The sequence below is a fragment of the Podarcis pityusensis genome, assembly GCF_964106645.2.
Source record: "Podarcis pityusensis genome assembly, chromosome: 16".
NCBI classification, from domain to species: domain Eukaryota; kingdom Metazoa; phylum Chordata; class Lepidosauria; order Squamata; family Lacertidae; genus Podarcis; species Podarcis pityusensis.
Genome location: NC_138041.1, coordinates 20930711 through 21002600, shown reverse-complemented (window position 1 = coordinate 21002600; position 71890 = coordinate 20930711). Strand labels below are relative to the sequence as shown.

The window sequence follows — 71890 nt, the reverse complement described above, 5'->3', positions numbered from 1 at the left end:
TTGCTTTTTCCCTTCGCAGCTGCAACAAGCTGGGGCTTAGACTGCAGGAGGGAAAGAGGAAAGCTGGTGGGTGAGTCTGACCTGACCAGCAGATGAAGGTCCCTCTCAACATCAGCCAGACTGGAAGTTCAGGAGTAGTTTTTAAGTCAGGGGATCTAACTAAGGCTACTATATAGTATGGCCAATGCACCTTCTCAGGCCACATTTTTTGTTGTTGTTTAGTCGTTTAGTCGTGTCCGGCTCTTCGTGACCCCATGGACCAGAGCACGCCAGGCACTCCTGTCTTCCACTGCCTCCCGCAGTTTGGTCAAACTCATTCTGGTAGCTTCAAGAACACTGTCCAGCCATCTCGTCCTCTGTCGTCCCCTTCTCCTTGTGCCCTCCATCTTTCCCAACATCAGGGTCTATTCCAGGGAGTCTTCTCTTCTCATGAGGTGGCCAAAGTATTGGAGCCTCACCTTCAGGATCTGTCCTTCCAGTGAGCACTCAGGGCTGATTTTCTTCAGAATGGATAGGTTTGATCTTCTTGCAGTCCATGGGACTCTCAAGAGTCTCCTCCAGCACCATAATTCAAAAGCATCACTTCTTTGGCGATCAGCCTTCTTTATGGTCCAGCTCTCACTTCCATACATCACTACTGGGAAAACCATAGCTTTAACTATACGGACCTTTGCTGGCAATGTGATGTCTCTGCTTTTTAAGGTGCTGAGGCCACATTTACACCATGGATTTAAAGAGAGAGGAAGTGTGGTGTACTGGTTACACCTAACTCTTAAATTGTTTGTGATCAAGTTGAAAAGCACAGGAGAACTCCATTTATTCCTACTCTCGGCTTCCTGTTACCTAACCAAATTCCTGACTTCTCTTCTTATCCTATGACTGCTAAGCTTACTCAGGAATCCTTCCTGAGGTCTTTTGTCGAAAGTCCAGGCCCAGGAAGCCAACCAGATCATCTCTGTCTGTCTCAAACTTGTTTATCCTGCACCTTTTCCTACGGCCTCCATGCGGTTGATAGCAATGTCATCCCAAGGCCTTGGAAGTATGTGGTGGAGGAAATAATTCAGATCTGCAGCAGCCCCATCCTGTGCATGTTTACTCGGAAGGAAGCCCAGATGCGACCTAGAAAGAGAAGAGTTGAGCTTTCTCCTCCAAGTAAGACACATATAGGTTGGGTTGACAGGGACCCAGCTAGGCCTCTTAAGTGATTGTTGGAAACTTTTCAGAAACTGGTTTCAAAGTCTTTTTGGGAAAGGTAGATTCTCTCCAGATGAATGAATGAATGGCTATTTATGCATGGAGAATATCATTCCTATATGCCCATTATCCAGTTGTGAAGCTTTATCGACACATAAAGCTGCACCAACCACGCACAGGTACCCACAGGTTTAAATCAAATGGCTTGAAACAACAGAGCAGCATTAAAACCAGCAAAGCGGGGGGGGGGGGAATGGCCCGGTTTTCAGGGGGAGAAGGAGAGGGGAAACTGTGTGTCTATAAAATATTGTGTGTGAAAGCAGTGTGTGTATATAAATAAATCAGTATACAACGCCTGATTGGTCAGGCACTTCAGCTGGCCTGCTTGGCACTTAGAAATTGCTGTAATTTTAATCCCTGCAAAATCCAAGTTTAAACAAGTTGCCCTCGGACCCCCTTCGAATCCTCGACCAGTATGAATGCAGACCACTGGAGCACAACGGTTCACAGTCTTGTGTCTCCCTGTTTTCACACCCGCTGTGGCTCAGCAAAAGCGTTTTGGAGCTTGAAATGATTTTTTAAAAAGTTTATTGTCGTTGTATTAGTGATTCATTAGAATGCAAATCTTGGGCAAGCAGTTATTCTCATCTCCCTTTCATTTTCAGTAGATGCGCAACCCGTTTTTCACCCCTTCTAAATATTTATTCCAGTAAGTCTTGGAATGCCCTTTCCTTCCACTTCGACCGAGTACCACAACCAGAAACTAATTTAAAAAACCAAGCAAACTGCTAACACCCCGATCCTGTCTAGGACCTTCCTCTTAGTTGCTGGAAGCATGAGAGAATTAATCCCCGCGCCCGTTTCATTTCAAAGTGGTCTTGGATGGTTTTGAGGACATCCGTCGTGCAAACTACAGCACGTTGAGGACAGGAAAATAAAATCGAGCTACTCTTCTTGCGATCTCTGGCTCAGCTAACGTAGTCCCTTTCCCCTCAAGCACGGCCCATATCGATTTAAGAAAGAAGGAAAAAAATGTCGACAAGCTTCCTTAAACTTTGCTTTTGGACGACTCTCATGGCGAGAGAAACTCTTCCATCGGGGGCTACTGTTCAACCCTGGAGAGCTAGATATTTATTTTACCAGTCCTTCAATCGCCGCTGCCATTTTAGCCCTGTAGACCAGGCATAGGCAAACTCTGTCCTCCAGATGTTTTGGGACTACAACTCCCATCATCCCTGACCGCTGATCCTGTTAGCTAGGGATGATGGGAGTTGTAGTCCCAAAACATCTGGAAGGCCGAGTTTGCCTATGCCTGCTGTAATAATTTGGGTGATAGTGAAGATTTTTTTTGGGGGGGGGGACGGGGGCAGTTGACCGGATACCGTAGATTTCTGGGTATGTTATCTGACAGGGATCAAATCGGCTCCCTTCTCCCCTGCGCCAAATATGGGCAGCTTGTGACTTTGAACTGGGGGGTATTTTAAACAAAAAACCAAAAACTTGAGCACTTTCCATAGGTGACTGCTCTGATGTTGCATCCTGTTCAAAAAGGACAGATGGATGGATACCAGTATAGCGTATTTTGGAATATGCCAGTAGATCTCTGCGGGGGGGCGGGTTTCCCCTTCACCTTGTGGGTTTGGGGATCTTGTGGATTAGCCTCCATGCTGGTACGGTGGGAGCTGGATCTCTCCAGAGTTTAGCTCCAGAACCCGATGTCCCTGCCAGTTTCAGTTTGTAAACGCCTCCGGGCAAAGACCTGACTTCCCGAACGCTTGTCTTTCCTCCTCGTCGTCCTGTTTATCAAGCTCCAGGCGCAGCGAGGACGCTATATAAATAAGGACCCCTGGGCTGGGTTCAGGCGATGTGAATTGAGCCTTGGTCCTAATAAAAACCCATGATGAGGCGACGAGTTTCGCTGTGACTTCGTGTAATCCCCGGTTGCTTTTCAGTGGCAACTGCGCTCGGCCACTTTACTCCGGGTGGAAACGCGTTCAACCCATAAAATCTGCAAACAAGGAATGAAATAAAGCAACGCCTCGCCCAACCAGGGCTTCAGGACTTGGGGTGGAGAAAGAGAGAGACAGGCTAACTATGAGGGTCTGAAGTTTTTGACTTCCTCGGTGTCTTAGCAACTTTTATCCATTTGAGGAACTGCACTGCCTCTTTCTTGCTCTATGAGAAGGGAGACGCTTTAAAACGCCTCTGCGAGCTCGCCCGCTAGACTAGCCTGCTCTCTGGGTCCTCCCCACCCCCTTCCAGCTTTCCTGAGAGGCCTCAGAAAATTCTTTTCCAAAATTAGCAACCCCAGGCAGCGACCTGCCCCCCCCCCCTGCTTATTTCACATATAAATAAGCAACATTCGGCGATCAGCAATTATGAAACTAATAGGAACCCCGACTGTCGTCATTGGGATCAACGGGCCACATTAGGCTCGTTCAAATTAGGCCCTTAAATATTGCTACGTGTCAGTCAGGTTTATGACCTTTGCGAGATCTTTCCACCCTCCCAAGACACACACACACACACACGCCTTTATGCGGTGCTCGGGCAAAGCCAGCTGTTGATAGGTATGTAGAACTCATTTAGAACCAGACTCGCGTTTCCCTTCAGGAATATGATTGCAAACCGACCCGGAGAGGCCGCAGCATCCCCGTCGGGGCGGCCGGGAGCCGGTTTAACTGGAAGCAGGGAAATGGGGCAGGCGGCATGGGGCGATGTGAGGAGGGGACAAGGAAGAGAGACGTGGCTTGCTCTTGAATTTTGGGTTGTGATTTGAATTTTTGTCCCCTGGACGGAATGGAGAGGGGAAACTTTCCAGAAGGCTCCCGTCCCATCGATGAAACATTGTACGTGTGTGTGTAGCGGGCAGAATAAGAGAACATCAGCGTTTGAGATTTGCCAGAATTGCACTATATTTTGGGTGTGAGCGACGCCCTCGGGTTTGTTTTTTTAACAGAAGGTGTGTGTGTGTGAGAGAGAGAGATTTGTAGTAGCCAGAGTTCCCATTCTCCCGTTTGAGAGTCATCTACGCCACTTTTGCGCCCGATCCTAATGCTGTGATCAGCGAGGCAGATTACCCCCATAAGGCACAGGTTTGTGTAAAGCGCCGTAGGTTCTGTTCTTTTCTCCCATCTCCCCACTGCATCGAATTCTTGGGTCGCAGAAGACGCAAGTTGTGGGGAAGGGCTCGGAGGTTTTTCATGCAGGAGGTTCTGGGTTCAATCCTCGGTAGGCCCGGAAAAAGACACCTGCCTGAAACCCTGGGCAGGCGTTGGCAGTCAGTGTTGGAAACACTTAGAGCGGCAGAGCTTTGTGAACTGCAGAGCCCCTAGCCATGCTTACTGGGATACAAGTCCCACTAAGTTCTGCATTTATTTGCCTTGACTTCAGTTGCGCTTAAACTACAATACCTCTTGAACGCGGTTAGAGTCCCACTAAGAGGCAGTGGAAAAATGGAGAGAGGGGTTCGAGTCTTCCTCTGGGCTATGACTTAGCTCAGTGAGGGGATCTTGGACCGATCTCTTTCCCTCCTTCTCTCTCTCTTTCCTCTACCCCACCTCGCAGGAGTGTTATGAGGATAAAAAGAGAGAGCGACTCATGGACGCTGCCTTGAACTCCTCAGTATAACATTATATATTACACACATTGTTGCATATGTACTATTATTACATATGTAATATTGCATATTACACACACATATTGGCAGGTGTCCTTAGGCAGGTTCTGCTCGCTGTCTGCATTAGGGGGGTATATTTGTGTGTGTGCGGTGATAATATTGCCTGCCATACCGGGTTTTTTAAGGAGCGCTTTGGGGATATTCGCTGCACCAGTGCCAGGCGTTATTTATTGCATTGGGGGCAATATTATTTTATTCGTTGCTTAGAAACAATTTCCCTATTTAAATTAGTCCTGGGTCGGACTGGGGACTTGCAATATATAAAAGAAACACAAATTATACCAAAAAGAACAACAACAGCACCACGAGGGAAATGCGAATTAGCACGAAATGTCGGTGGGTTCAGGATTTCTGTTCAGGACAACGTGAGAGGCTGCTGATTCCCCTTTGCAAATGAAAGACATATAAAAAGCCCGTCCTAAATAAGTTGGGCCCAATCTGCGCGAGACGTTCTGCTGCGCAAGCCCTATTTGGAAAAGGGAGAGGAGCCGCCAGTTCACTTCAGTAAAGCTTGCGCAGGAGAACTCCCCGCTGGCTTGTTCGCCTTAGATCGCTCCCAAGGATTCTAGATCCAATTTTATTTCCAGCGATACATTCCAATTTACCACCCACGATTTGCCCCCAGCAGACAAAAATCCAATTTATTTTGTGTAACTAAGAGAGGAATTCCCGTCTCCCAATTCACAAATGCGGGGTGTGTGTGTGCGCGCACCCCAGTGATACCATTTTAAATCCATGGAAAACGCGGGGGGAGACCCTATACCCGAAAATGTTTTAACGGACTAAACCATAAATGCAATGTGATATATGTTTAAAAGTCTCTAATGCGCAGCTTACTGAGCAATAACGAAGAATACTGCCTGAAAACGCCAGCCCCCCCCCACGTGCCCAATAGCTTCATAAATAAAAGGATCATTTTATGCACAATGAAAATTTGCAAGATTTCTGCAGGCTGGCTATTCCCAATTTGTGTAGTTTTTAGGGAACGATCCAGAATTTTTTCACCACCCCGTCATCGTACCCTTGGGTCCTAGACGCTATATGAAAGCGCACCCCTTCGATTCAGTTAATTGACCTCTCGCCACTACAGCCCCCTGTCCCCGCCGCTCAGTCGAGTCCTTCTAATTTTCCGTAAATAAAAGCGCTCACTTTGGCCTGCTCGACCTTATGTTAAGAATCGGAAGGCAGAAACTCCAATTCAAGGGTTAGGGAGAGAGGGAGCCACGTGTTTCTCCCGCGAGCAAGTAAGTATGGGTGCCAAAAACTGTCAGCCTTGACCAGAGAGACGGTCCAGGAGCCTTTCCTCAGAAACGCGTCCTGAGGTCGCAGTACAAGGACTTGGGAGGTTTCTTCCAGGTGGATGGAAGAGCATCTCTTTTGCATGCAGAAGGTGCCAAGTTCAACCCCCTCCAGGTAGAGCTGGGAGAGGCCTCCTATCTGAAACCCTGGAGAGCTGCTGCCAGTCAGAATTAGATGCACCAAAGTTCTGACTCAGTATAAATTTGTTCCTCAACCAACAGAGTGAAATTTGCTTCTGTGGAAACGCGCGCAGGATTTCGCTTGCACCTTTTCCAAAAGGAAGACAGATTTGTGAGTCTAAGAAATCGCTCAAACTCCTCGAGATTAAGATAGGACAATGCCCCCCCCCCCATTATCATATTTCCAGGACAGGTGGAAGCATATTTATTTATCTGGGCTTCTGGATCCCGAAGATGCTGATGGTTGGAACTGCGGTTTAGGCTGCGATCTTCACCCCACTTTACGGGGGTGGGTGCCCCACTGAATTGAAGAGGACTTAACTTCCGACTAGACATGGTTAGAATCACACTGTTACTAACGGTTGCTGATTTGTATAATACGTGCACCATTTTTATTTGGTTTGATTGCTATGCTGCTCTTGCGCTGGGTCTGGAAAGCCGCCTCGTGCTCCAATCCGGAGGAAAGGCGTCCTATAAAAACTCTGAAACAAACAAACAAACAAACCAACAAAAACAAGGGGCTCAAACCGGCTTTAATCACATTGGGAAATATTTGGATGTTTAGTAACTGTGTGGTTTTGTGCGAGAGAGAGAGATATGCATTTTGTGTTCCTAAAGCCATAGTTTGGGATAGTGAAGACTCTGGACACCCTGAAAGCTTACTCAGTCATTTTGCTCGCGTGATAGCTCAACCGTCATATCAAAGCAGAACCGCTGAAACTGATTAATTCCAATGCATCAACTCTTGAGCAAGACCAAAATGAAAACTTACCCTTAGTCCTAATTTGGATTCCCGTCTACCAGGGCTACTACATTTGCTTTTTGACCATAAGGAAGAACATTTTTACGGATTTCCCACATTTACAGAGAAAGTTTGCTCCAGGCAGCAAATTTTCTCCGCGACTGACCGGGAGCGCGGGGGGCGCGTGTGTGTGTTTTGGTACACAAACAGGACCTCGGTTATATCTTTGATCCACGGCTTGGGGGAGCGCAAAGGCCCAGTCGCTGGAAGTGGGGAGGCAGTTCTCGAAGTTTGGACGAGATTTCTGGGAACTCTTTTTGTTTTCAATGTTCGTGGGGGAGCAGCTTTATGACGACGATTATCTGCAAATGCCGACGTTATTAGCTTCTTATTATATAGGCAGATCGAGGCCAGCGTTGTTCCAATATGCAGACTAAAGCTTTTTGCAATTTCTTGTGTATACTATTTGTAAAGTGCGCCGAGGCAGGGGGGCTCTCTTCCTCAGATTTCAGCCCACCAAAAATCTTGGCCTGTCTAGCAAAAGTGTTGGCCATTCCAGGACCGGAGGGGTGGGGTGGGGGAGGGGGGAGGGGAAGAGCAGAGGAGGGGGAGGGGGAAATGGCGATTTCCCTTTTAAGCTGCTGGGTCTGGCTTTCTAGTGATTAAATTTTTCCTGATGTGGACTGGACTTATGGACAAATGATTGAGAACACTCCTTCGGGCGCCAAGCGAGAGCCGCCAGTGAGGGTCCGGGGTCTTTTATCCTCTAGAATGCTCCAGGGAGGAGAAGAAGGGGGGGGGACACAGAGAACCCCTGGCACCCCCCCCTCAGCAGCCTCCCCTCCCCTCAGCTTGCTCTGACTTTGCGAGGGGGCGATTCTCCCCGCCCCCACGCTCTCTCCTCCCCCTCCTCATTTGCCCCGCATTTCCTGCTGAAGTCGTAAACTTTATTTGATTTACCGTGATTCAATGAACCTGCTTAAACTTAACATGTGTTCCGTCTTGTTCCCCCGGCCTATTAAAAACAAACCCTCCCCAAACCACCAGCGACTCGGGGGGGACCCCAAACAATCCCTTGTTGAGTGCGCTTTTAATAAGATGGAGAGAGGGAAGGAGAAGAAGAAAAAGCAAAAACAAAAAAACCAACAGCAACTCAAAATTGTCGAGAGGACTAGTAACCTGGCTGGCCTGCGGCAGAGATATTAAAAAATAAACAAGCAAGCACTGGAATCAAAGAGTGTTTTGGTGTTTGGCTTGTTAGCTTGTTTGGCTTTGGGTAGCAGCGATTACTCAGTGGGAAATGTTGACAAAACTCAGGCTGGTGGGGGAAAAGAGCCACGGTCGTGCTCCTGAAGTTTCCGCAACTCTCGCTCGCGGACACTAGGGGCGCCATTACAAGTTTCAGAAGAGAGGAATTGGGCGAGATTCATATCAAGGTTCGAAGGCCCGATCTTGAATATATTCAAAACCTAACTTTTGTATTCCAAGGAATACAGCTTAATATATTCTGTGGTGGTTCCTATGGGCACATGGACTCTTTTAAATTAGTCAGCTCCAGTTGGTAGAGCGTGAAAATCTTAATCTGTGGGTTGGAGAAGATTGCAAAGGGTTGGCGTTTGTGGTTCCATCCAACTCTACAATTCTATGAACGTACACCGAGTCAGCCCATTGGTCATTGCAGCCCAGTATGGTCTACAGTGGCTTTCCAGAGAGCTTCAGGCAGAGGGGCTGTTCCCAGCCCTACCATTGGGAACTGAATTTAGGACCTTCGGCATGCAAAGCAGATCCTCTACCGCAGAGCTACCGCCCTTCCCCCGTAGTAGGGAGATAGGTATAAGTAATAACATTATGGTTATTATTGTCGCTTTGTGTTGCCTTGGGCAAGATAAGGACTAACAAATTTAATGAATGAAATAATAAAAATATGAGGCGCCACGTGCACTCATGGTGCAGTAATAATAACTCATTGTAACCGGGTATATTCTCAGTCCGAAAATAAGAATAATTCCACATGTTGGTCGTGGTGGGGGGAGAGAATCTTACTCTCTTGCCCTCGCTTTCTATTTCACACATACAAATTTGTCCATTTCTTTTTACCCTTTTAGAAAAAGGGAAGTGTCTAGGACACCAATCCTATTCAATCCTCACTTGGGATTAAGTCCTATTACACCGAAAGGGACCTACTTTCGAATACGCAGACCTAAAATCAGGTCTCATCTCCGGAATCCCATGATGGGAACGTGCTATTGAAATCATTGGCAGCCGCCCCTTTTTTATTTTGTTTTGCTTGGTTTTTCTTTATTAATTCTTTTTTAATGAAAAATTCTGGTGATTGACTTCTCACAAATAAATAAATTATGAAATATCCGTAACGATAATAATGGAAATTCTGAGAAATGATGATTGACCTTAAGAGTGCTTTTATTGGAAATTCATATATGCGGCCTTGGCAGCAGAACGTGCCCTAGACGGTTTACAACAATCGAAACGAATAGGAAATAAACGTTCTTTCTCTTTCTTTCTTTCTTTCTTTCTTTCCTGGAACTTTCGAAGGAAATCTAGTAAAAGCGTCCACCTTGAACCCAGTTCTAAACTAGGGAGCGATACCTCTGTCCAGCGCAGGGAGATCAAGTATTCATGTGGGCAGTGTATCCGTTTGGGTAACTTTGATTCGGGGTTGGTAGAGAGCTGGCTAGCTAAATCCCTCCGTAGGTTTGAAACCAGCCTCCTGGGAAGAATAATCCTATTTTGGAAAACGCTCTCCTCGGATGGGGTGGCGTTTAAGCAGCGGTAGAGGGAGCGATTCGGCCGGATCCAGCAAAGTTCAACGCTTTTAAATCTCAACTGATGATTCAAGCGCCTGTTTAATTCAGTCATTTTAAATCTATGGGATTTTAAAATATGTAAATCTTGGCTAGATAGGGGAGTAAAGATTCCTGACTAGGTCAAATAAAAAGATCAACCTCGAGTCCTTATTTTAGGGCGACTTGACTCGGGGTGCCAGGGATCCCCAAAAACCACCGCGGCTTGAGTTCTGGAGTTTCATTTGAGGGAGCGGATAGGCTCTTGTACTTTTATGTCTTGAGGATTTAAGGGAAAGCGTGCAGGCCAGATTCTGCCCGGTGGATCTCCAAGCGCAGCCCGCGCCTGTTTACTTCCACGAAAATTTGCACAGAATTCCACCCTGTTCCTAATGGTGAGACTAGTTGTTCGTTTTGTTTTTCTGATTCTTTAATCTTCTGATCTGCGAAGATCCCGCCCCCGTCCTGTCCACATTTAAGGTTCCAGGGCCGCTCTCGTTTATTAAGACTTCGGGAGCAAAATTGCGGGCACACACATTTTTCTTTATCTTATCTCCAGGCCTCTGTTTACTCTCCTTGCTTTTAACTGCCCAGTGAAGATAAAATAGAAGAATCAATTTAACCGCCTACCCCACGAAGTAGATGGTATTTTGGAAATATCTAAGGGAGAGAAGCGATCGCCGTTGCCGCAACCTTCCCCCCCCCCGCCCCCGTTAATAAAGACATAATTTAAAGCTGGAAAAGTTCCTTTTCTACTTTTGAAAGCGATAACCCAGGCGAACTTCGCAAAGAAGGACATTAGCTATGGACTCACTTCTCACCCCAAAATAGCGACAGTCTGGGAGCGACCCCGAGGACCAGATCTTTGCAATCCACATGTTCGCAATTTTTCGCTCTCTTGTGGATTTGTTTGTTTGTTTGTTTGTTTCCAGGTATGCTTGAGATTTCAGCGCATATCTGGTATCCTAGCTATGCCTGTTCGGAAAGAACTCTTACTGAATTAAACGGGGCTTTCACCCAGATAATCTGAGTTAGGATCGCAGCCTAAATTCACTCAAGAGGGATCAAGCCCCATTAAACCCAGAGGACCCTATTTTGTTTAGGATCCGACTGGAAAGAAACTCGGGATGGTCTTAGCACGGTAACCTTAACAACCTTATACGCTTGTATATTTCACTGAAGATCGAGGCATTTGCTTCTGAATATCAGAGCCGCAAAGACTAGCCGATTAATCGGCTGGGTTAATTGGTTTTAAAGCGAACCGACTAATGGGGTGCTCCTAGAAATCGGACCAGAGACGCGGGGTGGAGTTGGGACAGCAGCAGCAGCAACAACAAAACCATAAGTACTTGCAAAACTTCAGGCAGTGATCACGATCTTTAAAGGAGACACCGGCCCTTTTTCCTACGTCGGAAAGAAAGCATCTTCCAAGACTGTTTTCCACGATGCGCGTGCACAATCGACAGATCAGTTGATGGAGCGACTAAAACCCACACATGATTGTATGAGGTTTATTTCACCAGGGGACACACCGCACTTCTAAATCTCTCTTTTGCGGACTGGAAAACTTTTTAGGATCGGGACGCCAGGGGGACAGAGTGGCGAGAGCTGTTTCCTACTACTCCATCCTTTGAAGGAGAGAACCTCATTGAATAAAGCGGGACTGACTTCCTAATAAACTTGCACAGGATTTCGCCGCGTAGCTAGCTATAAAAAGAACAAATAAGTTGTGCGCTTTTTTGTTTGTCCACCAGAACTCTTAAGAGAAATCCGTTATAATATTTATGAATTGTTTTCAGTCGCTGTTTACACACACACACACACACACACACACACACACACACACACACGGGTTTAGCCTATCAGTTCATAACGCCAGATCCCGCTCCACAGCGATGTTCAACACAGGACGCCTGAAGTCTGGGCAGTTTAACCGGTGTCCCAAACGCTCTTAGAAAGCGCGTGTGAGGTTGGGGAGGTCACGCATGTTCTCTGTGAAGTTAGATCCGTGGTGGCCCGTTCACACGTGGAAGCCATCACTCGATCTTGCGGTCGTGGCGGGGTGTGTGTGTGTGTGGACGTGCCCGTGGTTGAACTAAGCCCTGCATGGCTGAAAGACAGGCAAAGTTATTTCTGGTCTTTCCCTCCCCCCACTCCTCGAATCTATTTCCTCCTAAATATTATCAGTTTCGACGTATATTCCGCCATCCGTGTTGGGGATCTTGTGGCCCTCCAGATGTGGTTGGATTCTGACTCCCATTATCCCTGATCACTGACCTGGGGCTGATGGACAAGTCAGAGTCCAGCAAACATCTGGAGGGCCAGTTACGCCCATGCCGCTGCTTTAAATGAGAGAAGCATCTGTCCCCAGGAGGTTACAGTCTTAAACTCGCCCTAGGAGAAGGCCACAGAGGGGTGGGGAGAAAAAGCGAATCTCACAAGGGAGCAGTTCAGTGACATGTGCTTAGGACAGCCGTCTCCTTCCTTTGCCCCAGCAAGAGCCACCCCATCTATTGGTGAAGGGTAGTGGAATGGGCCTAACATCCCAGGGCTCGCTTTAGTTTGTTCACTATTATATTCCGCCTTTCTTCCAAGGAGCTGGAGGCGGTATACATACATTTCCTCCTCCCCATCTTATCCTCACAACAACCCTGTGAGGAAGGGTAGGCTGACAGAAAGGGACTGTGGGCCAAGGTCACCCAAGGAACTTCCTGGCTGTGTGAGGACTAGGACACCAGTATCTCAGGTCGTAGTCTAGCACTCTAACCACTACACTACACTGCCTTTCTCTCTCTCTCTCTCTCTCTCTCTCTCACGAAATAATTGCGACGGGGGAGCTTTTGCCTCACACCCAGGCCCCCTACCTACCCCTCCACCCAATGTCATTACAAGAGAACAGTTCAGTTGGTTAGAGCGTGGTGGTAATAAGGCCAAGGTTGCAGGTTCGATACCCGTATGGGACGGCTGTATATTCCTGGATTGCAGGGGGTTGGGCTAGTCTACGTGATCCTCAGGGTCCCTTCCAACTCTACAGTTCTGTGAATGAAACTCTATGAATGAAGAGCGATTGCTTGTTTGAAAGGGAAAGGGAAGGCAAGCCCCGGCCTGCACCCCTTTCTTCAGAGTCCGCAAAGAAGGGGCTTATCTCGGCTTCGGTGGGGGGTTCTACCCCACCACCCTCTCTAGGTGGCGATCGGGCGTTGATTGACGCGATGTTTGGCAATTGCAGATTAGCATGGCCCTTCTGGCGTCAATGAGAGCTCTCTCGCCCGTTAAGTAATTGATTAAGGAAGGTGCGCGAAGTGAGGGTGACGTTAGCGTGGGAAATTTGTTTGCTTATTTGTTCGCTCATTCATTTATGGTTTTGCCCCCTGAGCTCCATGAAAGACCTGTTGGCGTCCGGTTGAATCTGAAGAAAGGATGCCGATGTGGTGTACTGACCTAGGAGCCCGGAGAGCGGGGTTCGAATCCCCGCTCAGCCACGAAGCTCACCGGGTGACCTTGGGCCACGGACGCTGCCTCTTAGCCTTGCCTGCATCGCAGGGGTGTGGTGAAGATAAAATGTGGGGGGAGAAACTTTGTACGCCGCCTCGAGCCCCTTGGCTTGGAGGAAAGGTTGGGGTATCAATGCAAGCATAAATAATACAGTGGTACCTCGGGTTACATACGCTTCAGGTTACAGACTCCGCTAACCAAGAAATATTACCTTGGGTTAAGAACTTTGCTTCAGGATGAGAACAGAAATCACGCGGCTGCTTCAGGTTAAGAACAATTTCAGGTTAAGAACAGACCTCCAGAACGAATTATGTACTTAACCCGAAGTACCACTGTAACGATGCAGGTTTTCTCGCTGCGTGGGAAGAGAGCAGGCCAAGAAGGGGTAGCGAGGAAGAGCTCGGTGACACTCGAGAAAGTTCATCATCTGACACGGCCATTGGGACGTCCGCTTGCTTTGCTTCTTCCCTTGGAAAAGGGTAGAACTGACCAAAATCCCACATTTTGAGGACATAACTTTTCTCCGGATTGAGTCACTGGAGGTTGTGTGGTCGTGGTCAAAAACCAAACCAAAAACACTCCATGAAAATGGAAGCTTAGTATTCGGCTTAGGTTGAACCCTGAGATGCTAGCTGTCTACCTACAAGTAGAAGTTGCTTCTTCCCCCGCAAAAAAAAACCCCAAACCCCTCGCCCCTGCAGGGTGGGTTTTCGTTTTTTAAAAACCTCTTTGTTCTGTTTTCCTAGTGTGAAATTATTAGGGTTTGCTCTGTTCTTTAAACAGCAGAACATAGGAAACTGGCTTGGGCGGACTCAGACCCTTGCTCCATCTTCACGGACTGGCAGCGGTTCTTCAGAGGATTGAACCTTCAGCATGCCAAGCGGACGCCCTAGTTAACTAGCTACCTCTCTTCACCCTTGGCTCATCTCGTTCACTATCGTTGGCCCTGACCGGCAGCGGCTCTGCAGGGCTTTCAAGGGATATCCCCACCCCCGTCTAGACATGGCGGGGATCGAACCAACGACCTTCTAGATGGTCTGCCGCTACGGCCCATGGGGAACTTTGCAGGGGCTGTGCAACTCTGGAGACCTGCAGAGTGAGGAGGTTTCATTTCAGTTTGTCCTAGACGAGCGCCGCAGAGGAGCTGGGGAAGAGACAACAGAAAATAGCAATCGTCCTTTTGCCTTTATGCCTGGGGGAGAAGGCGCTCAGCAACTTCTTCAAGAGAAAGAGAACTAAGTTGTTTCTACTCCGCCTAAATACAATATGCTCTTTCTAAACGCAGGCGCTATTAAGGCCGCGCTGTTTGCCTTGCAATTTCGTGCAACCCTGAGGTGGAGGGGGAGATTAATGAACTGCAAGAGAAAGGGGGTGTGTGGATATTAAATGGGGTTTTCATCTAAGAAAAATAAAAAAAGCACCTGAACTAGCTGTTTAAAAATAAATAACTTAAAAAAAAATGTGTCCACCTGTTTGTGACTTTAGAAACTAGAGGCCGGGTAAACCTACCGCCCTGTTCTTGAGTCCCACAGCAATCCAGTTCAAAACCAGTGGGGTGGGGTATTTTTGGGGGGGGGGTTAGGGTTAGAGGTGAGGGAGGTGAGGAGAAGAAATTCTCATTTCCTTCAAAGCAGCGTCTGACGTCAGACAGTTTCTGTGTTTATTTATTTGTGTGGTGTGTTTGGCGGGTGGGGGGTGGGGAATAAAATAGCGACTGCAGTCAAACCCCACTTTTTAATGTGAACCCAGGGCCGACCTACTAACAGCACCGACTCCTAGTGAAAGCGATGGCCCCGATCCAGCTAAAAGCAGGCCTGTGCCTAAATAATTTCATTGGGAAGTAAAAGCCCCTTTAATAACGGGGCTTTCGACTCGAAGAGACACTGTAGGATCAGGCCGGACGTCCCATCGATATCAATGGAACAAGATGACTTAGTCCGGCCCCGTTGGCTTCACCAGAACGGCGGAGGGATACCCTGAAGCGTCTTATTCTGCGCGGATATCTCAGGGCAGTTGGGTGAGTTTTGCTCCACGTTGAGTGAGTGTTGGGTCTGGCTTCTAGGCGGGCCTGCTTTCAGCTGGATCGGGCCCACCAGTCGCCTGCTGAAACTCTTTCGGGTTCTCAGATGTCGCCTCTGGCTTGCATGGCATATAAAGAAAACTTCACGGCGATAAATATAAGTCGAAATGCAGAACGAAAGAGAAGGACTCCCCCCTTTGATTCCCTGACCAAGAAGTAAATCCCGCTGGTTTGAATGGAATTGATTTCCAACCAAGACGGCAACGCCCTTTTCATCTGAAAGCAAAGCCCCATTGAACTAACTGGGTACTACTTAACTCAGGCCGCAGGAACGCTTAAAGTTGCAGTCCGCAGTAGTTTCTGAGCAGTCTTAAAAGTCTCATTCAGCTCAGTAGCTCAGGGAATCCTAGAAGGGCAAATATTATTATTATATTCTTAATAATAAATATGGTTAGCCCATAATAATTAATTGATAATATTAATATTCTTTCTGAGCTTTGGGGGCATATTGCAATCCATGATAATTATTTCCCCTTAAATTTCGAGTACAATATTTCCCTGTGTGTGATGTGTGTCTGTATATATATATTAAGCGTTTTTGTAAATGTTGCCCATTGAGAAATAGCGCTGCTGCAGACTTTTTTTGTGGGTTCCAGGCATAGTAAGAGGAAGTGAACCGCTGAGAGGGAATTTCTCTCTCCCCGTCCCCATATATTCACTTTCCTTTTAACAGCTTTGTACTTTTAACAAATGCAGATTTATTCACCCCCCCCCCCAAAAAGAGAGAGAGATAAACCTGTGTTACGAACCGAGTTTTCTCTAGCTGTTCGGTAGATTTAATGAAGCCCTCTCCGCTTTGCTATTTACTATAGTACGATGTGATGAGGGTTTCTCAGTCTGGGCAGGTACCTGAATTTGCAAGAAGGCGTGGAGAACAATAAGGCCACATTTGTCAGCTGCAGTGAAAATTAATGGAACTGTTCGCAGCAATGAGGATCCTGGATCCAAGCCTCCTGTACAGTAAAAGAAGATTCATTGCCAAAACATAAGGTGTTTTCTCCACCCCCCCTTAAAAAAAATTATTTGGAAGATTCTGAATCTTTCAGGTTCAGCGACAAAGCTCTAGGATGCAAAGTGAAGGAAGAAAACCGGCGATATACTGAGGGCACACTGACTAGGGAACAATCCCCAGTGGGCCTGACTTTTGAGAAATAACTACTAGGGTTCTGCGGTTAAATGGCCCTATTTTAACAGATGTGGCTCTCTTCCTCTTGATGTCACTCCCCCCATTTTTATGTAGTCAAAACTGTATGGGTGGGATCCTCAACCCAGTTGCACAGATATGGTTCTCATGGCAATTTCTCAGATGTTCAGTTCCGCCGATTTCGTTCCCCAGCAATCAGGCCACTGGGCAGACGGAGAGAGGGGTCAGCAAGCCTGATGCTGGAGTCGTCATGCGGACTGCTCCGAAGAACTGAGGTCGGGCTGCGTTGCCCTTTTGCCCATTCATCCACCGAAATAGGAAGGAATCCATCCAAGTCGCCTGGTGTCAAGGATCGGGAGCAATCCTGCAACCCCTTAAGAGCCAGCTCGCCTGGCGAAGGACTCCCCCCTCCACGAGAGCAATTCCAGCTGTCGAATCTGTCGCCTTGTGCCCCCCCCCCCACACCTCGGAAGAAGTAAGCCCAACCGATTTCGAGGAGAGAGGATATGCTTCGGATTGCAACTTTGCAAGATCGTCAACTGCTGCAGCGGTGGAGAGCAGAGGAAAATTAGAGCGGGCGGGGGGCACCGAAAGAAACCAGAAAATTACTAGGAAGAGGAAACGAACCATCTGCTTGTTCCTCCTTCGGTGTTTCTTGGGACAGTCTCTTCTGCCCCAGAATTTGTCCTCTGGTTAGGCAAGGGGGAGAAATTCTGCATGCTTTCCTCGGATTTATGTTATTATCAATAGTTTCAGTTCTTTAGTTTTAAGTCTAACCTCTGCCCTGTGGGTAACTTCTTTTTTTAAAAGCAGTGTTTTGTTTTAACATTGCTGTAAACTGATTCGGGCTGTCTATTTTTGTCTCCCCCCAAAAAAAACCCCTCCACACACAACCCCAGTATATATTTATCTGAAATAATTAAATAACCTGCACTCCAAATGAAAACTCATTTATCAGGACAAAACTTCACCTTTTAAATACAGTTTTATTTCTCTTTCACACACACGCGCGCCACCGTAAAAGCATTTCTTAAATGTAATTCCCCGCTCCCTTCGCCCCAAATAGATATCGATTGGGGGGGGGCGGGACAATACAGACGTACAATTACTGCAGGAAGCTATGTTGGTCCATTGTGTAGGAGAGAAGCCCGAACTTACAGCGCAATAAGTTACACACATTTTCGCAGAAGTTAAGTCTGTTGTGTCCTATAGGGCTTTATTCCAGATGTGTGCTTAGGTTTAAATTTTTTTAAAAGATAATTATTGCCTTGATTAGGAACAACCAGTCGCAAGGTAATGAGAAGTCCAAGGTGATTTTTTGTTTGCTTTTTTACTAAATCCCTTCGGGCTGTGCGCATCCTATAGTTTATGTCCCGCTGAACTCAAAGGGACTTCTAAGCCAGTATGTTTAGGATCGAGCTGAGTGCTTATTGAGCTGTTTAGCTAGGAGACCAGTCATCCACATATATTATCTAGTGTAGGTTTGCTTTAAATGCTTTCGAGGGTTGCAATAAGAAATTCCCTTCTTTCGGGAGAATTCCTCAGAAGCAAGCCCCACAGAACTCATCGAGGCTTAGTTCTGTTTGTGTCCCGGCCACAGTTCTACGGATATTTGCCTGGGCAAATATGGCAATTTAATCAAAACTCACTTATATTAGATTTCTATTAAAGCACCCCTCGGGTGATGTTCTGCCTACTTTACCAAATGGACGCAGAGGACCCTCTCGGTTCAATGCTTTGCAACATGGAAGGCAGTAAAACATTTTCTTTATTTTCAGCCATAAGAAACTGGGGGGTTCTCTTTGGAATCAGGTGGGGTAAACGTTGGACATGATCTAGGTCCATTAAAAGGAGCAAAGAAACACACAAACACGCACAAATCGTCAGCCTAGAATATAAAGGTTGGCCTATCACATATGCAAGAGGAGGGGACCGGTCCCTAATTACTGGGATGACTTTGTTCTGAGAATTACCCAGGCCTTCAGTTTTTAAAGGGCCCGCAGGAATATTTCTTTTTTAAAACACCCACCCACCCCACATCCTTATGAGTCAATTATCAACGGGATGGAATAGGAAGACAAGCATCCTTTGAAGCGAGGACACGCAGAGAGGAGACGGATTGCTCTCAGTCGCTCCTTGCGGCCGTTTTGTTTCGGGGTGGGGGGTTGGTCTTCACCTGATGCCCATCTGCAACTCTGAGGTGCTTCACTCCCTCCTCCTGCCGCTTCCCCCCAACTCCCCACTCCTAGCAGACTGGTACTCAGGCCCCTCTGATGGGCCTTGTCTCAAATCCTCAGCCGGAAGCCTCTGACTGAATCCAGCCGGCCAACAGAGGACATCAGCACCTCAAAGCCGGTCTGGAAATGGGGATCCCTCAAGGGTCCGACCTGGGGTCCGGGACTAAGGGAGAGACTTCTTCCCACCCTACCCCGCTCTTACCTCCTAGCTAGATCCTGAAGCGGAATCTTCCAGTCTTCCCGGTGGACCTGGGTTCATCTCGTATTTTATTTTAGTCCCCAGCAACCATTTCTTGCCTCTCCCCAGCGCCCCCGCCCCCAGTCTCAATTCCTGCTGGGGAAGGCATCGCATTTCTAGCAAGCTGTGCTCGCAAAGGGCGAACGATTGCCAAGGCCAGCTTGCGAAATACCTGGAAGAGAGGGGTTACAAAAATGTAGATGATTAAAAAAAGCAAAACGAAACAAAAATATTCCCCGATCTCCATTGACAGTAAATTTGGGGACTGGGGACCAGGAAAGAAAGGAGGCTATAAGGTCAGTATTCTTGCTCCCCACCCCCGGAGAGATCAGAGTGCCTGCGATGTCAGATCTATCCAAATATCGCTCTCTCTCTCTCTCTGTGTGTGTGTGTGTGTGAGAGAGAGAGAGAGAGAGAGGGAGAGATGGGCTCCTGAGATAGAATCTGCCAGGATCGCCTTTGCAAGATGCAGCTCTTTACGCTCCCTGTAATATATAGAAACAGGACAAGCCATGCAGACACACATGCGGTTTAATTCCACCACAAGTGCGGTCTAGCGATACGGCCAGTTGGCCCTCCATCTAGTCCACGAGAATCTGGGTTTTCAGACCTCCATATCTCCCCCCACCTTTTCTGCCCGCTTAGCACGCCCCCTCCTCCTTCGAAAAGGGCTACATTCCTCCCAATTGCAACTAGCACCCCCCCCCCAGGAAAAAAAATTCCAGAAGACGAAGAAGAAGAAGAGGGGGAAACTGACTGATGGGGATTTAAAGCAGAAGAACACAAATTAACCTTCCATTACTGCTGCGCTCAAGCATGACAAAGGGGCCGGTTGCGTGCGCGGTGACGTCTCCGAGTCCTATAGGTGCAGGCGCTGGTGAGATAGGAGCGATCGCCTCGAACCCGCTTTATTTTATTGGAGTATGGCTGGTAATAAACAGTAATATTTAATTTGTCAGAGGCCACAAATCGCTCGCGAGGCTGGGCAAGCCTGTCTCTCGCCTTGACAAGATCCTGGAAGGGCGCTACCTCCGCAGGAGATTCCCCACGAATCTTTTTGGTCTTGTTTGAACCTGGAGCAGCAGGGACAGAAATCGTCGTGGTCGTCGTCGGCGTCTTCAGTGCTGCTTCGGAGCCCTTGCATAGCTGGTTTGGGTTTCATAAGGTGAGAGTTGGTCCTTTTAGCAGAGTTTGGGGGATCGGTCTCTTCTATGCAGCAATGGTGAATTTTGGTGTGTGTGTGTGTGTGTGTGTGTGAGAGAGAGAGAGAGAGAGAGAGACAGAGAGAGAATGTCGGATTGTTACTATTTTCAGAATGTCCCGTGGTTGATGATGGGACTGACCCGTGCCAAATGAACGGTTCGAATCCGGTCCGAATTGTGACGCCCTGGATTCCCATGGATTGCAGTGGGGGCGACATTTAAGCACGTGGTTTTTCCTCCCTGTCGGTATAGAAGCCCAGAAACATCCTTCTCAGCGCCTCGATCGTGCCTATCGATTTTAAATATATACATATATAGATATTGTTTATTGATTTTAAAGATGGTCGTGCTTATAGATGTGTTGCATAGAGTCTAGTTTTGAGAAAGGAGCTCATAGCTGGAGTCTCTGGAAGCAGCCTTTGGACTTGAATTAGGTTTCAGCCGGGCCGAACAGAGCTCAGGAAGGCAGGCCGTGTGCCTACGCGTTTCAACTCGTGGTATTTTACTCAGTGTGCGTGCGTGTGCACCTCTATACCCATAATACACGTTCTCTGTTTGGGCTGTGATTTGGGTTGTCCTTGTTGAACGACAGCTGCTGGCCTCTGTTCTTTGTGGAACTTCGTGCACACAATCGCCCGTGGTTTAAGTTATTTTTCCAGCTGCGGGGCTATCTGCAAGATTTGTAGGGTTTGGTGAAAGTTTGGAAGATATAAGCAAATCTCAGAAAGAGCCTCCTCTTTCAAAACTGAAGGAGGTTTGAAGCACAGGCGCGCATACAAACGCACAGCCGCACACCGACATAATAAAAATCCAAGGCATTTTGTATATTGAAAATGTGCTGTGGAAACAATACAGTAATCGGTAATATCTATATCTATCTATCTATCTATCTATCTATCTATCTATCCATCTATCTATCATCTATCTATCATCTATTCATATATCTCTCCGGATATTTTTCGTGAACAGAGAGGAAAGAAAGTTGGAGGCTGATTTAGTTTCTGCATCAAGCTCTAACTCGATAGGCGAAAATGCATTCCTCCAGAGTAATTCTGCAGCGAGCGGAGAAATAAAATCCCACTGATTTTCACCCGGATGTAATTAAAATATAGTCTACATAGAATCCATGGAATTTATCCCGGACGAAACGTTGCCCGGGGTTGGGCCAAATGTTCGGGCGGTTTTTAAAATGTGCAATACATATACCAGTTTAGGATTCTCTTTCTAAGTTGTTGTTGCTGTTCTTGTGTGTTATACAAACCAACACAATATTAAGGTGGAGTTGTGGATTGTATACACACACATACAATCAATATACAATCATTTTTGTATACATATATACGCAAAACGTGAGTATTAAAAGCACAAACTCTATTATCAAGGGTACTAGTCTATAACGATACCAATCTATAATGCATGATACACGAACGTATACGCACACTTTGCAACATAATGAATGTTAATCCATGTGGTTCACGTATAACATATTAGAAGGTGAGCTGAGAAACGCATGGCAAAGTCTCTGTTTATGTGCCCGCAGAATAAAAACAAGAAGTGTGTATATTACATGCCTTACTCTCATGCTCAGGGTTTTTATTTTGCAAGGCATTATGTGGGTGCCGTATCCTGCAGCCCACGTTGCTTTTCCAAGGGATTACGAATGGGAAAGATTTGCAATCGGGTGCTAGCAAACTCCACAGAATTCCTCGCCCCTCGAGGCTTGACTGATCTCCACTTTCAGCCCCCCCAGCCCCCGCTTTTACCTCCAGCTCGAAAAGCGATCCAAGCAGATCGCGCCTTATTGGACGAGATGAACTTTCCAGCGCGAATGTTGGGGGATCAGTGTTTGAATTGCAACGAGGCTTACCGCGCAATCCTATGTCTGCCTCCTCAGAAGTAAGCCCCACTGACTCCAACGGGCCTTTCGCTCGCCTTGCCTAATCGTGCAACCCTGTAATGTTTACTCGGCTGGAAGCTCCACTTTGTTCCATGAAGTTGACTTCTTCCTAGGTGCGTGGCAACCTAATCCCCAATTTATCGGGGGAGAGAAAGTCCAACGGTCTGCAAATGGGGCACTCTTTGAGTTGGAGAGGCGCTGAAGCTCTCGGTATCCTCCAAATTCCATTTTAGAGAACGACATGGAATCATGCAAGAAAGCGGAGGCAGAGCTCAAAGAGTGCTAAATAATGATCCTTTATATCAAACTCTTTTTTAAAAAAATAGTAATAAAAAATGACCACACGTGGCTATTATCAACCTGGTACTCTTCAGATTCCAGAAAGAGTCAGGGAGGCTGTTTATCCTCGCTTTGACCTGTTCAACTTTACCCTCAAAAATAATACATTTGAAAGAAAAAGAAAAGAAAGTTAAGATACAGAGAAGAGAAAGACAGATTACAAAAAACCGCATCCTCAGCTCTCTTGACGTGTTGATTATTTTTACTAAAGCCGGTTCTTGGAGCTTGTATATGTATATAGTCTCTCTCTCTGTGTGTCGTGTGTGTGTGTGTGTGTGTGTGTGTGTGTCCTATACATTCTTTATTTCTTTAGAAAAAGAGGGTGAGATTATTCGTAGGGAGGTGGAGGTCCTTAAAAAAAATAAACCTATGCAGTAAAAATAATCATTGTTAGTAACAAGGAGGTGACAATCAGATCAGATGTATTTATTTACACGGTGGTAGGACCCATCGCAAAATACATATGGAGGAGCAGATCCTCAAATAACCTGGGAGATCTCTCATACAGTACAACATGACAGTGGTCTTATTTCTCTCCCCATAAGAACAACCCGAAAACTACCGCCGTGCGATTTGGTTTACAAAGACAGCACCGCTTCCCTTTGAACAGATGCGTTTTTGTTTTTATTTTAAGAAATGATCTCCTTAGATATAATGCACGAGAAAAGTCAGGCTGGTTTGGAGACTGGAAGCCGAAGGGGAATGGTTTGTATTAGGTGTGGGTTTTTGTTTCTTTTTTTAAAAAAGCCAACGGCTTTTCTTTTCTTTTCGAGGAAAAAAAAGGGGGAGGAAAGAGAGAAAGGGGATTTCTGAAGCTTTGAATTTTTCTTTCCGCTTAAGAAAGATGGATAGAAAGGCGGGAGGGGAGAGGAAGGAGGGAGGAGGAGGCAAAGTGGGGAGGGAATCCAGAGAGATCCCTCCGACTGTCTTTGTGAGATTTTTTTTTTTCCTGTGGCCTGGGAGGGAAAATCAGGCTGGGAAAAAAGGAGAGGAAGAAGGGAGAGGGTAGGATAGGATAGGAGAAGGGGGGGGGAGAGCGAGAGAGCGCCAGCCTCCCGTTGCACCAGCGCAGCTGGTTGGCCAGAGCGAGCTGGGCGCTCGCTCGAGACGCTGCGCTCCCTTCGCCTCAACGCACTTGGTTGGAGACGCGCAGGGCTCCGTCTTCCTCAGCCGAGCTCGCTCGTTCGCGGCCTTAAAGAAGCGAACCTGCTCTTTAGGGGCTTCCTCCGCCATCGCTCCTACCCCGAACTTTTCCCTCCCAGCTCTCTTTCCGGGAATCTGTAAGCGTCCAGGGAGAGGACGCGGTTCTCGGCTGCGTGGAGGAGGCGAGGACCCTTCTCATTCCTGAAGGCATCGCCTGGAGGGACTCGCTCCTCTGCGCGCTACCAGGAGTTGTGTCCGGGAGGCAGAGAAGGGACTGGACGGGTTTTCTTTCTTTGAGGGGAGGGGGAGAAGTAGGGGAAGGGGCCTTTCCTCCCCCCCCCTTCGTCCTCTCTCGCCCTTCACATCATTTCATTGATGCTGTCTTGAGGAAAGGCTCGGTTTTTATTGCATTTGGAGCGGCGAGAATACAGCAAGGAGATGGCAATGGTGGCGGCGGCGGCGGCGGCGGCAATGCTGCGTCCAGGCTGAGGGCTTTGTGAGATGCGGTGACTGCCCGGATCCGGGCAAAGCTAGAAGGTAACGAGGGCTGTTCTCGCGCTCCGGATGCGCGATCGTGGGGGGTGGGGGCGCCCGAGGCTCATAGGGGAGATTCGGACCTCTCGGTGTGTGGGTGACATATACACACGCACACACTGAGAGAGAGGGAGGGAGGGAGGGAGGGAGGGAAGCAAGGAGGGAGAGAGAGAGAAGCGAGCCAGAAAACAAGGCCCCAGCAAGACAGCTGGGAGATGGTGTTTTGCTTTGAGGGGGAGAGATCTTCCAGTTAGTCCCTCGATCTTGCAGAGGGGATGGCGATCCAGTTTATAGGCACCTTGGTGTGTGTGTGTGTGGCGGTGCACCCCCACTCCTTTACATTTCATTCCTTCCCCGAAGCGCCTGGCCGAGCAGTTGAGGTTCCCTGCTCGGCTCGAGCTGGCTGGCTGCATTTTTCATCCAGCCGCGGCCTGGTTCTGTCAAGGCGGATTGCCTCTCTGCAACTCTCGGAGGGAGAAGCAAGAGGGTCTCATTCATATTTCTCTCCCCCCCACAGTCTCTCTCTACCCGCCCGCCCCCCCCCCCCGCACCGCCAGCCTTCTTGGCCCAATTCTTCCACGAGAAAACCTTCTGTGCCGATTCCGAGAGCGATTTAAGGTTAGGAGAGGCGTTCCTCTGGCGCTTGTTTTGTTCACACACGCCTGATACATTGCCACGTTCGTCTCTCCCAATGCCCGGAGCTGGAGGGGGGGATTTTAGGGGAAATTACAGAAAATGAACAGGCAGTGATCTTGAGTCATTTGGCACCCTCCTCTCTGAGTCTAGAAATCTCTGAGGACCCTTCCTCTAATCTAGCCTCAGGCCAGCAGTTCAGTGAATTCAGCCCGATCACCACCTTGCTTTCTACCTCTGAATCACTTGCCTCCCGCTAACCACACTTGGAACTCTAGCGTTTCCGAGGTAAGGTAGAGCAGCGCCTCTGTATGTCTATAGCTGGGGCGCGAGCACATCCCTTGTAATGATTTCTACAGTCCCATTTTACCGTTGTTTATTCGGAAATAAACCCCATAGACTTCCATGACTTTAACTCCCTTCCTAGGTTCAGCGGTTTGAAACTGGATGGTGGTATTGTTTTTCCTATAAATCCCCCGCTAATTTAAAGCTATTTTCACACTGAGAGTAAATTCTCCTTTAAAGAAATTTTCTTAAATGCTGATGAAAGGAGCTGATATATTAATTTTTTTATTAATTAAAAACAAACACAAAACGCTCGGTCTGGTTTCTTTACAATTCGCGGGCTTTGTTTTGTTAAAGATGTAGGCGCGGGGAAACAGGGCAGTTGGATTATTTTAAATATCCAGTATATGCTGTAGTAATCTGGAAACTAGATTCAACATATGATATTTTTTCCTTTATTTCTTTAAAACTAGAATGCTCTGTTCCCTTGAGTTGTACTAGCATCCCAACTTGAACTAACAGGAAATATTTCCCGTACATTTCAATTATTTTTCTTCTTCAAGCGGCTGTATTTTTAAAAGGCAGCTGCAAACCCTTTTGATTTCGGTGGACATTTCTTAGAAAATGTACTAAAGATTTAACTGAGGAGGGAAAAGCAGCAATGAAAAGTGAGGGGCCTTTAGGTTCTAATCACTGATTCATTAGAAGACAAGTCTAATGTTTCAGTTAGGTTTACTTCTAAGTAAGTAAGTGGGATCCGGACTGCAATTCTAGATACATGCTTAGCTGGGAGTAAGTTCTATTGAATTTAGTGGGGCTTGCTTTGGAGTAGAGATTTTTGTAGAGGCTAGCTTGCACCGAGAGTCTTCCATTTCATTCCCGGTTACCTGGAAGGAAGCGCCAAGGAAATATCTTCCAAGTAAAATACATATATTAGGGTATTGGTATGAGAAACTGATTTTTGATTTGCTGGAATTTCCTTCCTCCGTTATTTCATACTGATCTTTAGGAGATGGCCTTTTTAAAAACAAAACAAAACACGAACATTCCTCAAGACCAAAGCCGGAGGTGCATTTAATAAACGAGAACATATATGAAAATTATATAATTTCTCCTAAAAGTAAAGACAAGGCCTTGTCGTCGTCATCATCATCATCATCATGTAATGGCCATTTTCTACGTAGCTTGCTATAGAGCAAATTGTACAGCATCAAATTTTCTCATTTTACCAGAGGAAATCTCTCTTCCCCACCCCCTTTTCTTTGGGGGCAAAAAAGAAAGTCCACATTATTCAGTTCACATGGGTCTAGTCGTTGGCTCTTTTAAACCTGCGAAGTATGTCGGGTTTTCATGAGGGATCTCTCCCCCTCCCCCAATATACCAGCATATTCAGTTGTAGATACGTACTGTTTTGTTTGGACGCAGAAATGAAAAACCACGGGGCGGGGGCATGGATCGGTAATTGGCCTTTGCTGGAAAAGTGCTTCCCACTTTGGCGGTGCTGGTGGTGGTGGGGGCTATTTTACCAAGGAAATCTTGCCTGGGCCTTTTCGACATGAAATATTTCTGGGCCTTTTCTATATGAAATTGACAAACGCCTTCCAACGGAAGTCCATTGCTACGCTTCCTCCGCGACTGGACGTCTAAGGTCAATACCACTTTCTCTGTTGACCTCGCTGTCTCTGTGTGTACATAGATGTGTGCGCACGAATCTTTCTCTTTGTTTTACGCACGGGTATATATACATATGCTTGCTTTATGAGAACATACAGAATATACATCTGTACACACGGAATATGCATATGCGTGCATACCCATGCTTGTACGTGTACATGTGTAATATTTTGGTTACTATAGAATCTGTGTGCGTACCCAGATGTATGTATGTATATGTATGTCTCTGTGTGCATATATTTGTGTACATATAGAATATGTGTACGTGTCAGTACACTCATGCTTGCGTGTGTGCATGTATATTTTGTGTACGTAAAGAATATGTATTTGTGTGCTAATCAACACACGTGCACACATTGTGCTTCTGCACATATGACACATGTGTGAAAAGGAGGTTAGCAGACGCACTGACCAAACAAAACAAGTGGCTCAAGAATGTGTTGCAGTCTTGGACATCCTTACAAGCCTTAAGCCCCACAGACTTCTCGGGTCTAGCAGCCCAGCAGCCTGAACCTGTGCAAATTTATTCAGAAATAAATCACATTCACTGGAAGGGGTCTCACTCCCCAGTAAGTATCCATGGGGTTATTGCAACCACGGAGACCGCTGGAAGAAAGCTTCATTGATCCAATATGCACACCCAATATACACAAGGGCGCGTACATATAGGTACAGAATGCGATTGCGGTTGTGATGATTCACAGCTCCATTAGCGTATGTACAACGTTGTTCCCGGCACCTCACAGCTACGGGGAACAACGTTGAACTTACCCTTTTCTTGAATCTTCTGGAACTTATTTAAAAAACTGAGTCAAGAATTTGTAAGAACCTAGTTAAATCTGATATTGCAAGTTCACTTTATTTTAGGTAGTTTATAAGTTTTCATGGCACTTTGTAAGTAATTGTCTCACATATTTGATAAATGGTGTAAAATTATTTCTGAACATTAACGGCACAGGTTGCATTTTCCTACCATTAGCGAATGTGGAATTTTACCTCGTATCATATAAGTTTTAAAAGTGTTTGTGTGTTGGGGTGGCCTATGCACGGGAGATTTACGCACAACACAGACACATTTCTGTGTATCTGTAAGACTGGGAACCTGTCGGTGTGAAAAGAAGGTAGACAGCAGAGATCCCCAAACAAGCCTCTCCTCTGGGGCCTGGTCTTTGAAGCGGGGGCAGGCATAGGCCTTTGAGGAACGCGGGTATAACTGGCCTTGAATTGGCAGCCGTGGACCTTCTCTCTCTCGGCCTATCCGCCCATCATTCGGTCTCCCTCGCTCCAGGGCAGGGCCGGATTTAGGTTTGATGAGGCCCTAAGCTACTGAAGGCAATATGTCCGGCTGTCCTTTGTCAACAACAAATAGTCGCCGTTTTTTGTGCTGAATATATGCTATATGGTAATTTATGGACCTTATAGGTATCTAAAGCCATTCGCACATAACAAAATATGTATTTTATCGAAGTGCATCCAGGTTTTTGCCCTTTAAATTTTTGGGGGCCCCCAAGAGAGTGGGGCCCTAAGCTATAGTTTAGCTTATAAATCCAGCACTGTTGCAGTGGCAAAGAGGGGACGCGACCGTGGGTCTCTTCTCCTTCTCTCCACCATCGCCAAGACTCACCACTCTCCTCTCTCTCTCTCTCTCTCTCTCTCGCCGTTGTACAGGAGTGGGGCGGGGGGGGCCTCAGCAGTCTAGAATATGGCGGATGCCGAAGAAGGCTTCGGGCTCCCAGCCACGCCGGTCGACTCAGACACGAAGGAGCTAGCGAGCGACGGGAAGCCGGAGAGTCAGCTGGGCGCCAGCAGCAAACAACCTTCCTCGCCCCAGGCCGCCTTCACCCAACAGGTAAGCCGCCGCACTGGGCAGGAATGGGGGGAGGCAGGGGGGTGGGAATGCTTTGGGAAAGTGGGAACTAATGAGAGGCAACCCCATTACTCCTCCTCTGTTCTTTTAATTCATAATAATAATGGGTTGTGTATCCAAGGACAGTCCTACTCAGAGTAGGCCCATTAAAATCAATAAATATGACGGGGGTCACCTCATTAGGTCTTTTCTGAGTAGGGCTAACGTTTGATGAATGATAATAATAGGTTAGTTAGGTTGCAGTCGCAACAACCCCACTTACCTGGGAGTAGGCCCCATTTAATTCAATTGAGTTACTTCTGAGTAGACGTGGTTAAAACTGCGCTGAACGGTAGTTTCATTTCATTTATTTATTATTCACTGTAAATCCTACCTGTAAGGTTACAGTTGGAGAAAGAGAATACAATGGAATAAGACAAATATAAACACCTCCACCCCAAAAATCACGTGCAATGAAATATATATATATTTGGAGGGATGGAGTCTGGAATGCGCTGATTCTGCTATGCAGAAAGGCGGGCACGGCTATTGACTGAGGGAAACCGTCCTTCGCAAGCAGGAAAATTTGGGGGTACCGTTAAAGGACAGGGAAAATATTCGTATTTGTAATACTCATTCGGATTCATTTCCTGGCTCCCGCCTCAAATACAGTTTGTAGTAGACCTGGTTATGTAAGCCAGCCGCGCAGTCCGCCTCAATCGATCTCGGAATAAACTGCCATCGCCAGATTCTTGCTCACAACCACAATAACTAAGGTCGCTTTGGATAGATTGCGCCCGCAGTAAAATGCAAATACATACGCAGGAGCGCCGCGTCCCACTCTCTCCTCGCTGCGAGGGCGGCGTAAAGGTCGCAGAAAAGGAAGTCGAAAGGGAACTGGGAACGAACCCGGCTTAAATGATCGTGAGGACGCTTCCCGAGATATACGTGTGTGGCGCTAGCACCGGCGAGAGCCGCACGCGAATGAAGAATTAAGTACATTTATTTGCACCCAAACATCAGAGGTTGGAAGGAGAGATGTTTAAGAAAATAAAAAAATAATAATTAAAAGTTCGCGTGTGTAGGGAGTGCCTGAGCGTGCAATACATTTACGACCGCGAGGTTTCCAGCCTTGATCCTTCGGGCTGGGTCTTTCTCTCGTCGTCCCAACATCTGGTTTCTCGAAACCGATCCTCCCTCTCCCTCCAGCCCATTACTGCAAATATATGTGCAGTATGCTCTTGGCTTGGCCGGGAGGACTGGAAATCTACCCTTGCTTCGGCTGCTTCTAGCGAGTTGCTTCGCTGCCGTTTGTGATGGGAGTGAGTCTTTGCTTCAGGATCTTAAAAAAAAACATGCATCGGGATCACGACGCAGAAGCGAGCCCCGCGAAATGGGGTGTGCGCTTTTATTTATATTTAGGTTATTTTGATTTTTAAAAAACGATTTCTCTTTTAGGCATCACAGAACTGGGAAATGAGCATGGCTGCCTTATTCTCATTCTCTCCCTCCCTTCCACGTTATACATTTTAAAGCATGTCCCTCCGCTCCCAAAGGGAATTGTAGTTCACCCCAAAGGGAATTGTAGTTCACTCACTCGCAGACCTACAGGTCCCAGCACCCATAACAAACTAGAGCTCCCAGGATTCTTTGGAGGGGAGTGTGCTTTAAATGTACGGTGGCCTAATCTCTTAGGCTAAAGCAAGCCTCGTTAATTACCATGGATGGCGCTCTCCCCATTCCTACCGTGTTCAGTAGGGCTTATTGGTAGGTAAATGCGCGTATGCGGAGTCCCCGTGTTTACAAGTTACTGGCCAGTTTTTAAACACAAAAATTATGGGAGGGAAGGAGACTGGAAAGATTTATGTGTAAAGGGCATTGAGAACTTTTGCTGTTGGAAAAGTTAGTATAAACATATTCCAAATAAATAAATGACCCAGGTCGACGTTCTAGGCACTTTTAAGGCGCGATCCTATCGCTATCTATTCAGGAATTCGGTGGGGCTTACTCGAGATCAAGTGGGTGTAGGATTGCAGCCTTTCTCAAGCGTTCGTCTCCTCGAACTAGTTCGGACTTACTTCTGAATAAATATGCGTAGGATCGCACTGTCGAGCTCTCCCGGCTTGTGATAGGGAATAAGCCAACGTTCCATTTGTCGAAACGATCCATCAGCATGAAGCTGATGCGCAGCACGGCTGCAACGGTCCAGTCGATTAATCAACTAAAGTGTAGGTTGATTAATCTGCTATTAATCGGCCGGGTCAAATTTTGAACCGTGGGCTTGAGAGCTAAGGGGAACCCTATCCCCTTCTCTCTTTTTTGGGAGGTCCAGTCTGTCAGGGAAGCAAGGCTGATGGGCGGGGGGAGGCAACGCATGCAGGCCCACTCAGAAGTAAATCCCATTGATTCCAATGGGCCTCATAGGATTGCAGTTTTCGAGTTGAACTTTTGCTTCCTAAATGTTACATTTAACCCCCACCTTCGGTAATCCCCAAATGTATTTCCACTGTACCCCTCGGAAATGAGGAACCCAGGAGCGGGGCAGTCCTTTTGCACACTTACCAGGGAGTAAGTCCAGTTGAACAAATAAAGTTTCTCCCGAGTAAACAGGGCTGCCGTCCTAGGCACTGGGTGGGATTGTCCTCTCTGTTGCTTTCCGCGGGCTTAGGCGTGCTCAGCTTTCAACAGGATCACAGTTCTTCAGCAAGGCAATCCTAAATGTGACTACTCAGAAGGAAAACCCCATTGAATTTAATGGGACTTATTCCCGCGGATATGTGCATAGGGTTGTAGCTTAATTGTGTATTCAGTTAAACTGCCTTGGAACCGTCTGGTGAAGGCCGGGTAAGGAAAAACAGGCAAACTGGTTGAACACTGCCCTTAATGACACGGACATATTATTATAATTATCCTTATTTTTTGGGTAGAGATGCAGATATGTAGATGAAGCTGTATCTGGCTAATGGAAATAATAAAATAGCGTGGATGATTATGACAACAGGCGTGTAGGTACATAAGAAAGCCGCGGAGGCGAGTGCGTATTTGTGCAACTTGACCTCCACCGAGTTGGCCTCGTTTCCCAGAACCTGAACCAGAAACGCAGTAGGATAGGAACCGCGTCTTTGTGCCACGTAATCTCAGAGCCAGTGTGGGGTAGCGGTTAGAGCGTTGGACCAGGACCTGGGAGACGGGAGTTCAAATCCCCCGCTCAGCCCTGTGATGCTCACTTGGGTGACCTTGGGCACAGCAGCCCGACGTACCTCGCAGGATTGCTGTGGGGATAAAATGCGGAGGGGGGCGGAAATCACGTAGGCCGCACTGAGCTGGGGGGTGGGGAGGCGGAATATAAATGCAACCAATAAAGGAAACTCTGGAAGGACGTTGGGATGGGCCCGTAAGTGACTGCAAGGCAGAGATAACCTCCTTCTCAGGGGTCAGCTTTTCATCCTCCTCCTCCTCACCCCTCCTTTTTCTCTGCTCTCTCTTCCCCCATCCTACCCCGCTGCCTTTTTTCTCAGGAAAACCTTCCTCGCCTCCGATCCTATTATAGCGCCTGCTATTTTGATGCTCTTGGCTCGGAGCCTATCAGGCCGGCTCCTATCAGAAAAGTTCCAAGCGGCTCTCATGGCCGCTGGCGCTGGGCAGATCTCCGGCCTGGAGCGGCGAAGCGTCTTTGAACATGAGCCGGACTGTCCCGTCTCTCGCCCCCTCCCTCCCTCCCTCCCCTCCCGCCTCGCCATTTCGGGAGATAAAAACCACAAGCCTAGTTTAGGCAAGCCTCTATTCACTGAGAAGGGATAACAGCCGTCGTGGAGTGCAGCCAAGCCCGCTAGCACTCTCTCTCTCGCTCTGGAGGCCGTTTCACACGTTACACAGTCAGAAACTCGGGTTTGCCACCGAGGAGGTACTCTCAGCAGGAGCCACAGCCAACCCCGTCTCCTGGCCGCGTGTGCCTGGAAGAAGCACGCGTCTCTCCCCCGTTTCCACGTTCACTGTTGGCATTTTAGGAACACCCGTGTAACCCGAGCCTATGCGTGTATACTAGGGAACAAGCTACCTTGAAACCAGTGGGATTTGCTCCCAAATCAATCGAAGTTTATCATCATCATCATCAGTAAAGCGGTGGGGGATATACACTTGAAAAGGTGTGGCGTGAAAAAGACATGCCATCAGCTATTGATGGGCGCGGGGAATAAACACCCTTGATATCCCCGTGATTTGGGGAACGGGTACGTCACATTGCATGCTGAAGATCCCGGGTTCGATTCTCAGCCTCTCCAGGTAGGGACTGGGATGCCTCTTGCCTGGAAACCTAGATATCTGCTTCTAGTCAGTGTAGACAACACTGAGATAGATGGACTGCTGGTCTGATTCACTCTAAGGCGCCTTCCCGTGATCTCACCTGCCCTTGCTGTATAATGATTTGCCTGTTGCCATTTGCTCTCCCTTCCAGGGCATGGAGGGAATCAAAGTGTTCTTACACGAGCGAGAATTATGGCTCAAATTTCATGACGTGGGGACCGAAATGATTATAACCAAAGCTGGAAGGTAAGAATCCAGATATTTCTCTTTTTGGGGTGTGGGTGATGGAGCTGGTGGAGAAAGACTCATTATCACTAGATGTGTGCGTGTGTCATGGGCATAGCCAAGATTTTTTTTTGGGGGGGGGCAGACTTTATAATTGGGGGGGGGATGGTAGAAGCGAGTTATCTGAGATGCAGTTGGTCAGTTAGTTAAGTATTTTTATTTATTAACTTGACGCCCATGGTGTGTATTTTAAATTTATTCTCTATATCCTCTTGCCTTTGTGGTTTTCCACCGAGGATGCGTATTGTAGTCTTACCACAATGTTGTAAGCCGTCTCGAGGGTTTTTCTTTTGGTCAAAAGGCGGGGTATGGATATTTTTTAGGTAAGTTAATGGCTTTGTGGAGAAATAAATAAATGAAATTTCGGCCTGATTCCCTAAAAGACGAAGGAACACGATTCATTTGCAGGGCTGTGTGTGTCCTCGGAGGGAGGGGGAGTTCATTTGCGAACCCCATCGAAATTAAAAGAAGCATTTCCGGGTGCGTTATAGTAGCCCGGACGTGCCTTGAAGACTTCTGCCCAGTGAAAAATACGCAGGATCTGATGTCGCATAAAATGCAATATCAGGAGTGACAGCGGAGCTCTCGGAATAGATTTCCTTGCAGGAATATTTCGAAGAATTGACCTTAAGGTTTGTTTCTCCTGAGATTCTCCCCCCCCCCCTTTTAAAACAAGTTTAGGTGCTGCAGCAACTCTTCCAGTTATTTTCGCAGGGTAACCATTGCAATTATCGAGACAAAATGAAACCATTTAAAGGCCCGCCAGTTTCGGTGGCACAATCCTGACCATGTCAGTTCAGAAGTACGTAAGTCCTACTCAGAGTAGATCCACAGAAATGAATGAACGAAGGTTATTTCCATCTGACTAGGACTTAGTGTTTCAACCCAAAGTGTTTCCCCTTTTCTTAATGTGTTTGTTTGTGTGTGTGTCATAAAAGCACAAACAACATTTCGCTCAAGCTTGCTCTGGCTTTGTTAATTAGTTATTTATGTATCAAGTTTAGGGACAGGTGAATGCTTGATATTAACACAGTGAATACTATGTATACCATTAGACTGCGATTCTGCGCGCAATTACTTGCGAGTAAGTTCCACAGAACTTCCGAGTAAAATGCATAGGGTCGTACTACGGGGCTCCGTTGCGCCTCTCAGTTTTGCGCGCGCGTTATAGGCACAGTAAGAGATTTGGCATGTTTTCATTTATATATATATATATATGCGCAAATCTAGACCCAATGACACCAAAACAATCAGATCTGAACAGGGTCCTTCATAAACTATTTGGCCTCCTCGCCTCTATATTTACCATAGTATAACTCGCAAGGGCGCTATCTCTACCTCTCAGTGTTGAGGAAAAAACTGTGTTTTGATCCCGCCTCCAGTTATGGTGTTCCCAAAACACTCTCCACCACAAGCGCTGGAGGTTATGCTTTAAGGTTCAGTTTCTACTCCAGCTTTGAAATTAGTCCTGTTGAAATGAATGGCAGGGTCTGACTGGAAGATTCTGCGTTTGAGGAGTTTAGGATTTGCTGCAGTTTATTCTCTGTTTCCGTTTCAGAACACAATGTTGTTTCTCCCCCTCCCCCTCGTATAATTATATTATATTATAATATTATATTATATTATATTATATTATATTATATTATATTATATTATATTATATTATATTATATTATATTATATTATCTAAGTCTGCTATAAGAATGCTTTAGAATTAAGATGGATAACTATAATCACTATTGGTTACTAGCCACCCTGGCTATGTTGTACCTCCACCGCTAGAGGCAGTATGCTCCAGGTACAGTACTAGTTTCAGGAAACGATAGGCGGGGAGAGTACTGTTGCGCTCAGATCCTGCATATAAGCTCCCCATGGGCATCTTGCTCCCCCCCAGTTATAATTTATTACATTTTCAAAAAAATCATATATACATTCCAATGCATAATATTTTTTTCTGTTTTGTCGACTTCCCACCCCATTTTCCATTTTTTTGTTGCTTCCCCTTGCTGTAACCTTTCATCTCTCTCTTATACCATAACAACAATGCAATAATGTTTAATTCCTTCTGTTGCTCTTGTTCAAATCCTGCTTGCAAACTCATCATACTATAATATTTCTTTAAATAGTCCAAAAAAGGCTTCCATCCTTCCACAAAACAGTCATCATTAGGTTCACTTATTTTAGCTGTTAACTTTGCCAATTCCATGTTGTCCATCACTTTACTTATCCATTCTTCTTGGGCAGGAACTTTTTCCTTCCAAATTTGTGCATAGAGAATTCTGGCTGCTGCTGGTTGTATTTTTTAACTGCCCTGTGATCTTCGGATTAAGGGCAGTATGCAATTTTAATAAATAAATAAAATAATAGATGGGCCGTTGCCTGATCCACTAGGATTCTTCATACATTCTTACGTATAAGCATTCATTAGCGAATGGAGCATTGATTAGTTCACATCCATTGCATCAGCCGCAGGGGGAAGAAGAGAGCAAAGTTCTACTGCAGTTTTGGTGACCCTGCTGCCACTCACTTCTAAGTTCTGAGGATGCAAAGAACTGCTTAGTGGCACAGTTTATCTTAGCAAACAGGATTTTCAGGCACCCCTCCCTGCTTTTTATATACAGTGACTACCATTGGTTTCCCACTGTCTTAGCATGTCCATTTAAATTTCCATCTCAAAAGCAGTTCAGGAACATAGGAAGTGGTCATCCATTGAATCAAACCCTTGGTCCATCTAGCTCTGTATTTTCTACATGGGCAGGAAATGATTCAATTCAAGATGTCAGGTGGGGGACATTCCAGATCCTACCTGGAGATGCTGGGGATTGAACCTGGGACCTTTTGGATGCAAGGCAAATGCTGTACCACTAAGCTACAGCCCTTATTCATGTTTACCATGTGGCGCAGTGTATATGCCTTTGTGGAGGAGAAGCAGAGTCCGAGGAAATCTTATACCTGTCTACCTGGAAGTAAATCTGATTTGGTTCAGTTGGACTCACTTCCAGGTACAGGATTGCAGCCTTTGGTTCCTTCCATTTCTAGATTTATTGTTAATTGGATTCTGGCCTAGAATTGAAATAGAAAAAAAGAGACAATTATACAGTTTCAAACAAGTTTATTCCTGTGATTCTTTTGGAGGAACCTTATAGACAAGTTGTGTTGTATTGTGTTGTGTGTATATATGGGAGTTATTGGGTTGTTGTTTTTATTTTGATTATATAATTTATGGTTTCGTATTTTGATTTCGTTCTGTGAACAGCCCTGAGACCTCCAGGTATAGGACAGTATATAAATTCAATTAATAATAATAATAATAATAATAATAATAATATGTAATATGTACTCATATATACTCAATGTTATGTATGTATATTGCATATAATTTTTATGCAGTGAAGTATATTTTATAGAAATAGTTTATATATGCAAATGTACATGCACACATGCAAACATATAATTATATCCATAGGTCTGTTGCAGCAAGAGTCTTAAAGACTTTTAAATTTAAAAAGGAAGAGCATTTATAAAGTATGTTTTAGAAGTGCGATTTTATTCAGTATAATTTTGGATGCCATAGAAGTGTTTTAAAGTCTCTTGCTTGTGTTCATTGATATTGTAATAGATCTGTGGTGCTAAGATGTTTAAGTATAGTAAATGTTAGGATTTAATTAGAACTTGTATGCTATAACTGGGATATGTTATAAGGCAGTCTCAATGTGTATTAGAAAGGAAGTTATGGAAGGGGGTTGAGGTGTTTAAATCGTGCTTATGTGTAAAGACTGTGCTTGGACTTTGAGAATGTAATCAAGATCCATACGCATTGGAATGTGTGTTCCTACTTCTGAGCACCAGCAATTAGCGTGTGAAGAGTTAATTAACCTATGTAAATGTCCTAAGTGTGTCTTTAACTGTAGTCAGTCAACAAGTGTTGATGGTCAGGAGAACTCCTTTGTTAGGTGACACCTGAGGGGGTTAATCATTAGTATTTCAAAGCATCAAAAGAACTGACCATTAGAATGCAATAATAATAAAGGAATAAAGGAGGCTTAGTGTTTAGGAGCAACAGAATGAGGAGAGATGCCTTAGACTGGAGTGCTGCACTGCGGTGGGGAGCAAACCGCTCTTGAGATGACCATGCTGTAAGATCTGGACTCTGTCCATGCAGACTGAAGGAGTAAATGTGTGAATATATAGTATTTCTTAAAGCTGTGACAGTCTCTGTCATGTCTTCAATTCTCCAAAGGAGCCCAATGGGCTCTTGCCTCTGCTTGGCAGAGAGAGGGGCAGGCACCCAACTTTTGTAAACAATATAAACATAACTGTTAATCTCAGGGTTGTGGGTTCGAGTCCCACATTGGGTGAAAGATTCTTGCATTGTAGGGGGTTGGACTAGATGACCCTGTGGTCCCTTCCAACTCTACAAATCTATGTTTCTGTGAATCTGTTAGTCTTTAATGCTTAACAAGCCTTCTTGTTGCTTTCCACATAGTTTTTTTAAAGTTATTTTTACAGCAGTACACTTACAAAATACAATTGCAAATACAATTGCAGAGAAGCTTACAGAAATCAGTAGTAAGACAGGTGTGCAATCTGAAAGACACAACATGCAAGGAAAAATGGAGAGAGACGAAGGAAGAAAAAAACAAAACAAAAACAAGTTCCACCAGTAGCTCTTAAAATTCCAGTCCTCCTCCTCCTTCTGCTCCCCAACTGCTAAGGAGGACATCTGTCTAAACCCCTGAGAATTGCTGCCAGTTAGTGTGTTGACAATAATGAGCTAGATGGGCCAATGGTCTTACTCATAATAAGGCAGCTTCCTATGTCTTAGGGACATGGCCGTAGCTCAGTGGTAGAGCATCTGCTTTATGTGCAGAAGGTCCCAGGTTTGATCCCTGGTACCTCCAGTAGGTTTAAGGACACCTGCCTGAAACCCTTGAGAGTTGCTGCCAGTCAGTGGGTGTAGATAATGCTGAGCTAGATGACCAACAACCCAACTTGGTAAAAAGCAGTTTCCTATCCTCCTACCCTTCCTTGTGAGTTGCATTGCCTTGTAAGGACCAGCCAGAGACCTTCATGGCTATGTTGAGCACTCTGAACCAGGGATTGGGAAGCTAGGGCTCCAATTCCCATCCAGCATGGCCAGTGGTCATTTTATAGCTCAGCGGGTGGCACTGTGGGTTAAACCACAGAGCCTAGGACTTGCCGATCAGAAGGTTGGCAGTTCGAATCCCTGCAACGGGGTGAGCTCTCATTGCCTGGTTCCTGCTCCTGCCCACCTAGCAGTTCAAAAGCATGTCAAAGTGTAAGTAGATAAATAGGTACCACTCTGGTGGGAAGGTAAACGGCGTTTCCGTGCACGGCTCTGGTTCGCCAGAAGCGGCTTAGTCATGCTGGCCACATGACCCGGAAGCTGTACGCCGGCTCCCTTGGCCAATAAAGCGAGATGAGTGTTGCAACTCCAGAGTGGACCATGACTGGACCTAATGGTCAGGGGTCCCTTTACCTTCACCTTAACATCTTGGAGGCCACAAGCTCCCCACCTCTGATAGCTCTTTGTTCTATTTTGGAAACTGTATGATAGCATTTTGTTTTCACTTGGTTTTGCTTTGGGCTGTTTAAATTACTTTGCGAATTTTACTCAGGATTTAGAAGTGCTGAATTCTGGTTAGAGAGTGCTATAAATTACACAGATGCATGGGTGAGAAATTATTTAAAGGCCCATGCATCTGTGTAATTTATAGCACTCTCTAACCAGAATTCAGCACTTCTAAATCCTGAGTAAAATTCGCAGTAGCAGGGTATACTTATGAGTAAATGCTTAAGATTGCAGCTGTAAGAGAACTTACTGGTGGATCATACCCCTTAATGATAACAGGACCTCATATGAAATATTTACTTTCTGGTTCTCAGTCTTGGTTATACTATGAAAGACTGTAATTGCAATTTGTTCCAGAACAAACGTTTTCAGATCTCTGCTAATATTTACATGTCTTTTTCTTTCCTTTTTAGGCGCATGTTCCCCAGCTACAAGGTGAAAGTGACGGGACTCAACCCAAAAACAAAGTACATCCTGTTAATGGATATTGTCCCCTCTGATGACCACAGATACAAATTTGCAGATAATAAATGGTATGCAGCCTAATTCTGTTTTGGAGATAGGGCAAAAACCATGCAAGATTAAAGGGCTGAAAACAAAATCTATACAGAGCAAAGCCAAAAGGGGCAATTGCTCTTTGGTGTGGTGTGGGATACCCTGCTCCTTGGACTAAGAACATTTGTCTATACATTAAAGCAGAGTTGAGGAAACCACAGGCTGAGGGTGGCCCTTTAGGCCTCTCTATCTGGCCCTTGGAACTCTTCACAGACCCCACCCGTTACTGGCTCTGCTTTGCACCTTGAGTGGTTTTCCTTGGCTGGAAGATGTGCTCTCATAATGCCTCTCATTTGCCTGGCTGGAGCATAGAGCAGTACAAAGCAAAGCAGTCCAAAATTCAGCCATTTTGCATTGTGTGTAGGGACAGCTCTAAATACTGGGTGGCACACAGCTGAATGACACTGTTGGGTAGGTCTGTACCACTCCAGACTTCAGGTAGGACAATACCATTCTTGTCATCTTTCAAATCCACCAGACTTTGCACATTCAAGAATGTGATTCCTTCAGCTGTAGCACGTAATAGGGCAGTCTGTTCTGTCAGTGGAGGTGAGTCCATTAAGGCAAGTAGGGGCAATGCCCCATCAAACTAAGTCTGTCCTCTGCCAGCCTCCGCCTGCCCACCTCCTTACAATCAGCCTCATGGGTAGTGCTGGCTGTCAGCGTCCTCCTCCTTAGTCTCATAAAATTCAGCAGAGAGTATGGTGGGGACAAAACCAGAATGAATTGGCTCTACCTATCATAGACCAGGGGGATGCGGGTGGTGCTGTGGGTTAAACCACAGAGCCTAGGACTTGCTGATCAGAAGGTTGGCAGTTCAAATCTCTGCGACGGGGTGAGCTCCCTGCCAACCTAGAAGTTCAAAAGCACGTCAAAGTGCAAGTAGATAAATAGGTACTGCTCCGGCGGGAAGGTAAATGGCGTTTCCGTGCGCTGCTCTGGTTCGCCAGAAGTGGCTTAGTCCTGCTGGCCACATGACCCAGAAGCTGTACACCGGCTCCCTCGGCCAATAAAGCAAGATGAGCGCCGCAACCCCAGAGTCAGTCACAACTGGACCTAATGGTCAGGGGTCCCTTTACCTTTACCTTTATCATAGACCAGGCACAGGCAAACTTGGCCCTCCAGTTGTTTTGGGACTACAGTTCCCATCATCCCTGACCACAGGTCCTGTTAGTTAGGGATGATGGGAGTTGTAGTCCCAAAATATCTGGAGGGCCGAGTTTGCCTATGTCTGTCATAGACCAATCAGTAACTCCACCAGGCATTTTCTCTGGCTCCCTCTACTGTTGGCCTCCGTGCCTTCCATCCTACTAGTCCCAATCAGCAGCAGTCTCTACTGCATTTCATGACTTCAGGACTCTACCACTCCTCTCTGCTGTATGTTATCACTGTCATTATCATTATTGTCATCTGTAATGTGGTACAGTCTATTGTACCACCTCCAGACTCTACCACTTCAGCTACTGCAAAATTAGTGAAGGGATGGGGCATGTCTGAGGAATAGGACTGGGAGGGAAAAGCCATTCAACAATTCTTCTCTTTCTCTGGGTTGATTCACAATTACATTTTGCCCCACTCTTTCCTGGCACAGATTTGTGCTTAAAAGCTCCGTGTCCAAGCAGTTGCTGTTGGTTTTTGCCCTGGAGCTTTCCGTGCAAAAGCTTTAAAAAGCAGGGTTTCATGGGTTACTCTCTGGAGCAAAAAAAAGGGCACTTGGACATATAACTTTAAAGCATGGGCCATGCCTGGAAAGAGTGGAGGAAAGATATGTGCGGATAAGCCACTCTTCCCTCCTCTGATTTGCAACATTTTCTGATTTTCTAATGTAGTTGAGAGAATAAAACAAAACACCAAACCCACTGTGTTGATTTTGGTTAGGTCAGTGACTGGGAAAGCTGAGCCTGCCATGCCGGGAAGATTATATGTGCACCCGGACTCGCCAGCCACTGGGGCCCATTGGATGAGGCAGCTGGTCTCCTTCCAAAAGCTCAAGCTGACCAACAACCATCTTGACCCATTTGGCCATGTAAGTACCTGGCAGATTTAATTTCATATTGGCTGATACAGACTGACATTGGAGCTCTCGTCAAAACTAAACAAACTCCAGCTTTTCAATCAGAGCTTAATTGGATCCATACATATACACCACAATAGGATTTAGCAATCTTAAGCTCCTGTTATACGATATCACGGATGGTGACTCTAAACACCTGCAGAGTGCCTTTCGTTTGTCACTGAGGAATCGCAGCCACTCCCAGTAACAGGGAAGAGATTGAGAAGCTGCGACCTAGCTGTTGTTAAGACTACAACTCCCATCAGGCCAAGGCAGTGAGATGAAAGGTCAGGGACCATGGGAGTTGTAGTCCAATGACACCCAGAGGGTCACAGGTTTTCCCCATCCCTGGTTTAGGGGTAAAAACTTCTAGGCAGCCTTGCATACCTTCTTCTCATTTTAGAAAGTAGACATTTTGGGCCATGATCCAATGGCAACAACAGAGAAGGTGGATATAAACTTTCACTTGATTTCACTTTGTGCCAGATTGCAACCTAGATTACGGGTGGATAACCTGTGACCTTCCAGATGCTGATGGTCTAAAACTCTCGCCATCCTGGCAGGGACTGATGGGATTTAAAGTCTGACAACATCTGGAGGTCCACAGGCTCGCCACTCCTTGCCAAGATAGATAAATCGATGGCGAGTAAACCCCAATGAATTCTCAGTTGAGTAGCTTGGGTGCTGGGTAAGGGCATGTGCCTGTTGTGGCTTAGACTGTGTACATCCTGTATCTTTAAAGCACATTTGAAGCACAGTCTCATCCTTAAACAATTCTGGGATCTATAGTTTACCCCTCGCAGATTTACAATTCCTAGCAACCCTTCATAAACTATGGTGCCCAGAATTCTTTGAGGAGTAAAACATACTTTGAAGCTAGAGTGCATATGCAGCGCTTGCAAAGGAAAATGAGTTTATTTTAAAAACTACCTTTATTTCAGAATTGCAACTAATATTTCTGCTGGTGAGGGGGATATGGGTCAAGGAGTTCTCTGACTGCAAAAAAGGGAAGCCTAAGACAACATATGCTAACAAGATGTCGTATCTAATAAAGCTGACATTATGCATATTGTATTATTTATGGGATTTGGAGTTTATAAAATAATGAAGTAGAAACAATGTAGAAAATTATTGTTTTATATGTTCACTTGGTAAGAAAGTCTCTTGATTTATCTGTGCTTCCACTGCTCTGTTATTTTCTTTCATGTACACCTCTACACATATTGCTTGAAGGCTGATTTCTCAAAGGGGAATAACAGAATTGTAGAGTTGGAAGGGAGGGTCATCTAGTCCAACCCCCTGCAATGCCTGAATCTTTTGCCCAATGTGGGGTTCAAACCCACAACCCTGAGATTAAGAGTCTCATGCTTTACCAACTGAGCTATCCCAGTAGCATGTTCTAAGCCTCCAAATGCCCTGGGAATTATTCTTATGCTCAAGCCTCAACCTAGGGATGGGGGTGGGGTGGGGGGGACGAGAGAGAAATTGAACTGCGGTCTCATTTAAAGGGGAACTGACTTAATTCACCCTTTCTGACATGAGACACAGCTATCCTCCAAAATTTGCACTTTCCTGAACGTTGAGATGTTCTAACCAAGTACAAAAATGCATATATTTGGGTAAGGTGTATGGAAGAATGCATTATGTTAGTGAAAAATAACATGCAGCAATGCATTATATTTGGGAATGCTGCTTTGCAAAAGTGTGTCTTTTAACCAAAATTGCATACAAACGTGTGTACATTAGGATAAATTCACACAAAAATGCTGATACATTTTCTGACATTAAAAAAAAATCTCAAAGTGTTGTGGAGAACTGAATTTAAATTAAAAAAGGAGAGAGACAAACAGAGAGAAACTGAAATTGACAGATTCACCCACTCCCTACCTAAAACATAGGTCTCTTCTAATCTCAGATGGGTGGAGGCAGAGGGAGAATGTGATATTTTTCAACAATGAGAAAGCTCCTCTGTGTATGATCAGAGACAGCCTGCACTGCATTCTTATCATTCAACCATATATTGTTTACTGTCCTTTCCCAGCACTGAAAACAGGTTGCTGTGGACAGAGGTGTAGCAAGGGCAGGTGGTACCCAGTGCAATTTTTTTTTGTCAACCCCTCCCCCCCCATTACAATTTTTGGGAACATTGCCCAGAGTTGCTGACCACTTTTTAGGGAGGGCTGGCCGCAAAACAGATACAGGGGTGCCAGTGCTGCCCACCAATTTTGAAAATCCAACCACCTATCGCATAAAACTGCCCGCCGGGGATGCGAGCGCTGACCGCTGGGGGTGTGTGAACGCCACCCGCTGGAGGAGGGGGAGGCTGATCGCTGGCCATATTTGCGTGATCAGCTGCTGTAATTTCACGACGGTCGCGTCAATCGTGAAAATCAGCCTGCTGGGAATGGGGATTTTGTCACCCCCCCCAGGCATGACACCCGGTCAGACTGCACCCCTGCACCCCCCTTGCAATGCCCCTGGCCTGTGGAATCACAAAAGAACAGAATTGGAAGAGGGCCTCTGAACTAGTACAGTGGTACCTCAGGTTAAAGATGCTTCAGGTTACAGATGCTTCAGGTTACAGACGCTTCAGGTTACAGACTCCGCTAACCCAGAAATAGTACTTCGGGTTAAGAACTTTGCTTCAGGATGAGAACAGAAATCGTGTGGCGGCAGTGGGAGGCCCCATTAGCTAAAGTGGTACCTCAGGTTAAGAACAGTTTCAGGTTAAGAACGGACCTCCAGAACGAATTAAGTTCTTAACCCGAAGTACCACTGTACTCCAGTCTGGTGCCCTGCTTAAGTACAGGACCTGCTATTCAAGATACAGCTGCAGCAGCTCTGACAGCTGGTGGTCCAGCACCTTTTGAAATATCCCCAGCAAAGGAGAGCCCACTGTCTCCTGTGGAGGTCTGTTCTGCTGTGGAACCACTCTTCCTGCTAGGAGGCTTCTGTTGATGCTTAGCTAAAATCCCCTGCAGTTCTAGCCTCTCCCTCCAGAGCAGGCTTCCTCAACCTCGGCCCTCCAGATGTTTTGAGACTACAATTCCCATCATCCCTGACCACTGGTCCTGCTAGCTAGGGATCATGGGAGTTGTAGGCCAAAAACATCTGGAGGGCCGAGGTTGAGGAAGCCTGCTCTAGGGTAATGGAGGACATTTTTCAATTGAGGTCCGCATGCTTTTGCTGCCTACTGTAGACTGACTGCCAGAGCAGCAGCAGCAGCAGCAGCAGCAGCAGCAGCAGCAGCAGCGAGAGAGTGCATTAATGCTCAAATTCTTTCCACTAAGCTGAGGCTGACAGCTGAAATGCCGAGGGATGGGCGGCCGGGAAGCCTGAGCCAGGAAGGTGTTTAACAGTGAATAAAGTTGGTCTTAATTTGATGGAAGTGTGCTTGATGCATCTTGGTGGCAGCCGCGCCCTGTCAACAGTTGGCTCTAATTGAGCTCCGGCTGCACAAGTGGTGCCTGCAGACACGTGGAGGGGAGATGTGAGATGAAATGGGAGACAGCAGCGCCTTGTAAACAAGGATCTGTACAATGTGCTAACTGATCTAGTAACCCAGATTGAAGTGCAGCCGCCCAGCCCAGGTTACAGTTTGAATTAATCCTCATGCCTCGCTGGACTGACATCACACACACAAATACACACACACAGAGTATTCTAGTCCGAGATTAATTTTAGCTGTGCATGTCTTGGACTTAGCTTCAGAACCTATTTTTGGTGTTAGACTTTAAGGAGGAATCAGAGCATGTACAGAAAGCCGCCTCCTCTCCTCCTCCTTTTCTTTTTTAAGGATTGCAATCCTAAACTTATTTATTAAGGGATTCAGGTCTATTGTACACAATGGGACTTGTTTCTGAGCAAACAGGCATGAGAATGTGTTGTGATTAATTATAAATTGCTTCTAAATTATCTTCGACTAAGGGCAACAATTTCTAGTTAGTCACATGCCGTGCCTTCTCTTGTTATAACCTTGAACAGTGCAATCCTATAATGTCCTTTCAGAAGTCTGACCTACTGCCTGACCCAGGGACTTACGGGCAAGCAAGCAAAAGCGTATAGGATTGCAACCTTTTTGTAAAACGCTTTGAGGTTTTTGAAGTTTCCCCCTTACCATTAAGCAGTGCATAAATCTTATGAAATAAAGAAACAACCCCGAAACATCGAAGAATCTTGTGGCACCTTTAAGACAAATGTATTATAGTATAATAATAATAATAATAATAATAATAATAATTGTTAGCCGTAAACACGCGACAAAACCTTTCATTGGCTTTGCTGCAATAGACGAGGGTGAAATCTACACACATATAAAAAACGTTGTGAAAATGCCTTTTTTAAAAAAAATTTTTTTTTGAAAAATTTATTGAATTTCCCATAGCTCACTGTCACCATCTAGTGTCACATTTGCATATTGCACTTTACAACACACTTAAAACGTCTTATTTGCAGCTGTATAGCTGAGTCCTAAGGCAGCTAGCCCTCTGGAAACAGTTACAACCTTAGCCTCAAACATTTAATAGCTAAATGGCATGTTTGTGTGTGAAAGACTACAGTTAAGGAAGCGTGATCCTTCTTTTAAAATATTTAGATATCGCTGTCAGTCAGAATAGATTCCAGGGCAGACTGCAAACCTTTACAACTATATCAACCAGACAAAAACACAAATTAGAAACAAGCTGTAGATTCATGATAGAAAGAACAGAAATACTTAAATTGCTTGAGGTATGACTTGGTAGCCCTGCAAATATATCTCTCTATACTAGGTGTGGGGAACCTGTGACCAGTGGAAGCCAGTCCATTAGGACACATGAAGAGCTGCCCCCCCCCCAGCCCCATTCTGCCCTCAGCCAGTCTCCACCTGCTTTCCTTGCTGGTTATAACCAGATCAGACCCAGGGAATGCCTCCAACTTCCTCCTCCACCTTAAGTCTCAGTGTTGCCTTTGCAGAACTGAGCAGGGAAGAGGACGGGGTCAAAAATGGACTTAGTTGGCTTTGCCTGTTACTGGCTGTGGCGCCACCTTCAGGTGGACTCCTTGTCTTCTGCCCTACCAGTCCCAATGAGCACCAGCCATCACCGCCTCTGGATACCGTTGGAGAACAAATCCCACCTGCCCCAGGCAGCATAGAGTTGTAGCCCGACAATACCTATATCCTCCAACTCTTCCAGAAGACACCACTTCATGTTGTAGGAGAGAGGTTTGACATGTTTCAGTGCTTTCATCTCCTGGAGACAAGAACAAAACAACCTTCCCTGCACATAGAAAGCTAGCATGTCCTGGTGAGGGACATTCTTCCCTGATGGGACAGTTTTCTTTGTGCAATGAGACTGATGGTTGGCTAAGTTGGCTAAGGGATGCTGGGAGTCCATCAGCTGAAGATCACTGATGTAGTTAATACTAAGCTAGATGGACCAATCGTCTGACTCAGTATAAGGCAACTTCATATGTTCTTCACTAGGATGTGAAGCATATTTGAAGAAGGGCCATAGCTCACATGTCTAGCAATTCCTTGGCATGCACTCTCGTCAGCTGGTGGGTTGTGGCCTGATTCAAGGTGGGTCACAGCAGGAGTGCTGCCACCCTGCAAATGTATGGTGAAAGATTAAGAAATTGGTACCCACTGGCGGAGGAAGAGGTGTGCGGGGTGAGCGGCTGCCCCCCTGCCTGTACTGAGTGCCACACCCCTACACCATGCCCCCAGGACGCGCACCAGCCCTGCTCCCACCTGCTCTCTGCCCCCCTGGTGCCAGAGCATGCAGCTCTGCCACTGTTGGTACCCCATTCGGGTTAAAAGTAGATCCTGGGTTTGAAGACTTTGATAATCTTTGGTTGCCCTTTCTGGAATCACATTAGCCTTGATTCCTGCATTGCAGGGGGTTGAACTAGATGACCCCTTGGGGTCCCTTCCAACTCTGTGATCATTTGTCTCTCTCTCCCCCTCTCCTCTGTGTCTCTCTCTCTCTCCCCAACTCCTAGCTTAGGCTGAGGTGGGGGATGTGCAAAAGGCTGTTTCTTGAAGAATTTTATATGGGCTTTCATCTAGGCACTTCACGGCCTAGGACCCTCGTACCTACGGGACCGCCTCTCCCGGTATGTCCCATGGAGGACCTTAAGGTCCATAAATAGCAACACCCTAGAGGTCCTGGGCCCTAAGGAAGTTAGATTAGCCTCAACCAGAGCCAGGGCCTTTTCAACTCTGGCTCCAGCCTGGTGGAACGCTCTGTCTCATGAGACGAGGGCCCTGCAGGATCTGATTTCTTTCCACAGGGCCTGTAAGACAGGATTGTTCCACTTGGCCTTTGGCTTGGAGTCAATTTGATTCCCTCCCCCTCTTTCTTTTTCCTTTTTCCTCCTGTGATGAGGCTGCATTTTAATGTTTTTATGTTGTACAGTGGTACCTTGGGTTACATACGCTTCAGGTTACATACGCTTCAGGTTACAGACTCCACTAACCCAGAAATAGTACCTCGGGTTAAGAACTTTGCTTCAGGATGAGAACAGAAATCGTGCTCTGGCGGCAGCGGGAGGCCCCATTAGCTAAAGTGGTGCTTCAGGTTAAGAACAGTTTCAGGTTAAGAACGGACCTCCGGAATGAATTAAGTACTTAACCCGAGGTACCACTGTATTTTAATCTTGTTTTTTTAAGTTGCATTTCAATCAACTTGTTTTTTATTGGTTGTTAGCTGCCCTGAGCCCGGTCTTGGCTGGGGAGGGCGGGGTATAAATAAAATTTATTATTATTATTATGGGCATGGATAGCTCAGCTTGTTAAAGCATGGTGTTGATAACACCAAGGTTGCAGGTTCGATCCCCATACGGGACAGCAGCATATTCCTGCATGGCAGGGGTTGGACTAGATGATCCTCAGGGTCCCTTCCAACTCTACGAATCTATTATTCTTTCTTTCTCCCTCTCCCCAACTCAGCGCTCTCTCTCTCTCTCTCTCTCTCTCTCTCTCACACACACACACACACACACACACACACACGAGAGAGAGAGACTCTTGGCTTGGGGTGGGGGAAGCGCAAAGGGCAATGGGCGCTCCGACTGGGACGCCCCTTCCCACTGGGCCCAACCGTCTCCCTCCCTGCCAAGCGGAGCCCGCGCTCCACAACAATGGGAAGCGGGGAGGCGCGCGGGCGGCCCCCTCAATTAGGAGAGCCGTAATGAAATTAAAAACCATTAGATCGTTCACCGTTGATGTCTGCGGCTCTCCGGGATGTCAGAGCCGATTTGGCTAAACCCCCCGGATGAGAGGGGCTTTGCGAGCAGCCCTGACGTCCCGAGGCCCCTGGCTGGCGCAGGCCCCGCGGGGCAGCCTGCGTCTCCCTGTCGCCAGAATCGACGGCAATCATTGTCAGGAGGGAGGAGGAGAAGGGACGGGCGGGCGGGACCGATACGCTCCCGGTCTCCTCCTCCTCGCCCCTGGAGATTAGGCTTTGGGGAGCGCCGGAGATCTGCGGGACTTGGGTCGGCTTGGAAGGCTGGGGCCGGGTGGGGAGAGGCGCTCGGGAGGTCCTTCCGACGGGCACCCCCCCTCCTTCGGCATTCCTTTCAAAGGACAATGGGGAGATGGAGGGGAAGGATGGGAGGAAGAGAAGGGTCAGGCGCCCTGGCGCATTCGTTAACCCCATGCCAAATGCCCATCCTGCGTTCTGGCCTTCGCTCGCCTTTGGTCAATTTCCCCCTGTTCTGTTTTGTATGTGTGTGAGAGACAGTTATTGCAATTACTATTATTTTAACACGGAAGCAAAAAATTCTAAAGCAACTGCCTATGACGAAAGAAATGAAAACAGAAGACTTTAGCAAATTGTTGTTGTCTTCGATTTTTTTAATATTGTGTTTCAATATTAATGCTGCATTTTAATTGTTGCAACCCACCCTGGGACCTTAGAGTGAAGGAAGGCAATAAATTGTAATACTGACGATGATGATGATGATAATAATAATAATAATACTTTTGTTCTGGTTTTTATTATATGTTTTGTGTTTTTATCTTGTATTTTTATGCTGTGAACCACCTTGAGATCTGAGGATGAAGGGCGGTATACAAATTTTAATAATAATAATAATAATAATAATATGTTGTATCTAATGTTAGTCCTGCTCTGAAATTAACAGAATGAATGACTAACTTAGGTTTATTAATTCCAGTGGCTCCAGCTGAGTAGAGCTTAAATTGAATACAACACAGTGTAGAAGAATAATACAAGCAACCACAAGCATATATTCTGATGCAGTTACATACCAGGAGACAAAGGGAAACAGAAGCCTTTAGGACATATATTTATGTATTACTCAGACATATTCACAAGCAAACACTCTGATGCAACAATGTACCAAGATAGAAATGAAATCAAGGCTTTAGGAATCCCCTTAAACGAAATGCCTGTAGGTGGTATTCAGTGCCAATCTTAGAGTAGACTCATTCAGGTTAGTGGACATGACTGGTTTAGGCTCATTAATTTCGATGGATGTACTCTGAATAGGACCTAGTTGAATACAATCCTGGGTAAACAGGAGTGATTTCAGACTCCATTACCTGATGGTGTCAATGGGAGTTGCTAACTAGTTACTACTTAGGCAAGTATTTACTATTATTTATTTGTTTCTTTACTCATACAAATGGCCCAGAGCAAGTCACGAACACCAAAACAGTGGTTCCCAAATCTCACCCCCCCTTCCCACAAACCACTTGAAGATTTCCTAGGGTCTTAGCAGACTGCTTGATGATTTTTCTCCCTGTTTTAGCAATTGTGCTAGAGGCTGTATGGCTTTTAATTTCATCTTAATTGTTTCTTATAAATTATATTTTGATTTTACTACACTTGGAATCCCACAGAACTGCAACTGTAACACAATACAGGAAAGGAAAGAGCCGATCAAAATGCAATTAAAAACCACTGTGATTTTTTTTTTAACTGGGAAGACATGCTGTCTCCCATTTTCTGCTATGAATCCAGGCAGACCCTCTGAATGATAGCTGGTGGTCTGCAGACCACAGTTTGGAAAACCCTGGTTTATCAAATAATGCCATTAATGGTGGCTTTCTGCATGGAGTTTCATCACAGGGTAACTTGTTTTGCACACCCCCCCACCCCAGAATTTGCTGCATTTCCAATTTCCCAATGTATCCTGATTAGGGAACTTGTTGTGCTCTGTCTGATGCCAGAAGAGAAGACTATTGATGGCTACTAATTCAGCCAGCTAGCCCTGGTGATTATCTAATGCTTATTAGATGGATTTCCCCTAAATTGATTTCTGAACTTTGAATTTTATTGTTATTCATGTTTTTATACTGTATTTTATGCTGCTTTTACAATTAAGTGTTTTAAATTTCTTGTTAGCCGCCCTGAGCCCGGTTTTTGAACCAGGAAGGGCATGGTATAAGTAAATTATTATTATTATTATTATTAGGCATGGCTATGCTCTGCCTCCACAATACCAGTTGCTGGAAACTGCGGAAGGGGGGAAATAATAGAATTGTAGAGTTGGAAGGGACCCTGAGGATCATCTAGTCCAACCCCCTGCAATGCAGGGATATGCAGCTGTCCTGTATGGGGATCGAACCTCCAACCCTTGAGTTATCAGCACCATTCTCTAACCAACTGAGCTATCCTCCTTACTGGTTTCCCACAGGCATGTGGTTGGCCTCTATGACAACAGGATGCTGGGCTATATGGGCCATTGGCCTCACCCAGCAGGTTCTTCTTATGTTCTTACAACGTCTCCTCCTTCTTCCCTTCTAGATCATCCTCAACTCCATGCACAAATACCAGCCCAGACTCCATATCGTCAAGGCGGATGAGAACAATGGGTTTGGCTCAAAAAACACAGCCTTCTGCACCCACGTCTTTCCAGAGACGGCCTTTATCGCTGTGACGTCCTACCAGAATCACAAGGTAAATGATGGTGCCTTTGGAAATATCTTCTTGGAAATTGGAACATGGCTGAGGCAGAGTCCAGCATCCTCCTCTCATGGTGGCCAACCAGATGCCCCAATGGGAAGCCCAAGCAGGACCCAAGCCCAAGAGCATGCTCCCTTGCTGTGGTTTCCAGCAACTGCTACTCAGAAGCATTACTCCCTCCATCTGTGGAGCAGAGCATAACCATCATGGCCATCAGTATCCTTGCCCTTCATAATTTTTTCTGCCTTGAATGTTCCAGCATTCAGCTTCAGCGAATGCCCGTGATTGCTAGCATTTGGGCGATACGTGATGTTGCAGTGCATGATTGTTTTTGCTTTAAGAAGGCTTCCTTTTTGTTTTTAGGCCAATCTCTTTGGCCCAGATGACGGACCGTTGTCAGAATAATAATAATAATAATAATCATAATAATAATATATTATTTGTACCCCACCCATCTGGCCGGGCCTCCCCAGCCACTCTGGGTGGCTTCCAACAAATATTAAAAATACACTAAAATGTCACACATTAAAAGCTTCCCTAAACAGGGCTGCCTTCAGATGTCTTCTAAATGTCAGGTAATTGTTTATCTCTTTGACATCTGATGGGAGGGCGTTCCACAGGGTGGGCACCACTGCCGAGAAGGCCCTCTGCTTGGTTCCCTGTAGCTTTGCTTTTCTCAGTGAGGGAACTGCCAGAAGGCACTGGATCTCAGTGTCTGGGCAGAACGATGGGGGTGGAGACGCTCCTTCAGGTAGACTGGGCCAAGGCCGTTTAGGGCTTTAAAGGTCAGCACCAACACTTTGAATTGTGCTCGGAAACGTACTGGGAGCCAAGGTAGGTCTTTCAGGACCAGTGTTATGTGGTCTTGGCGGCCGTTCCCAGTCACCAGTCTAGCTGCTGCATTCTGGATTAGTTATGGTTTCTGGGTCACCTTCAAAGGTAGCCCCACGTAGAGCGCATTGCAGTAGTCCAAGAATGAACAAAGCCCCCCCCCCGACTATCTTCCTTCTGCTTTCTCTTTTCAGATCACTCAGCTCAAGATTGAAAACAACCCCTTTGCGAAAGGATTTCGAGGCAGCGACGATATGGAGCTTCATAGAATGTCGAGGATGCAAAGGTAAACATTTTCACAGTGTATAATGAACTGGGAACCTTCTTCAGCCTGAGGGTCACATTGCACCCTGAGCCAGCTTCTGAGGGTCACATGTCTGTGGTGGGTGGGGCCAGAGGGAAAAGAGGGTGGAGCCAATAGGTTAGGGCAGTGCTTCTTTTCTAAAAAACCAAATGTTTAAGGGTACTCTCATTTTCCTACTCATATTGAAATGCTGCCCCCCAATGAGGCCAAACTTAGATTCACAAAATGTTTAGGGGTATGCGTACCGCTGTGTCCCCCCAGAAAAAAAGCGCTGGGTTAGGGTCCATCCACACTTCCGCTTGTCCGGTCTGGAAAACTCCTCCCTAGTGATAAATTGGTGCGAACCCAAGTTGCCCTTTGCTCTGATTGACCGCTATACAGCCGTTTCCACTGGGTGAAAGCAGAAGGACAAGAGGAAGTCTGGGAAAGCCCTTACCTTCTACAGATGCTATATCCTGCATCTAGGCAAGCAAGAGGCATTGTTGGAGTGGAAGGATGCATCCCATCCAGACAAACACATTTGCTGAAAAGAGCCTGCTGGATCAGGTCAGTGCCCACCTGATACAGCATCCTGTTCTCACAGACAGTAGCCATTGACAGTCTAATCTTCCATGAGGTTGTTTCTTTCTCTTTCAAAGACATCCAAGGTGGCAGTCATCATTGCTACCTCTTGAGGAAGTGAGTTCCATAGTTCTACTATGCACTGCAATGGAGAAGTCCTCTGTTGTACAGTGGTACCTCGGGTTAAGAACTTAATTCGTTCTAAGCTCTTCTAATGTTCTTATGCCTCAATGCCTCTTATGCCTCAATATGCCTTCTAATGTTCTTATGCCTCAGTGTTCTTATGCCTCAATATATATATAGTGGTACCTCGGGTTAAGAACTTAATTCATTCCAGAGGTCCGTTCTTAACCTGAAACTGTTCTTAACTTGAAGCACCATTTTAGCTAATGGGGCCTCCTGTTGCCGCCGCGCCGCCGGAGCACGATTTCTGTTCTCATCCTGAAGTAAAGTTATTAACCCGAGGTACCATTTCTGGGTTAGCGGAGTCTGTAACCTGAAGCATCTGTAACCTGAAGTGTCTGTAAGCCGAGGTACCACTGTATCTGTCCCGAATCTTTCAACATGAAGCTTTATTTGAATGTCTGTGTTCTCATGGTATGAGAGAGGGAGAAAAAACTTTTCTCTATCTGCTTTCTCCATGCCATGCACAATTCTATCATGTCACCTCTTTCTTGCCTTCTCTCTAAATGGAAAACTCCCCAGCGCTGTAGCCTTTCTTCAAAGGGTGCCACTAGATCCCCTTGATCATTTGGAAGAATATCCCTTCGATAGTCAACTAAGTTTCATTTTCTTCATAAATTGGAGACAGAATTCATTGTGACTTAATTGGACACACAATTCTGCCTTTACAAATCTCTCTCTCTCTTTCTCTCTCTGTGTATTTATGTAATGAATAAGGCTCCTAAAATATGAACAGTTTTTTAAAAAAATTATGAACAGGTGGTCATCTCCAACTTCAACTTGCTCCCGACATAAATGTAACAATGAGATTCTGGATGCGACATGCAAAGGCAGCCAGGAGTCTTGGCTCTCAGACTGTGCCTCTTTTTCTCAGACAGAGAAGAGCACATGTTTCTAATCGGCGTAAATGCTCTGTCTTCCCTTGTATATATATTTATAGGTCCCGATCATTTCCCTTTTCTGAGAGGGATGTTTTTGTGAGATGATAGCCATGCTCAGGACTTTGTCAGCACAGCTGGGAAACGTATGAGAAGAACCTCCTTTCCCCTCACCGACTAATTCTGCTATATATGCCATGAGCGCGGTCATGGGGAAGGGCCATAGCTCAGCAGTAGAGAATCTGCCTTGCATGCGGAAGGTTGCAGGTTCAATCCTTGGCATTTCCGGGTAGGGCTTGGAAAGTCTTCCTGTCTGAAATTCTGGGAAGCCTCAGCCTGTCATTGTAGACCAGGGTTTCATACAACTCTCAGCATCACTAGCTAGCAGGACCAGTGGTCAGGGATGATGGGGGCAGCAGTCCAAAAACAGCTGGAGACCCAAGTTTGGGAAACCCTGGTGTGGACAGTACGCAGCTAGATAGGCCAATAGTCTGACTCAGCACAGGGCAGCTGCCTATTTACTTCAGTCCTTTACTCAAAACAATGTGTACTAGAATGTGACATTCATTTCTGGGGAAGGAGGCGATAGTGTACAGTGGTACCTTGGGTTAAGAACTTAATTCGTTCCGGAGGTCCATTCTTAACCTGAAACTGTTCTTAACCTGAGGTACCAGTTTAGCTAATGGGGGCCTCCCGCTGCCGCTGTGCCGCTGCCACACGATTTCTGTTCTCATCCTGAAGCAAAGTTCTTAACCCAAGGTACTATTTCTGGGTTAGCAGAGTCTGTAACCTGAAGCGTCTGTAACCTGAAGCGCCTGTAACTCGAGGTACCACTGTAATGAGTAGAACACCTGCTTTGCATTCAGCAGGTCCCCGGTTCAAGCCACAGAATCTCCAGGCACGACCATGTGCATTCTCTGGAGAGCTGCTGCCATTCAGTGTCGACAATCCTGAGCTAGAAGGCCTGACTCTGGCAGCTTCTCCCACAACTAGGGCATGGCCTTTGCTTCTAGAAAGCTGCCATATTACCAGGCATGCCCTCTTGCCCCAGCAGTTGAGGGGGCTGGCACCACACGACGTGCGACGGGTCACACACATGCCGTGCTGCTTGCGCAAGTGACATGCGTACATATCACTGCAGATTATTGAGGGCCCTGGCCCCCTCCTGGGAAAAAATTGGGGGTCCTTGGTCCCACCCTAGATGGTGCCCTTGCATATTACTGACTCAGTCCCATTAGTACCTTTAGCTCAGTATTCTTGACACTGACTGGCAGCAACTATCTGGGATTTCAGGAAGAGTTTCATTCCCAGCCCTGCCTTCAGTTGATGGAGATTGAAGCTTCAACCTTCTGCATGCAAAGCAGATGCTCTGTCACTGAGCTGTAGCTATTATTATTATTATTATTTTAATTATTACTATATCATAGAAACATTGAGTTGGAAGGGACTACGAGGAATCTTTTGCCCAATGTGTATCAAGCCACTTTAAACAACCCTAGCTTTTCCTAAATTACGTTCGTAGTGGTTTAATATTCAATCCCTTTTCCCAGGGAGCTCTGCGAATTATAGCTCTGGGAGGGAAATGGGCGTCCCCCAAATAACTCTCAGCATCCATCAAAATTTATTTACACTGTTGAGTTTATCTTAATGGTACCAGCGTTTTTAAATAAACATAATTTTCACCCATATATTCAATAAACATTTTCCAGTCTTCTTTAAACGTATGTTCTTCTTGTTCTCTTATTCTGTATGTTAAATCTGCAAGCAGTGAGTATTCCATCTGTTTATGTTGCCATTCTTCTTTGATTGGGACCTCACTCGTTTTCCATTTTTTGGCTAGCAGAACACGGGCCGCAGTAGTAGCATACATAAATAATCTTTTTTGATACCTGGGAATTTCGCTCTGAATTATCCCCAACAAAAAAAGACTCTGGGTTTTTTTTTTTTTTTGGGAAAGGTACTTTTAAACATTCCCCCCCCCCCAATTCATTATATATCATTTCCCAATACTCTTTTACCCTTTTACAAGTCTACCACATATGGTAAAACGTACCCTCAACCTCATTACATCTCCAGCACTTACCTGATTCGGACTTATACATTTTAGCAAATCTACTTGGAGTTAAATGCCATCTATAAATGAATTGAAATGCTAACTCTTAGCACCCTTAACAAGCTATATCGTTCCCAGGATCCTTTGAAGGAAGCCATGACCATTTAAAGTGGAATCATAGTGCTTTAAAGGTATAGTGCAGACTGGGCCAGATTTAGGTTTGATGAGGCCCTAAGCTACTGAAGGTAAAGGGGCCCTTTATATGTACAGCTGTCCTTTGTCAACAACAAATTGTCGCTGTTTTTTGTGTTGAATATATGCTATATGGTAATTTACGGACCTAATGCTGTTTTAGGGGTTGTTTTTAAAAGTCTGGAATGGATTAATCCATTTTGCATTACTTTCTATGGGAAAGCGTGCCTTGATTTTGGAAGGCTTTGGTTTTGGAACAGACTTCCGGAATGGATTACATTTGAGAACCAAGGTACCACTGCATATAGAAATGAGCAAACCAGTGATATTTTAGGGAGCAGGCTAGCAGGCGGGGCCCATTACTTACATCATAGGAGCCTAAAGGTAAAGGGACCCCTGACCATTAGGTCCAGTCGTGACCAACTCTGGGGTTGCGGCGCTCATCTCGCTTTACTGGCCGAGGGAGCTGGCGTACAGCTTCTGGGTCATGTGGCCAGCATGACTAAGCCTCTTCTGGTGAACCAGAGCAGCCTACACAACACAAAACACTGTTGCTGTGTGTAGGTTTTATTTCATTTGTTTTTTATCTTCTATTTTGGAAATGTACATCCAGTTGTTTTCCCTTTAAATTTTTTGGGAGTCCCCAAGAGAGTGGGGCCCCAAGCTATAGCTTGTTTAGCTTATACGTAAATCCGGCACTGTAAGCTTACTGTAAGCCAACCCAGAAGTAGCAGGGTATACTGAATGCAGATAGAGCATAAGTAACTGATGAAAACATTGCCTGTGTTTTCAGCAAGGAGTACCCAGTGGTTCCCAGAAGCACCGTCCGGCAGAAGGTGGCTTCCAACCACAGCCCTTTCAGCGGTGAGAACCGGGCGCTGCCTGCCTCTTCCAACCTCGGGTCTCAGTTCCAGTGTGAGAACGGCGTTTCCAGCACTTCCCAGGACCTGCTACCAGCTGCCAACTCGTACCCCGTGTCGCAGGACCACGGCCAGATTTACCACTGCACCAAGAGAAAAGGTCAGGCCCTTTGAGCAAACCTCACCTTCCTGGAAGAGAAATTAGGTCCGCTTTCCCTTTTAGAGGCAAATCTATCCAATTGGCACTCCCCCAAACAATACAGGAATCAAATCGCAGCTGCCCTTTCAGAGCCAAATTTTGCGACACAGATTCCCCAAGCAAACAGTGTTTACAAAGATGCATGGGTTAGGGGCAAGTACTTAAAACAAGGAATATTTTATGGAAAATAACATACAAAAAGGCATTACATTAGGGGAAACTGCTTGCGAAAATGTGTACCTTACTCAAAGATGCATGCCAAAATTAAATTATCTACTGTATTATTTTATTATTTGTTAATCTTATTAGTAGCTCTTTTTTTTTTTTACAAAAGTAATTCAAAGTGACTTACAAGAAATACACAACATACCGACGTCAAAACCAGCATAAAGAAAAACAGAGAAAAAACACAAAAATGTGTTTATTAGGAGACCTTTTCACTAAAACGGTGAATTTCCATGAGGATTTCTTAAATATAGTAAACAAGTTGCAAATTGATGCAGGAATGTAGAGAAAATCCAATATTAGAAAAAAATGAGAAACCAATAAAGACTGAAATGGGCAGATCCCTCTTCTTTGGGTGGCAGAGAGTCCTTGGCATTTATTTATTTATTGAGTCCATATTACGGATCTCTTCTGCCTGTTTAATGACTACAGGGATGGCTCGTGATGGCTAAGAACAGGAGGAGAAATTTGGTTTGGTTTGCCCTTTGAAGTGAACCTATCTAATTTGTGCTTCTTGGAACAGTATGCAAACTGAAAATTCACACTTCTCTGAATTTTGCAGTGCCGTTTCCCAAGCAGTGGTACCTCGGTTTAAGAACAGTCCTGTTTAAGAACGATTCGGTTTACGAACTCCGCAAAACCGGAAGTAGTGTACCAGTTTGTGAACTTTACCTCGGTCTAAGAATGGAATCTGAACGGTGGGAGGGCACTGGCGGCGGGAGGCCTCATTAGGGAAATCAGACCTCAGTTTAAGAACAGTTTTGGTTTAAGAACGGACTTCCAGAACAGATTAAGTTCGTAAACCGAGGTACCACTGTATTGTGTGCAAAAAATGTGTGTTTTTGGGAAAAGTGTGCGTACAAGTGCACACGTATCAGGGAAGATAATGTACAAAAATGCATTTTGTTAGAGGCTATATCGCCTGTCAAAATGTTTTTGTTAGGGAAAATTGCAGGCGGATTGCATAGCAAAACAATAATTGCATACAAAATTCCATACAATTCCCAAACTCCATACAATATCCGACCCATTCCAAAATTTCCCATTGCATGTCATTCTAAAATTCCGCGCAGTTGCAGACAGTTCTTTGGAAGTTCCTTTGCATACAAAAGCCTTCCCTTCCGATGGGCAGGCAAATTGTGTACAAAAAGGTGTATTAGGAGATGCACTCTGAAATGCTGGTGGATTATTGTGAGACCTTAAAAAAACATGGATGCAGAAATGCAGCAAACATAATTTCAGACTGGGGAAAAAGAGAAATGGAAAGAAATCAGAGTGGACAGGCTTGTACATTCACAGTGATGACTGCCTCCCGCACCCCCCACCCTCTGTAGCATGCACTAGTATACATGTATTTGCAACAGAAACAAGACATCATTCCGACTCCCTCATCCTCCCACCAACCAGTGCTTCATTTCTCCAATTTGAACTTTAGTCCATCTCCATAGGAAGCTGCCTTATTACTGAGTCCATCTAGCATTGTCTACCAAGAAGCAACAGCCATGACCCAGTTGTGGGGGGAAATGCAGAACACCAGTAATTTATCCAACCAGAGATAGCAAGCATAGAAAGCTGCCTGAGTCAGACCACTGGTCCATCTAGCTCAGTGTGGTTGACACTGACTGGCAGCGGCTCTGCAGAGTTTCAGGCAAGGGAGCCTCTCCCCACCCTATCTGGCGATGTCGGAGACTGGACCCAGGACCTTCTGCCTGCAAGCAGATGCTTAACCGTGGAGCTACTGGCCTCCACTTTCCCCTTCTCCCCCACTCTTTCTATTTCTCTGGCTGCTTTTCCCATTGGCCACTATTCCGGCAATTTCAGTCTGCATTATTGAAGAGCAGCATAGATGAAACCCAGAGAGATGGCCGCATAGTTCTATAGAAGCTGAATCCACATCCAGGGAGATAGCTGGTGCCTGGGATAAAGATAGCTTATCAGGCCAGGAGGCCTCTGAAAAGGATTCAGGATTAATACAAACGCTTAAATAGCTGATGCAAGGTTATTCCAAGGGGTGAAATTTACTGCTATTTCAAGAGACTACACAGGCTCTTTTGACCACTAGCTCACATGGGATTCAAGAGCAATGTTTTGACGTTGGGCCATTCATTTATTTTCTTTAACAACTTGAAAGTTCCCAGTATTCTTTTTTTTTTTATGAAGTAGATTTATTATTATTAAAATAATAACAACATTAATATCCAGGGTTACAGACAATCAATTCAAAGAAACAAAGCTCCAGCAATCCCATACACCCTTAATAAGCTAGGAGTAGATCTAGACCTCCTTCTGAGCAGATAATATAGGTACAATTACAACATAAGCATATATTCAATTTAACTGTTTCTTTTTATATATTTGTATTTTAAAATAGATTTATACGTTAGTTGGCCAAATAACTTTCTAAGCATTGTGCACAGTAATTAAACACAGCTAAAATCCACATCACTGTTCAAAAGAAAATTGGCATAAAATAATTATTATGAAAAAACAGGAATTAAATCAGTGAACCTTTTAAAATGACAATATCAATGTCAAGTCTGGGTAGGCTTGCTGAAATAAAAAATGCTTTTCAGCAGGCATCTAAAACAGTAAGGGCACCTGCCTAATGTCAATTGTTGTTTTCGAAAACCCATGAATTTTGCAGCAACAGCATAAGAACAGAAGAAGACCCTGCTGGATAAGGCCAATGGCCCATCCAGTCCAGCTTCCTGTGGACAACCAGATGACTATGGGAAACCCACAAGCAGGACCCAAGCACAAGAGCATTCCCCCCTGTGGTTTCCAGCAACGGGCATTCAGAAGCATTGCTGCCTCCAGCTGTGAAGGCAGAGCAGAGCCATCATGGCAGCCAGCAATTTATATCTTCCATGAATTTGTCCAATCCTCTTTTCAAGGCATCCAAGTTGGCAGCCATCACTGCCTTCTGGGGAAGGCAATTCCATGAGAAGGCTATCCATGGCTCCAAGGCATGATGGCTCTGCTCTGTTTCCACAGTCAGAACCACGGATGCTTCTGAATACCAGTTTCTGGAATAATAATAATAATATAATAATAATTTATTATTTATACCCCGCCCATCTGGCTGGGTTTCCCCAGCCACTCTGGGCGGCTTCCAACTGAATATTAAAATACAATAACCTATTAAACATTAAAAGCTTCCCTAAACAGGGCTGCCTTCAGATGTCTTCTAAAAGTCTGGTAGTTGTTTTTCTCTTTGACATCTGGTGGGAGGGCGTTCCACAGGGCGGGTGCCACTACCAAGAAGGCCCTCTGCCTGGTTCCCTGTAGCTTTGCTTCTTGCAGTGAGGGAACCACCAGAAGGCCCTCGGCGCTGGACCTCAGTGTCCTGGCAGAATGATGGGGGTGGAGACGCTCCTTCAGGTATACTGGACACTTTGAATTGTGCTCAGAAATGTACTCGTGCTTGGAAACCATGAAGGGAGGGGGGTGAATTCAGATTCTGCTTGCAAGCATCCCACAGACATCTGGTTGGCCACTGTGAGAATTGAATGCTGGGCGAGATGGGCCATTGGGCTGATCCAGCAGGCTCTTCTCATGTTCTTATGAATATGAATGGGGTGCTGGGACAGATGGACATTGGAGTCAGAAACAAATGGAGGGTGGCAGGTTGGCAAAGGACAGTTTGGGGCAGTTTAGGCCTGCCCTTTCACTGAGTGCTCCACACCCAAGAAGCATGGGCCTGCATACACGCTATCTTTGTAATAGTTGTGACTTCTCCCAAAGAACTGTAGCTGGCTCTTTCCTGAACTACATATTATTATTATTATTATTATTATTATTATTATTACCCTGCCCATGTGACTGTGTTGCCCCAGCCACTCTGGGCAGCTTCCAACATATATAAAAACATTCAACATTACACATTAAAAAGCTTCCCTATACAGGGCTGCCTTCAGATGTCTTCTAAAGGTTATATAGTTATTCATCTCCTTGACATCTGATGGGAGGGCGTTCCACAGGGCAGGTGTCACTACCAAGAAGGCCCTCTGCCTGGTTCCCTGTTACTTCACTTCCCATGCCAGAAAGCCCTCGGAGCTGGATCTCGGTGTCTGGACTGAACGATGGGGTGGAAACGCTCCTTCAACTATACAGGGCCGAGGCCGTTTAGGACTTTGAATTGTGCTCCCTCAACAAACTACAGTTCCGGGATTCCTGGGGAGAAGCCATGTGCTTTAACTGTGTGGTGTGTGCACCCACCCAGCCATCGTCTACAGAATATCATGCCGTGGCAAACCTATTCCACTTAAACAGTCCCACTTGACTGCCTCTATATAGATATGCAATGCAACCCTTCCTTATCCACTGTCTGCTGCCCTTCCCCAAAAAAGCATCCCAAACCGAGCCGTAACAGCAAAGAGGATGGCCCAAACTCTGATTACGGCCCTGGTCACAGGGAGGCAATCCATCATCTGTCTCCCAACATGGCAGCGTGATAAAGAATCAACAGAGTTTTCCTTCCAGGGTTGGGATTCCCACTGAGTGGGTGGCTCTTTGTGGCTCCCTTCCTCTCCCCTCTCCCACTTTATCTAATTTCCTCATATTGTCACAGGCAGGAGGACTATCTCTCCCATGGTGTTCTCTCTCCCTGCCCCCCCAAAGCCTCTTGCAGCATGCCCAGCTCTGTGAGATGACCGAGGGAGGGGTGTGTGCGTGCAGGGGAGAGCCTTGTCTCCTTCCTATCTCCCCAATAGCTCAAGCTTGATGGGCAGAGGAGGGCTCATTTATCAAAGCTGCCACATGCTTTGATCGCTGACAAGAGACCTTCCAGCACAGTCTGTAAATCGGGATGGGGCATCTCCAGGGCGTGAGCTGGCTTCTCCTGGCTGAAATTTTCGGCTTTGCTAGATCAAAAGCAATCCACTACATTGGCAAGCGGGTGGCAGTGGGAGGAAAAGGCAGGATTTATGGAACTAGCAAAAAGTACATAGGCACATAGGAAGCTGATGATGATATTTATATTTATTTATTATTCTTATGTTGTTGTTGTTGCTGTTGTTTACTACCTGCCCTTCACTGTAAAGCCCCAGGGTGAGTTGCCACATTTAAAACCCAACGCTGGAAACAATTTAAACTTACAATCACAAAATTAAATACAGGGTGCAAAATACATTGCTAGAAATAGAACATGTTCTTTCATACCCACACCAAGGAAATTTTACTGAATCAGGCCACTGGTCTGTGCAGCTCAGTATTGTCTGTACGAAGGGCAGGGAACCTTTTTTGGCCCAAGGGCTGCACCCCCTTCTGGGCAACCTTCTGGGGGCCACATGTGCATGGTGGGTGGGGCCAGAGGCAAAGGTGAGTGGAGATATGCAGGCCAAATTTACCTTTATGCTGTAGGTTTCTACATCCACCCACCAGTCAGAGATAAGCACCCTATCTAGGGAAGGAAGATGCATGATCAGAGTTCAAGGACGTATTCCAGCCAGGAGGAAAGCGCTCAGGGAGTGTATGAAGGAAAGGTGGTGAGGGGTGTGTGGCCTGTGGAGACCCCCAAGGGCCAGGCAAAGATCTGCAGGGGCTACATTCAGGGGCGTAGCAAGGGGGTTGCAATAGGTGCAGCCTGCCCCAGGTGTCCCCACTGCGGGGGGTGACAAAATGGTGGGCATCACTCACCGCAGGGTCTGCAGCACACCCAAGCCATGTGTCTCTTCTGGGAGTGACACAGAGGCTTGAGCACCCACAGGCTCCATGCTGCCCCAAACAGTCTGCCCGTTGCCTCCCCCTTAGCTGCAGGGCGGCTGAGTGGGAGGAGGCAGGCAGACTCTTCAGAGGCCCCCCAGTGCCCCCTTGGGTGGCTGGCCCCGCCCCTGCCCCCGTGCGCAGGGCATGCATGCCGCCCCAAGTGCCTGATCAGCTTGCTCTTCCACTGAGGTTCTACACAGACTAGCAGCAACCCTCCAGGATTTTAAGCAGGGGGTCTCTCCCATCCCTACCTGGAGATTGAATCTGGAAGACCTCACGTGTACAGAGCAGTTGCTCTAACCACTGAACAACACTGCAGCATATCATAACCATTCCTATGTAAAAACGGCTTGCGCCTTTGCATAGCAAGGTCTGGAGGCTCAGTTCCTTTTTTTAAAGTTAAAGGATCTCAGGTAGCCACATTGGGAAAGGCGTGCTACAAGTCAAAAAAAGCAGTACAGTGGTACCTTGGTTTGCAACTGCTTTGGATTACAACCATTTTAGATTACAACCACGTCAAACCTGGAAGTGCGTGTCTTTTTTTTGGGATTACAACGGATTTTTGGGGGGGAGGCCCCATTGGCGAATGCACACCTTGGGTTACAACCTGTTTTGGTTTACAACCGGAACGGATTATGGCTGTAAACCAAGGTACCACTGTAATGAGAGGGATCAGCTATGATCATATATGTTCACACAGGGATGTATGTACAGTGGTACCTCAGGTTAAGAACTTAATTCGTTCTGGAGGTCCATTCTTAACCTGAAACTGTTCTTAACCTGAGGTATCACTTTAGCTAATGGCCGCCGCACGATTTCTGTTCTCATCCTGAAGCAAAGTTCATAACCCGAGGTACTATTTCTGGGTTAGTGGAGTCTGTAACCTGAAGCGTCTGTAACCCGAGGTACCACTGTAGCCTGTATCCAGAAAAAAAAAATCTACAGCAAGGTAGCCCAAATTCAACATGGATCCAGTTAGTGCCGTCTTGTGACTGTAACATGGTTTTCATGCAGTGAATAGTTAAACTATGGAACTCACTGCCAAAGGAAGCAGTGATAGCCACCATAGTGGATGGCTTTTGATCGCAACTAGCCATGATAGCTGTGCTCTGACTTCACTCTCTGACGCAGTCATGTTTCTGAATACCAGTTGCTGGAAACAACAGGAGGGGAGAGGGCTTTTGTGCTCAGGTCCAGCTTGCGGGCTTCCCATTGAGATGTCTGATTGGTCACTGTTGAGGACAGGATGCTGGAATAGATGGGCCATTGGCCTGTTCCAAGAGGCTCTTCTTATGTTATATGTTAACATGGGATGCTGCCTTATACTGAGTTAAACCCTTTGGTTCATCGAGCTCAGTATTATCTGCACTGACTGGCAGCATCTCTTCAGGCTTGAACCTGCAGGTGCTGGGGACCTTCCGCATGCAAAGCAGATTCTCTGCTGCTGAGCTACAGCTTTATCCTCTTGCCCAACAAAAGGGAAAGCCAGCATCCTCCTCCACCAGTTCCTTCTTCCCCTTTGTCTGTTCTGCACAGTTCCCAATGTGCATCCCCTCCCACATGCACACAGTTCCTTCACAGGCTTCCCTTTTGCTCTGCAGACAATGCCTGCCCTATACTGTGTTGTTATTTGTGTATTATGACAGCATCTATTATCATCACCATTATAGACCGCAAGCTAGACTGGGGCGTCTCCGATGCGGGAGCCTGCCTGACTTCCATCCAAAGAGCTGGGTGAAAGGAGATACGCTCCTCTCTCTAATCTTGCTGCTGTTGTTTCCACTGCCCCTTCCAGCAGTCAGACACTTATTTTGCGTCGAGGTCTCAGCAGGGGTGCAATTTAATGGAGGGCATTACAAAAACTGGATCGTACACTCTCTCACACACATACCATGCGTCAGACAATATGTTGCTATTCCTGCGGAGCATTTAGATTTCCGCTCAGCTCACATCTTCTGCATCTAAGAGGCGTTACGCAGGATCAGGCCAAAGGGGTCCCATAGAGCCCAGCATGCTGTTCTCAGAGTGGCCAAGCAGACCTCCCAACAGGAAGGCAGAAAGGAGAATCTGAGCTGTGAGCACAACAGCAGCGCTCTTCTCATTTGTGATTCCGAGCTGGTAAGCAGAAGGATTTCAGTCCTGTGTGGTGCTGGTTGTTTCTCCTTCATGAGCAGCTTCCATGTGTGCCCCCCATGTGGGCAGCCATCTCCCCCACCCCACCAGAAGGTGCAGCTCTGGTTTCAGTCCCTACAAAATAGGGACTGAAAGAACTCCTTGATCATCCTCAATTCCCCATCACTGAATGTAAGAAGAGCTTGGCTGCTGGATTAGGGCAAAGGACCACGAAGCCCAACGTTCCGCTCTCAGATTGCCTAACCAGAAACCAAAATGGAAAGCCCAGAAGCAGGACTTGAGTACAACAGCAGCGCTTTCTGCACTTGTCATTGTGAGATCAGGTGACTGACAGGTGGGTGGCTCCACCCACCTGCCAAACTTGGCCTGCTTGTATGTTGGGGGCAGTGTTAGAAATTCAGATATATAAGCTAGGCACCAAATGGCTCCTAAAACCAAGGTTACAGTCGCCCAAATGGAATGTCTAGTTGCCATTTTGGGGGCAAAGCAGCTCTGAAGCCTTATTTTTCAAAGGATGGACTGATTGTGATTTATTCTCATTTAAACATCTGGCTAGTTCAGATGAAGAAGAAGAGTTTGGATTTGATATCCCGCCTTTCACTCCCCTTCAGGAGTCTCAAAGCGGCTAACAATCTCCTTTCCCTTCCTCCCCCACAACAAACACTCTGTGAGGTGAGTGGGGCTGAGAGACTTCAAAGAAGTGTGACTGGCCCAAGGTCACCCAGCAGCTGCATGTGGAGTAGCAGAGACGCGAACCCGGTTCCCCAGATTACGTGACTACTGCTCTTAACCACTACACCTCACTGGCTCTCTACAACCTTGAGCTAAGTTAAGAATTTTGAGAACTTAAAGAAGAAAAGTAACTTGACCCAGGGATAGTCCACATACTTATTAGCCTATTCCAACCTCTTTTTATAAATGGTGACTGCTCCTGCTCAGGCTGCACAGAAAAAGCGTTTTGCTTCCAGAAATTCATTTCAATTGTGCAGAAAAAATAGAACTGATGGAATTCTACAGGATGGGGTATTAGTGTGTGAAAACAGCCCAGATCCAATGATGCCCAGGTCTCTTCACTTGGTTGCAAGTGGCCAAAAGCCAGATGCAAAATGCTCCTGGTGCCTGGTTATTTTTGAACACTGGTCGGGGTTGGGGAGAGATAAGGATCTAGCATAGATTCAGTTCCTGATATGGGCCTTTGGTTTGATCCAGCAGGACATCATAGATGTCTCACAGTGTTCCTCATTCATTGTGTATTTTTTTTTTTTGTCTCTTCATCAGATGAAGAATGTTCCACCACAGAACATCCTTATAAAAAGCCCTACATGGAGACATCTCCTCCAGAAGAAGACCCTTTCTATCGCTCCACCTACTCCCAGCAGCAGGGACTCAATACCAGTGCGTACAGGACTGAGTCTGCTCAGCGCCAAGCCTGCATGTACGCCAGCTCTGCGCCCCCTACGGAACCGGTGCCCAGCCTAGAAGACATCAGCTGCAACACGTGGTCTGCTGTGCCGTCCTACAGCAGCTGCACAGTGACTGCCATGCAGCCTATGGACAGGCTGCCTTACCAGCACTTCTCTGCCCATTTCACTTCTGGCCCCCTCATGCCCCGGCTTGCCACAGTCGCCAACCATACCTCATCGCAGATCGGGGAGACGCATGCCATGTTCCAGCACCAGACCTCCGTCCCTCACCAGCCAATTGTCCGGCAATGTGGACCTCAGACAAGCATACAGTCGCCTCCCAGCAGCCTACAGCCAGCAGAGTTCCTTTATTCTCATGGGGTACCCCGAACCCTCTCCCCCCACCAGTACCATTCCGTGCATGGGGTGGGCATGGTGCCAGAATGGAGCGAGAACAGCTAACAAGGCAATCAAGGGAGAGGATTGCTGGAGAGATTTCACTGCAAACTAAGAGTGGTGTTTGTTTGTTTGTTTGCAAGACTCGTTTTAACTGAATGTTAATATCTAAGCACTCGAGAGATGGACAGCGTCCTATCCTCTGGGCAGACCATGGTATTGTATCTCCTAGCTTTCCTTTCTTGCGACCAATGACAAACTGATCCATGCCGTTCCGCCCTGCCCCACGCCATACAGCCCCCCCCATGCCCAGACATAGCCACACTGAGTTTGCATTGCTTCCACACCAACTTGTGCCCTTGCACAACATTATAGTTTGGTTTTGTTTTCAGGTGAAACACGGGAGTTTTGCTACCTTTCTTGACACGCGGAGAGTGCTCATACAAGACGATCAGAATATGTCGTGTTTTCTTTTCTCCTCTCTCTCTCTCTCTCTCTCTCTCTCTCTCTTTCTCTTTCTCTCTCCTTTTCTTTCTTTTCTTTGGTGTTGATATTGACATTGTTATATAATAAATGATAATATATATCTATCTATCTACATCTATCTATATATTCCTTGGAGTCTCGCGAAAAGAACCTGTCCCTTTTCACAGAGACTTAAAAAGGGTGAGGAGGGGATTCGAGGTTGAAGGTTTCTTTTTAAAGGGGTGGAAGTAATTCACAGGTAAAACACTTTGGTACCTACCTCTGACAGGCACTTCAACTTTGACAAGTTTCTGGCCTAATTTCGCTCCATTTTTATTCCTGGTCCATTTTGTAATGTGCCGCCGTCTAAAAATGGACCAAGATAGTTCACAGCAAATGAGCATCCACACTCAACTTGATCATTTTGCCTTCTCTTTGTCTTCCTCTGTTATAACTAGGGATGGGGGAGAAATTCCATTCTATTTACACTTTTGAAAACAGCATATGAAGTGAAATGCACTCATTCTTCAAAATCTTCATGTTTACTAATTTTGAAGTGCAGTTCTCCAGCCAATGTGTGCATAAAAATGCACATATTAAGGAAAACATTGCACAACAATGCATGGCATTACAGAAAACAGTTTTGCAAAGAAGAAGAAGAGTATATTAGACAAAATCACATGCAAAAATGTGTATATTAGAAAATCACACTAAACAGATCTGGAAATGTGGAGAACCGAACTGAGAAATGCAGAGAAACCAATATTGACAGGTTCACCCACCCCTAGTTATAAGAGGGTTGATTTTGTATGGCACAGATATCCTGTTTTAAATCACAAACAGGTTTGTTGCAGCATAAGATTTTGTGCAGTAAGACAGACAGGAAACCTGTTTCCTTCCTGATGTCATTGGACTATAGCTCCCTCATCCCTGAGCATTGGCCATCCTGTGTGGGGCTGATGGGAGGTGCAGTCTGACAACATCTGGAGGGCCACCGTTTCCCCATCTCTGGACTAAATAGTCTACTTCATCAGAATCTTCAAGCCAAATTAGAAGTTATGCTAATGGCAGCCACACATCTGGTGCTCTGCTCCTGCTAAAGTAGGAATGGTGGGCCATTGCCCTCCAGATGTTGCTGGACCAGCTCTCATCATCCCTGAACATTGGCCACGATGGCTGGGGGTGATGGAGTCTAACAACAACTGAGGTTTCCCCATCTCTACTGCAATGTCTGCTAAAACGTATCCATGATTCAACATAATAATGTTCTCTCTACATCACACCATTAGCAGTCTTGAATAGAAGGTGTGAGAAAGCATGAAAGCAGGACATGGGGAAGTACTGCTGGGTCTTATAATACAGTGAGGGAGAAGAATAGTATATTGGCTGCCCTTTTTGGTAGAATTCAAAAGAAGATCAGCACTCACACCATTTTCTAGCACGAGGTGGGAAACCTGTGGCCCTCAAGATGTTGCTAGACTCCAACTTCTATCACCTCTGTTCATTGATCATGGTGGCTGAGGCTGATAGGAGTTGGAGTCCAACCGCAAGTCCCCCAACCCTGCCACTATTGGGAGAGATTGATGGTGCTGTGTTTTTGCATAGCAAGCACACCATCCAGCAAATCATGATGTTCTCATGCCTCTCATCTATGTCTTGTCTGAAAAAGGACCTCTCCATTTTCCACCTCCCCCAGCAGATTTACTAATTGCCTTTGCACTTTGAGCTTGCTCATCCCTGGTGACAGAGGTCCTTCTATTTAGGGCAGGAGTAGTCAAGCTGCGGCCCTCCAGATGTTGTCAGACTCCAGATCCCACCAGGCCCAGCCAGCATTGCCAGATGCAGTCCAGCAACATCCAGAGGGTCACACGTTCCCCATCACTTAATTAAGATTGAGACTGAGATGCTGTGGAGCAGAAAATCCAGCTCAAGTGCACTTTTGTCAGCATCACTTCTTTGCCCCAGGACAACAACAAAAATGTGGCCACCACATCAACTGAATTTTTAGGTGTTTTGATGAAGTTACAGATAGGTTCTCTAGCCTCCATTAGATTATGGGCACCAGCTTACCATGAAAGAAACTCAAATTATTTTTATTTTTGGAATTAGCACAACTGAGGTCCATGTTCTCGAATGACTATCAGGTTAGGAATCCCCCCAGATGTTGTTGGAGTCCAAGTCCATAAGCACCAACTAGGATGGTAAGTGATCAGCGATGATGGGACTTGGAGGGTCCTTGACTTCTTGTCCGTCCTGGTCCTCTGCTACAATCCCCGAAGTATTCTGGGAAGAGGTACAAGAAGTTCATGGCTGCTGTGCAAATATGACACCTGTTTCTTATCCATTTCCCTAATGCCCACGAGCAAGTGGTTATGTAGAGGTCCATTTAAAAATGCTTCCTATGGAACCCAAAGCACTGTCTGGAATGACACATCACGTGAGGTTGTCCTTCTGTCACCAACTCTGCTGAAATGTAAGTCTATGGTGGAACAATGGGGTTGTATCCAACCAAATTCTATTCAAATAAAACTCATTGAGATTAATGTACCTGTTAGTCATGACCCTTAGCTGCAATGGGTTTGCTCTGAATACAATGAAAATTACATGCAGTTTGATGACAGGAGCCTTATCAGAAAGCAAGTTCATCCAGGTTAAATATTGCTTGATTTGGATGCATTTACTACAGGGGAACAATATAAATTAGTCTGTACTAATGATGGTGTCAAAGATCTGGCAGTTTGGATTTGGGGGGCATTGAATATATCAGATTTGTAAGGGTTGATTTTTTTTGCCATCAAAACCCTTCACACCATTATTTGGGTACTTTGCTGTGCATAGAATTCACTTAATGCTGACATTTTCAACAGTCCCTCAGCATCTTGCCACATACACTTCTTGGACCAGATCATGTCTGGTCTTGTACCCCCTTCCCCTGAACTGTCCAGTGTCATAATTTCTCCTACTTCCTGGTTTTGCCTCCTTTTTAAATTAGGCAAAAATGAGGTTGATCCCATCCAGTCATACTGGATACCACATCTTATATTCTGGAGCACCAATAAGTAAATTCACGTGACCTGAACACTTCAGAATGTCATTGAGGGCAACAGAGAGTAAAAACTAGTGAGGGCAATAGAAAGAAGCATTGCCACTGAGGAATTTGTCAGCAATGAGGAAAACCACAATGCACAGTTGTGCGCTGTTTGGTTTCTTTCCTTCTGTACATGTCCATTTTTTAACCCATTAATGACTTTTACAACTTCTTTCTTAAAGTTGTCCCTCTAAAGTGATGTTTGCCCTCCCTAGGACCATTTTAATGAAATCCAGTGTTTTGAATCCACCCAGAAAAATACCTGAAACTAAGTTTGATGTGGGAGAAAAAAATAATTCTGTGCATTTAGTAACAACCGAAAAACCAAATTTGTAAAAAACGATCATTCTATTTGTCTTCCTGTATAATTTTTCTTTTTTTCTTTTTTTGACATATCTGCTTATGTTAACATGGGACGTTAAACAAAATCTGTGTTTAGAAAGTGCTGAGAAAGGTTGGGCAGTTGTGTGTAGGTAAAACAAAATCTAATTGCAGGGTTCTTTGGATGTAATTATTTTATTAGAACTATTTATTGATAAATAGGTATTCTGCTAAGGCATAACAGATAATAAAATCAGCCACACAGCTGGTCAGAAACTTTTAAATTCTATTTTGTTGATACTTCATTGGCAAGCTTGAATTCCTTTTCCTCTCTTCCTTTCCAAACTGTACTTAAAAAAAAATACAAATGACCCTAATTATGAAAATGGAATTATATGTATGCACGGGAAAGAAAATGGATGACTGTCCACATGCATGGGAGACTGAGGTCACAAATACGTTTGCGTGTCTGTTTCTAAAGGGGTGGGAAGAACCTTTACCTATCTAATCTTTCCATATTTTTGTGTGACAATTTATGTCTAATAAATACCAGGTGCTCTGAAGTACAAGGTATCTGAATACCTGTTTTCCCCTGTGTCTGTGATGGATACCTGTGTCTCTGGTAGAGGAATGGGTCCTTCAAAAACCCTGATGGGAAGAAAGTTGTATGGCAACCTTTTACCTGCACCCTCATTCCTTACTGGTTCCTTTTTAAAAAGAAATGTTGGAGCTAATGGGATAGAAAATAA

The 71890-nt window shown here is 45.9% G+C and overlaps 1 protein-coding gene across 2 annotated transcripts; it reads left to right on the top strand.

The window, feature by feature from the left end:
- The first annotated feature begins 20234 nt into the window (after positions 1–20234).
- TBX5 (T-box transcription factor 5) lies at positions 20235–67861 on the top strand. Of its 2 annotated transcripts, none has more exons than XM_080986366.1 (9): positions 20235–20253; positions 28464–28644; positions 33095–33189; positions 39235–39354; positions 41255–41402; positions 51185–51337; positions 52369–52460; positions 57139–57365; positions 66747–67861. In XM_080986366.1, exons 2-9 carry the CDS (start codon positions 28498–28500, stop codon positions 67331–67333), a joined length of 1569 nt encoding a protein of 522 aa, XP_080842492.1. In that variant the 5' UTR covers positions 20235–20253; positions 28464–28497; the 3' UTR covers positions 67334–67861. The 2 variants fall into 2 exon arrangements, with proteins under 2 accessions (XP_080842492.1, XP_080842491.1); XM_080986365.1 differs by lacking the exon at positions 20235–20253 and adding an exon at positions 23610–24206.
- Positions 67862–71890: the final 4029 nt, after the last annotated feature.

Excerpts from the sequence above, each read along its gene's own strand:
- TBX5 (XM_080986366.1), top strand. The coding sequence starts at position 28,498 with ATGGCGGATGCCGAAGAAGGCTTCGGGCTCCCAGCCACGCCGGTCGAC. Across the intron at positions 33,190-39,234 it reads ATTATAACCAAAGCTGGAAG|GCGCATGTTCCCCAGCTACA; the intron begins GTAAGAATCCAG and ends TTTCCTTTTTAG. Across the intron at positions 52,461-57,138 it reads AGAATGTCGAGGATGCAAAG|CAAGGAGTACCCAGTGGTTC; the intron begins GTAAACATTTTC and ends CTGTGTTTTCAG.